The sequence below is a fragment of the Montipora capricornis genome, chromosome 2 (assembly GCF_036669925.1).
Source record: "Montipora capricornis isolate CH-2021 chromosome 2, ASM3666992v2, whole genome shotgun sequence".
Taxonomy (NCBI): domain Eukaryota; kingdom Metazoa; phylum Cnidaria; class Anthozoa; order Scleractinia; family Acroporidae; genus Montipora; species Montipora capricornis.
Window position 1 is genome coordinate 42,965,132 of NC_090884.1, and position 71,558 is coordinate 43,036,689.

Consider the following 71,558-nt stretch of genomic DNA (forward strand, 5'->3'; position numbering starts at 1 on the left):
CGCTAATGGTAATGGCCGTTTCCTAGGTAAAGGAATACAACTTGTTAGATAAGAATTTTTAATGGTACCAGGAAAAATGGTCAAGGGGACATGTTTCGGAGAATTCTCAAGCAAAGCTGGTGTGGGACTTTGAGTTTAATTTGAGAAAGACGACAACATCTAGAAGACCAGATTTGAGACTTGAAGAAAAAGAAAAGAATAGTATCTGGATATGTGATATGGCCTGCCCACAGGAAAATAACATCGAAAAGAAGAGAATTGAGGAAAAAACAAATTACAGACAGCTTGCATTGAACTTAGAGAGCGAAGACCTGGTTTCAGAGTGCCTCTTGTGATCAGTGCACTCGGTGGAAGTATAAAAGAGACAATAAAGGAACTGGAAAATATTTTTGAAACAACCGATTTGTACAAACAGGTTGTGGAGGAGATGCAGAAGGCAATTTTAATGGACAGTAAGACAATAATCCGAAAAGTGTTATCAGGACTTGTCGAGAGTGACATCGAGTAAAATTCATGATAAAAACGAAGTTGTGAAAGGGGCCAACAAAATTCTTGGTGGTCCCTCAATAGACCCATATCACTCAATGTCCAAACAAAAGATTTTGCCCGTCGAACCTCTCATTCAATGTGAGGCTCGACGGGCAAAGACAATGCAAAGACAAAGCCTTTATTCCCTAAGGACTCCAAAATGGCCGCCGAGTGATAAAGGTGAATTAGGCTATATTGTCTGAATTTGAAATATAGCTATAATCTTTACATAATAACAATAATAATAATAATAATATTAATATTAATAATAGATAATAGATAATAGATAATAATTTGGCCATACTCGCAAAACATTTACGAGTCGAATCTCTAACCTTCCTTCCTTCCTTTCTTCTTTCCCTTTGGTTATCGATTCTTGGGAGCGTCAACTTCGACCATTAATCGGATTTCGGCGTTGCATCTGGAAAAGCAGATAATTCCCCTAAGGAATAGTGCCTTGCCGAAATACTTTGCGCAAGGTGCCAAAAATGTACCCTGCCGTGCCCGATTTGGGTTTAAGTAGCATACAGTGGCCCTTAAATTAATACTGAAAAAAATGAAAAGACACACAAGTTAAAAAGATCGTATGACTGGAAAATTTGGCCCAACGAAAAGTCCATTCATAAGATTGTGTTTTTTAAGAATTATTTGGTCAGTCTATAAATTCGCCTTGCCATATTTCTGAAAAATTTTACATGATCACCGCTCTTACCTAACAACATGCAATTCCAAAATTTCTCAAAGAGTAACCATGAATGATGCGAAATAAGATTATAGCGAATTTGAAAACTGGCCACATGGCCGCTTCGCATCCAGTCACCAGTCAAAACTCAAGGGAAACTAACTCTTGAAAGCAGAAAGGTTGCGATTTTTTTCTAAAAAAAAAAATGAAAGTAATTGCTTTTGGCAAAGGCTAGAATCTGTAAAACAATAACTGTTGAGCAGGTTGACAGCATATTTTCCTATTTCACTCAAACAGGGCGGTAGTCAGAAAAAAACCGCACTGAAATGATTCGGCTGTCGGAAGCACATACATACGTTCTTTCTGATATATTATCCTTCCCCGTACTGCTTGCAAACAGCTTGACGCACGGAATGTCTATGTCTAGCTTGTAGCACCCTGCTTTTGATTAAACAAGTGCGTCGTTTGCCACTTGGTAGTTCGTCGAGACATTCATTTCGTATTCTCACTGTAAGTCACACTAAAATACTTAACGCTTAGCAGAGTCATCTGGGTTCATTCCATTTTTTTTAAATTCTATTTCATTCCATTCCATTCCATTCTGTTCTAATTTCTTCTATTCTGATCTAGTTTCATCTTTTCTACTCTACTATATTCTATAACGCTGTTTTTATTTGACCACCTTTTTTGTTCTCTCTTTTGTCACGACATATTGAAATTTTTAATCATTTGCAATATTTTTTTAGTTTTAGAAAGATGTTGACAAACAAAGTGATTGTGTTGCCTGTTTTAGTTTGCTAATCATATAGTATTGTAGCAATGAATTGAATGTTATTGTTGACTACTTAGTGCCCAATGACAGTGAACCAGAATCTCGATGTTCTACAGAGTTCTGTTTTATGATAGCTTGTTCCCAAATGCTCGAACACAAGCAGAATCATTCAGCATGAGATTGAAACCGGGTAGGCAACGTTTTACGGGAACACAAACCAATTCCCTTTATAAAATAATTAGGATAGTACACGCACTCTCAGGTTTGCATAACTGTCTCGTTTGCATAACTGTCTCGAATTCTTCCAACCCAACTGCCCCTCGTGTTTAGATGAGGCTATGGAAACACGGAAAACGTCCTCTATAGCTTAAATGGTGATATTCAGCGGATCCATAAAGAAGAAATTTTAAGTCTACCTCCTTTTTTCCCCTTTCTTTTGTGGGATGAAACAAAAGAGAATAGCAACCTTAATGAAGCTTAGTCCAGCAGGGAAATAAAAGGAAAAAAAGAAGCTATTTTTTAACAATTTAATTAGGATGACCGGACGTTTATCAACGGATCTCCAGGACTTCCTTTCAGCTTAAACTGTTACCCAACTTTTCAATATTTAAATTCCTGATTAGTCTCCTCGTTGTCTTGTTTTTGAAAGACCGAACGGAGCCATGCGCATTAGTGGTTGCGAGAACTGTATCTTGAAAAACACGTAGGGATAAAAGTGAAAGGCAAGAAAAATATTGGTAATCACATTATATCCAGTTGTGGTCAGCCGATATAACTCTGAGCGTATCTAATTACCGCTGTTAATATTTTAAAATTTCACTGTTGGATTAAAAAAGTCGCGCAATGGGTTCTCATTGCAAATTCATTTGTCAAGTCATAACCTCTTCAGAGTCTTAAGTCCAAATGCTTTGCCCGTTTCAGATTTTCGGCAAATGAAGCCGCGTCTTTTTAAGGAATAGAGCGTTCTTGTACTCAAAGCACGTTTTGTTATCCCCTTTAGCATTCATACCTTAATTAAGATGAATATTTTACATCTGCCGGATTACGAAATTCACAGCCCAGACGGTGTTTGCATAGTATAACAGATGTAAATTGCGTTAAAAACCTGTGGGCAAACTCATTGAAAAACTGAAAACATAACAATTTTTAGATTCTAGGCATTAGCGCCAGTAACAGTCTTAAACAGTATGCATATATCAAAAATTACCACCTGACATGAAGTCAGTACGGTGTGACTATTCCAAGGGTGGGAGGTAGGGGGTGACTGGTACCATAGCTGAAACGACCCAAACCTTTACAAAAATGCTAACCTTAGGCCTAAACATTATTGCAGTCTTAAATGTTTATTATTATTTTTTGCCGTGGATGATCTGTTGGTGTTCCGATCTATTTGCAAATATCCATCTTAAGGAGGAGGCCATTCCATAGTTTCTCTCTTAATCAGTGGGCCATTTGTCGAAATTGTTTGTGATGTGGCCGTTGCGCAATCCGATCTTACAGCTCTTTCTAGAATGACTAGCGACACATGAGATAGGTGAAGTGTTACTGAGGCCCATTGTGTTTTAGCTACGGCGCACTGACGAGAGCCAATAATCCCGAAACAGCTGTCTGCATCTGCTGTCTAGCTTGAGCGATGAACAGGCTGGGTTTGGACGACCGTAGTTCCATTTTGAAGAGAACGCCTTCGTAAACGTTGTTTGATCTGTCCGAACAGTGGTGTGTTTATGTTTATCACTGTTTTTGTTGATCGAACGTAATGAATAGATCGTTACACGGCATTGCAGCCTTTAGTGTTAAAATGTTTATTATCTAAAGCATAGTGTGTAGGCCTAAGGGTATCATTTTTGTATACGTTTGGGTTGTTTCACCTATGGTACCATTCACCCCCTACCCTCACCCCTAACCTTCACCCCCTACCCCCTACCCCCGGAATAGTCATGCCGACTCAGTAATGAGAGAGTACCTTAATTGAACAGGATGAAAACTTGGTTAAAGGGGATAACATTACTTAACACCAGCAGCAAGTCAACATATTAACTCGACTTCTGAAGTTCGTTCATGGCGGGGTCATATAGATTGGAATCCACGGCATTTATTGCCATATTTTCACCGTATTTGGCCGGTTTTTAAACTGTTTTTTCAAGTTCCTTCAACATCAACAAATTCAAAGGCGTGTGACACAATCGTTCAGAAACGGAAGCTTGCCTAAACATATCCGTATACGTGTCCGGCGTACGGTGAATACATCTTGTCAGATGAGAGGCTCGTATCTTGGAAAATTTTCGAGCGACACGTCTATATTAGGCAAACTTAATCAAGACAAGGAATTGGGAATATTAGAAAACTCAAATGCACTGTAATTTAAAACGAAATTAAGAGCGCTTTATAAATATCTTGCCAGCAGTAATAAGAGAAAAGAAAGCTCATCTCTTAAAATCCTCTAAAAATGATATCTGCTGTCAAGCCATATGTTTAAGAGGGAAAATAACGGGCGTATCGGCATTGAAAGTTCCAAAAAATAACAGACGGTGTGTTAAGTGAGAGTGATACCATGAATGGCGCCTTAAGCGATGCTGGAAACACGCGCACATGTGTTGAAAGCAATGCAAATAAAACAGCATGTTCCTGGAGTCAGACATCCTGCCGGGTATCAACTGCCCGTTGGTATTGTTTGCCCGTTAGCAGACTTTCTTGGATCGCGCATAAATATCAACTAAAAAGGCGTTTGCCTCAGATCACAGCTTTGCCGTTTGGACGTTCGACACAGTATATTTTAAATTTTCGACATGGAAGTCAATCAAAGCAGCGTGGAGTGGCGCGGTGCAACTGAGACAAAACCAGCAGCAATGAAAGGCATACAAGCAAAAGCTCATCAAGGTGGGTTTGGTTCATGTGGCAATTATATACCCGGCAAAGAATCCCAAACTGCGCGCGTAGACGTCTTCAGTTTCAAACATCTCTACCACCCGTAAGCCAAGGCATCCGCTTGCGAACGAACTAATATTGAAAAAGGCATTTCGTAATTAACGTGCTACACCAAGGGTGAGTCTACTGTATATATTGCACTTTCACTGAAGGTTTATAAAGTAAACAATGAAATGTGTATGTTGTTTACAAAGCCATTTAATTTTAGTCTTACCAAGGGATCTTGATAAATCGCCCCCTATTCGCAATATTTTGTACTTACAACACCAAATTGACCAGGATGTGACAAGTTTATTTTTGTCCATACCGGTTTATGAATTTTAAAAAAATGACTTAAAGCCTTATGATATAAGCTTGATTATTCGGCATTGCAAGACCCTTAGGGCTTTTTATCTTTTTGAGAAATTCTCTCTCAGTGTCACGATTAAAACGAGTTGCTTTACACCGGTATTCTTCAAACTTTCATATCTTTCGATATCTTCATTGTGAGAATTTCTCTTGACATGCAACTCTGCCATGGGCCGCAGAGGAAATGAGCCCTTTCTAACTCCGAGTCTCTAATAATGGTCCCTCTTTGGATTACACCAATCCCGGAAATATAACTTCTTGGACGGGTTTATCCATGTACTCTCTGAAGTCAGTATTCACTACTGTGGCTTGAAAGATCATCAACTTATTTTTAAGCTTCGTAAGTTTCCCGGCTTCGACGTTTAGACTTGTGGCGAAAAAGAACAGAAAATTTTGAATGGATTTGTGCCCGACCGTTTTGGTATCAAGCTTCGAATTTGGATTAAAGAGGGGCGGGGGGGGGGGGGTGGGAAGAAGGGGATGTGGGAGGGGGGCTGAAAAAAATCTCTTTGCACCATCAACTCGATGACCCCTCATCCTCCATTTTTGTCTCAGATGTCAATCAATAGAGAAATTAAGACACATGTTGGTATCGCTTAACAGGTGAAACGTGTATCTCAAATTTATCATGTAGGCTTTTTTTCCCCTTTCGCTTAAGAGCGCGCTTAGAAAGGTGTTTATTGGCCAGTTAACTTAATGTACATTTATAATTACCAAAATTAATCCTGTGTATTTCTGTGTCATTCTAAGCTTCACAGTTGGAATTCATTTAGCATTCGCAGGCTCGCAGCAACAATGTGACGTCTTAACAAAGAAGGAGTGATACCCGCCCTAAGACAAGAACTACACTTGCGTTCAGCTCAGTTTTTGTAACTCACAAGGTCCAACTCCCTTCTTTTAACTTTCCGCCCAGTTGACACCTTCCATGCACTTTCTTGTGAGAACAATTGGTCTGTTGCGTCTGAATGAACTCATTCGACTCGAAAACTGTTAGCTTTGAAAACAATTTTAATTTATTAAGCACTGAGTAATTTATTGGTGGTAGCTAATTTCAGCATTTCTTTACTGTTCGATCTTAGATGCTCTCTTTTGAAGTTAGGTTTAAAATCTTTTAAACGGAAAAAATTATACGAAAGGCATGCCTGCGTCTTTTTTTTAGGTTAAGCCATTTCATATGTCAATAATGGAGTTTTCGTTAATTGGAGTCTGTTCTCCTCACCGCTTCACATTACCAAAGGCGATATGAAAAGTTCCTAATGGATAGTTAATTAAAATTGAGGAATATATTTTTACTTAAGAATTTATTATTCTTTTTCTATAAACCGGTCGCTTTTAAGTCACTTTCAAAACAAAAAGTTTAGTTTCCAAAGCACTTTTACCCAGCCTTTTCAACAAGCTTTCCTTGTCGTCTAAAAGAGTTAAGCACAAAATTATTGCACAGCTTTTCGTTCGACTTCGCTCATTCATTAATATCTTTGTTTCGCAGCTGGGTTGTTCTTTTCCATTTGCATGCTAATAATGCTTCAAGAACAAATATCACGGACTAGTTGTTAATTAATAGATGTTTTAAGTGCCGTGTGCAGGGCGACCAGTCGACATCTCATCGAGGCAGTTTACGATTGAAGTGTCTTTAAAACGCTTTTTATTAGCTGTTGAATAAAACCAGGCATCTTGTGTACGACATGCGCGACGGCCCACGAGCCTCCTGATACCGTTTGTGGAGAGTTTCCTGTTCATTCTTTATTTTGAGCTGTCCTTATCAATGACTGGTTAGTGAAGTTTGGAGAGAAAACAAAGTAAAACTCAAATCATCATCCATGGATAAGTTTCAGGACTACGAAAAAGGTAAAAACTTTAAATTCAATGTGAAACAGGAATTATAGGGGAACACAGAGTTGAAATCATCGGCAGCGCGTACACCAACATTAGACTAACATTGGTAGGACATGAACCAAATTTAACCGTAGTGTCATTTCTTCTCTTATATTCGTATTTATTGGTTTATGTTTGAAAATAAAATGAACGGGAGAGAAAGGTAACTGGTCTCCAAACCGTATTGCTACATAATATAAGTCAAGGTTTCTTGGCGGACATGCGTCGTTTCAAGGAAGTCCCTTTGCAGTTACGCTGCAAGATCGTAAATTTATAAGTTCCGCTCAATGCTCAGTGGCGAATACGGTTTTTATTTTTCATGGAAGGTTGTTTCAAAAACACATTGACAGATAAACTGTTTAAATACCACCTTGGCAATAACTGCTATAATTTTCGTATGGGTAGGCATGGTACTCAGATAAGTCTAAGTCGATCTGACATGGTGATAGAAATATAACAACCTTCGGAATTTTTCGCATTAATTTCCAGTAGTCATTGACTCTCTGGTGCTCTAAAGACTAGATCGTCGACAACGAAGGAAAGAAAGCGGAAACCAGTCAAACTCTCTGGTAGAATATTCTGGAGCAAACCTTAAAAATAGCAACTTGATTGACTCTTGACTCTGATGTAGCTACATCGGGATAGTCTATCATGTCAGAGGAAATACCACTTTCGATATATGATTTTGCGGCAATTGCATCCTGAAAACCGACAACCCGGTAAAACTATACCTATATCGCCGAGTGCAAAGCCCAGACCATTAACTCGAGATCCATTAGGCGGTAAAACGTCAAGATAATTGGACAAGCCTCCGCCTTAGGGGCACCATATTTGACGTAGGCACCGGTTATTATGACCCTTTTAACGAAAAAAAGAAGGCACTTAGAAGAAAATTGCCCTTGAGATCCATGAGGGATTCCATTTTGCGAGCTTGGCTTTTCGATTGTCTCATTAATCTTGTTGTTCTCCATCTCATTGTCCCCAGGGTGAACCCGACTAGTATTGTTACCTTAACCAGTTTCATTATTTAGCTCAAAGAAGTTGTATCGAGGAAAACTTCGGTGCTTTCAAACGTTTTTTGGTCTTCGAAAGCTGGCATGATCATTGGCGCCCCTTGGATTTTCACGGAAACGTCGCAATCATAAGATTTGATGTATTGAACGTGCGGTGAGAAACGAAGTAAGGTTTAGTCTTGTCAGAAACAAACGATAAAGACTTTATCCCTTTAATGGACAAAATCTCTCCACGGTAGTCAAATTCTAATAAAGTTTGGTAGCAACCACCGATTTACTTAAGTCAACACACTCGCGTTTTTCGGGTATTTTCTTTTCATTAACTTAACCATTATTTGGTTTGTTTTGTGAAGGCAAAAAGATTCCCATAGATGTCAACATGCGATTGGGTTTCCCTAATGGAAAGAGAAACAATAAAATCCATTAGACTAAACTGACCAAGCTCGACAATCTATTAGCTCATAATTACACATATTTCAAATTTTGGCCAATCGAAATTCGTCAAGGAGCAATTAGTTTTCACTGTTTTCTCTAGTAATAAAGATGATATTTACACTTTCTGAAGACTTAATTATTTATGTAAATACCACTTGCGAGGCTTGGCTCGTCTGATATGACCGAACACACGTTTAAACAGCGTGAGAGACCGTATAGTTCCTATGCTAATTCTTTGGCTTTGCTACGATCAACCCTGAAAGTCGCACATAGCGTTTACCCCATCTAGTTGTTACCATTGTCGAAGGCACGCGCCAGCAATGTCATTGTTTGCACAAAAATGCAATTAAAATTTTGACTCTGTTGGAACTTTACTGACACCCGTGGTGATCCAAGTATTTACAGACTTGGAGCATCGATTTTCGTTCATAATATGGGGCGGTGGGCTTTTTGAATCTGCTTATCTTCCATTGTCAAAAAGATAAAAAAGGAAAGAAGTACGAGCAACGGGTTTTGATTGTATAGTTCTGTAAATCGAATAAAGTGGACACGAGTGGATGCGTCCCCGCCAAAGATGACAGCTCGAAGTTATCAGCACTAAGGAGTCCCAAGAGAGCTGAATTTTGTCCCTATGATGGCAGCGTCAAGTGACTGAGAGGATGAAAGTTGCGGGCGAATTTTAGTCACTTCAGTTGTTTTCGAAACCATATCATGGAAATTTCGACGTTCAGTCTTAACAGAATTGGTGGGGAAAAGGCTATTCAGTCAGCCTTTTTAATTTTGACATTTTGATAACCCCCCAAAAACCTCGCTTGATCACAAAAAACGACAGGCATTGTTATTTTATTTGTGTAAAACTCGGCTTTCAGAGAACACATTTAGACTGTGGAAACTCTCACTCTGAAGGATTTGAAATGGAAAAGAAAGAAAGGAATAAGATAGGGTGATATAAAGGCGATTCATACACGTACGATTAGCATGCAAATCGAACAAACACAAATTGGCATACATATGAACATTCATGTGGTTTGTCCATTAAAGGGCAATAAATACTAATATAAAGGCTTCGAGCTTCTAGCTGTGTCTACCTGCGTCGTCCAAGAACTTAATAACATCAAACACCGAGGAACCCCTATGTTTTCCTTTATCGTTAAAGATACTCTTTTCTCGAATCACTCGGCTCCTACTGCGCGTAATTTATTGCGGCTGTAAGCAGCAGGTTAGGCCAATCGACTAATTTATCTTATCGGCCTCGTGAACATGTGGCAACATTTTGGTGCGGTTCCAAGGCTACCCAAAAAATTAATCGATGGATCCTGTTGTGCTCTTAATTTGTACGTGAGGGGGAAAGATAAGGCGAGCCAAACGTATTAAGAAAGAGCGCATGCGTGCAACTTTCCCTTTTGAACTAAAAGCAACAGTGGATTTCTCAAGACGAACTGAACAAACACATCAATTGGCTTCATAGTAAGGCGAGGCATAGAATTGGCGCACAATAATGAGTATCACCATGATTCCTTTAGGGTATATTGGTTCATGTCTCGGCGATTTTGTGCAGCGCAGCGTATTAGGACATGATTGGTGGAGCTGACTTTGTTTAATTTACGTTTAGACAGATGTTCGACAGGTTCTTAGTTGTCAGCTTGTTAATTGCATTCCGTTTACTCGCAATTGTATTCCTAACAAATGATCCTTTCAAGTGATTCAGGACTTAAATAAATTGCTTCCATGGTGAAGAGTAAAAACTCTATTTGAGTAGTTCTTCTACCACATCCGATCACAGGGCCTTGTATTTTTCACAGTTTTTCCGCGTTTTTTTGGTCGATCTCGTTTTCAATGGATTCCTGCCAGCAGGGAAGGGTATAAACAACACAAACGTTTCATTACTTTCTCGACACGTTCCGCGGATCAAGAGCTTTCCCACAAAAAGCGCAAAGTGTAGTGTAATTGCCAAGTCCCACGTGACTTAATTAAAGTTCGCAGACTGCACCGTATCGTGTTGTTAATTAGACAAGCGATACACAATGTGTAAGGATGACATAAATGCCGTCTTATTAAAGCCTGTGACCAATCACAGGCCGTGAATCTTTGAACGTAATGGCAACATTTCCAAGTTGATGACAACTAATTGTGTCTTGGTCATTTAGGGTTTGAAGCTGATTTGATGTTGAATTGATTAGGCGTAATTCGCTGTCATATGATGAATGTTTTGAATAACGTACACTGTTACCGGAGTTGTTTTAACAAACAACCACGACTGGCTAATTCCTACTCAGTGTCACAAAGGCTGACAACATAACCGCACGAGAAAAAACACCACAGTAGTCTGCGAAATTTTCGCCGCCAGCTTAGAATGGACAAAATGAGCGTCAGCAACAGTGAGTTAGCACGATTTATGTTCAGTTGAATCGAAACTTCGTAGCACTAGTCGGCCCGCGTGGTCAAGCTAAATGAATGTTTCTTCGAAATCTTGATATCGGAGATACGGCGCGCTAATTATTTCTCGAACATCGTATTAAATTTCTTGGTTTCATTTCTTCTCCGTCCAGGCCGGTGCCTTCAAGGAGGGATACGAACTTGTGGTGGATGTAGCGAAAAGATCTTGGATCGCTTTCTTCTCTTGGCTTTGGACCAGTACTGGCACGTTAATTGCTTGAAATGTTCCTGTTGCAATGTGAGACTGGGAGAAGTCGGGACGTCATGTTACGCTAAAGGAGGAATGATCCTCTGCAAGACCGACTATGTTAAGTAAGCTCTCTTTCGACGTTTTAAATTTCGTGTGTCTGGCATTCGTTTCAGTGTTATGTGTAATATTTCTTCACCATCGCTTGTTAAGTTGGCTTTAAGAGTTTTTATTTTATCTCTGGCAATCCCATCATGTGTTGTGTTGATTTTTCCGTTCGGATTTGTCATGAGACGAAGAATGATAAGTCGCTCAGTTTTTAGCCACCAAAGCATTACTTTTTTCGCACGGCCGACGGTCACCGTCGACGTTTTGTCGTTCATTTGATAGTCACGTTTCCTCGTGTTTTTAAATTATTTCGTAAGTGGCTTTTATCTTCTATTATGATTTTTTTCTCATTATTCCGTCTCAGTGTCATCGGTCTGCCTTTTGCATACATTTTAGTCAATGTAATATTTCTTCCATTATGAAAGTGCAATTAATAAGATAGATTATAAAAGCCTCTGAGAATGCCATGTATTATGAGCTCAACGCAACCTTAAAAGTCATTAGCGTGATAATATTTCACCTCGGAAGGTGATTTAGTGCATTTATCCTTTTAATTTATACTTCAGAAGCAAATTGCGAGAGCACTCCGAAAATTGGAAGGTAAAAAACACATTTCACTGTTTGATGGTTTCTTTTTTTCAAAATTTTAATCAATAAGATTTTTAATCTGCCGTGCTAGGTAAGTTAACATATCCACTGTATTAAAGTCGACAAATTGAATGGCTCTGTGGAGAACAATTTATCGCTATTCCAAATATTGGCTTTATACGCTTTTATCTCTAATTACTTAGAACATATTAAATCCTACGTTATCTGATCGGAGCCAAGATCTCATTTGGCATTTTGTGCTTATTGCTTTTTCAGGCTGTATGGCTCAAGTGGAGCATGCGCCGTCTGCGCTAAGTTAATTCCCGCCACTGAGTTTGTGATGAAGGTGCTTGGTAAAGTTTATCACATCGACTGCTTTAACTGTACCACATGTCACAACCAACTTGTAGCCGGTGACCGATTTCATGTCGTAAATGGAAGACTCTTCTGCGAAAATGATGACCCACGACTTCTAAAACAACAACTTCACGCCACAAAACAAACGGTGAGCGAAAAGCTCTTTTGGGCTCCAAACGTCTGTCAAAATAGACCTTCAATAAATTTCATCTCTAGGATAATACTTATTTGGTTTTAATATCTCCGACCTTTTTGCTTAAGCTAATATTAAGTCATCAATTTTGACATTTCATTTGGTTATTTTCGTCGAAAGGAAACACGTTTTTAATTTTAACACTGTATTGTCGTATTCCTTTAACCGCATGATCAAGTAAGATTACATGGATACTCAAGCAATATACACATGGCCTGCTCAGGACGTTTCAACTAAATGCGTCTGTTATTATACCATCTTTTATTTCTAATGACTCATCCCTATGGTCTTGCAATTTGCATCCCTGAAGACTGTATCACGATTAAGATCTTCACTTCACCCCTGAGGCCCAACGATAACACAAAGGGGAGCAGTTTTTTTAAAAGAAGTAATTAGGACCATAAATTGGTTCTGCTGCTTTGTTGATAAGATACGGCAAACTATTCAACAGAAAGTGCTGATTAACGCAACTGTTAAAACACCAACCGCAACGACCGGAATTACGAAGAAGCAGTTTTCATCGCTTTCACTTCCATCTTGAAATTCGTCTTAAGTAATTCTATGCTACTGCACTTAAAAACTTTCCTGCACTCCGCACGCACAGGAAACAATTAATGGGTATTTTCCAAGGCCCTAGTAGAAGCGAAAATTGGATTGTCTTTTTGAGATAACGCCACAAAATCGAACTGATGACTTTTTCTTATGTCTGTCAAAAATGCATTTACTAACTCTCTTCTTTTAACCACAGAGAGTTCTTCATCTGTTGCAATGATAAGCAGCTTACTCGTTTCCTTTTAGGGCTATGGCATCACTTTTGCACACGAATCATGTTTCTCTTCCTAATTACAAAAAAGCAAAATTAATGATCCAAAACGGAACTCAAGTGAAAGAAGTTCAAAGTGATTAGAAAACCAAAATACACCACCAGTTCAGTGTCCAACTTTCAAAAATGCTTTCTCACTAAATGAGGTTTTTCCTTCGATCACTTTCCCTTACAGAATCTTTGACTTACTACAATGTGATAAAACCACAAAATTCATATCAATGTTCTAATTTACTCCAGATTGACATGTTCCGTTTAGCCCTTTGGAGTTTAAAAACCTTCATAAGAAAACTAATGAACAAATTAAAATTGGCTTTACAAAATGAGCGCATTCTAATAAGGCATTTCTTATTTATTACGCGGATGTCGAGGTAATAAGTACAATTTTAATTCTAAAATTTGTCCAATGAAATGAAATCGGGTTTTTTTCATTACTTAAAGTAAAAAATAAAATAAGCGCAGTGTATTTATTGCTCCTTTTCTAACAACAAATTTAAGTGACAGATATTATATACAGAAGCACGGACTCTTGATAGGAGGCTGTGAACTAACTCGCCAAAATAAGAATTCAATATGTTTAGTTTCCCTGTGTGTGTCTGATTAGTGAGAAATTCAGTGAGATTGTATCTTGCAAAAGAATAGCGTTCCTGTGCCCAAGGCACTTTTCCAAGAATGGTAGCCGGTATCTGGTGCGCATCATTCAGAAAATTTCATGTTCTTTCTCTTGGATTTTAATCAAAATACTTCCCTTTCAGCAAGTAATTAAAATGGGGTGCAATGATGATGTTATACTCTCCGCTCATGTGATATTTTCCCTTTTAGGTGTGTTAATGGATACCAAGGGAAATCTTCATCGGCGATTAAGCTTCGCAAAAATGACACAAAAAGAAGGCCCCGGATGTTGAATTGAAAAATGGCCTGGCCGTGTTAAAAAGACTACAAAACGAATGCGACACAGAAAATCGTTCCCTGCAACAAGCAGTTGTGCATTTTAATACCCAGTGAAGTCGAATTAGTTAGGCAAACTGAAATGTGTTAGATTTGGGGAGCTGAGGCCACTGTTTATACCAGAGGATTTTTTAAACGTAATCCAGTGATGCAAAAGAGGAGAAAATTGGTACGAGTGACTTCAAATCAATCATCTTGAAAGTATAAACCTTTATCTGAAAATAGTCCACGTTGAAAATTAAACCAAACCAAATTAAATTTTTCGCTGAAGCGTCACTTAGAGACAGATGGAAGACACGAGATGGATTTTCGTTCCTGACAAGATATATTGAAAGAAAATCGTCAATGACATCAATTTTGATTTTTCAAGTTAAACAAATTTAATATTGAATGAAAGAGTATATTCTTAAAGTTCAGCCTAAAAATGAAATCATAATTGAACCGTAAGAAAATACTGTGGATTTTAAACGTCTGCAGATATTTACTGTGAATTATGGAAAGTTCTCGAAATAAAAGCGTAATTCTATACCCCTGAAGCAAAGCTGCCGTGGAGTAATGCATCTAAAGTGATGTACTTTTGGATTAATAGAAGCTTGGATTTTATTACAGAAAAAGAAACAACATTCATGACGCCAAAAGGAATGAAAAAAATCGTTCTTTTAATTTCGAGCCAACAAGATGAAACGAAATTAAAAGCAGACAAGGTGTTGACATCACAACGTATAAAAGCAAATAACATTAACTCCACACATCGAACCGAATTTGTCTTTGATGGATGTAACTGCTCAAAGGTTTAATTAATTTTGCCCAGGGACAAATGGTACACAAAAAGGACTGTTGGTCTAGTTTTGTGTGGTCATTAAGGCTGCGTTAATTAACTTTTGTAGTCGTGTTGACACAATGTAAAGCAGCATGAATCCTTCCTAATAATGTGTAATATCCCTCCCTGGACTGTGTCAATAGGACTCTTATCAACACCCCAGAACGTAATTAGATTTTACCACACATTCTGTGGCTTTCAGAGTTCTCTTTAATTTCATGAAACGCAGAGAATGAGAGGCTCAACAGAAATTAACTTGAAACGTCTAAAGGGGCAAACATGGCAGCACGTGGTTTGGATTCGTGCGTGCATGCACTCGATACTTTTCATGTATCCGGAGGACTCTTCGCGATAAATCAGACCGTAGAAAATTTCATAAACTGCGACAGATAAAGAACAATAGACATCGCAATAATAGTTCGATAGTAAGTTCCTAACCAGCTGACACTACACCGGCAATGCTTTTCTTCCTTATAACCTCTTACAGAGTTTCGATTCGGCTTGTGAAACAATACATTTAAAAAAAAATCGATCTACACAATAAATACTCTTAACAACTTAAGGAGAACTGACAGCTTTCATTCACAGGTAATATCGAAAGAAGCGATAGTGTTATACTTTTGCTCAAATAGCTCCTAAAGGTTGCCTCCCAAAAATGGGCGCGCCTTGACAATGTACTCACCCACTTCACAGTGCTATGGAAACTGTATTTTTAGAAAGCAACAGAGAGTGAGAGCCTCTTGGACTGCCATTATCGCCCTGCCAAGTATTGACCGTGATTTTCATTTCTCCATATTCTCCAAGCCATACGCAGAGGTTGAGAAGTACTCTATCGGCTAAGGTTCGTTTCAAAAGTAGACCGGCTGAAGAGATCTTTAAAGAATTTCACGTGATCTTAAAGTATAATTTCCTGACTTGCTTTTCCTCATTTTTCAATTCAACTCCTTGCCGAAGTTCTTATTATTTCTTATTATTTTATTTTCTGTGGATACTGAAGCTGTAGCTGTTTTATGTAAAATGTCAGCAGAGGCCACATTAAGCTGATTCTGACCTCATTCGACGTGGCCTTCAGACCGAGTGTCGTCCTCAAAAACCTCTCCCACGCCCACAGATCCATTTCACCACTTCTTGGATTCCCACTTAACTGTGAACTAGTGTAACGAAGCTCTTGAAACATACTTAATTAAGCGTTTGACCTTTATGATAGTAAAATATCTGCAATGGAGCATTACTCCATCAACGATGCGATTTTTATTTAGGCCCAACTATTTTGGGGGTAATTGGAGCAGTGGTGAACTGAAACAGAGGGGAGGGAAGGGTCAAAGCACTTTACTTGCCCGCGCCGCGATTGCTCTCCCTTTTTAAGCAACCCACTACCCCAACCTACCCCTCTCTCTCGCTAACTAAAAAACCTACTAAACTTAATCGAAATTCTTGTGCTTCCTGTGAAGTGATGGAGAAAGGTTCAAGCGAGTGTTGCTACATCATGAAGCCTTCAAAAAAATGGCGAACGGCTGTTTAATATCTGTGGTATTCATAGAGGAAACACTCGCCGACAAAGAAGAAATTTGAATCTATCTTTATCTTACCCGATTAATTTTGCTTTAAATTGGTGTTGTTCGAAATTCTCTGACGTTTTGTGTGGTCTTCGTCCTTGCTAACTTAGGAACTGCTGACGAAAGCAGTGTTCAAAGGTGAATAAAATAGTTTGTATTTAAGAAATAGAAAACATGTACCATGTTTCTATCGAGTTATAGAATAACGAGTGAAAGTTCGGGAGAAAGAGAAATGCTGTAGGAACACGAGCCGCAGGCTAGTGTTTCCACAGCTTTTTCGAGTTCTCCCAAACTTTCACTCGTGTTTCTATAACTCGATAGAAACACGGAGTACATGTTTTCTACTTCTTTTAGAAAACAACGCGACGAGAAAAAGGAAAACAACTTGTTAACTCCAATTATCAAAATGTAAATTCACTTTGGTTGCGCCATCACTACGTCAACAGCTTGTGCTAGTAATGTGTCTCCATCGAGTTATAAAAACACGAGTTTTAACCAATCAGTGCGTGCATTTTCTCAAGACTGTTTTCTAATAAAATTTACAGCACAGTTGCCAGGAAATACTGCCGCATTTTAGAAGGGACCTTCCGCTTGGTTAAGTGCTCAAACGCAATTCGAAATTAATTGCAGTCTACCCACAGCAAGGACCAAACCAGTAAGAGTTTTCATGACGTGGACGTGTTTCTTGATCCATAATCATTGCCTTGTTTAAACTTTGGTCAATTATAAAGGAGAACGTAGAGACGAAACGCCACGCATCAAATACTTTTTTTCAAGGAGCGTGATTGAATGCAGAGTATCTCGGTTGCGTAAGGGATTTAATGTGTATGTGAATGAGATTAGTGGGACGAAGCTTCAGAGTGCACAGCCCACACATTTAAGCTTATTAGAATTTTCCTGCACAACAAGGACACCTGAAACAAAAAAACCTTTCCCATTCAGTGACATTGCGTGCAAAATTTAGGTGAAGAGAAAAGATTATCCTTCCTTTCTTAATCATTGGCGACCACAAAAATTACTAATACTTATAAAATATATACGGAAAGGCGGCATTTTCGATGCCAGTGGCAGTTTCGATATTTGTTTTGTTATAAACGCAAGTATTATATCACGTGACGCTATCGAGACGTTTTTTTTCCCGTGCCAAAATGACTTTACTGCAGGCATGGCGATGAAGGAGAAATTACCTCCTCCACAAAAACGAAAAATTCCGACGTAGCTCATAATTTTTGCCCACCTTGCACTAGTAGACTAGGAAAACTGTAAGTATTGTAGGTATACTTCACGAATAAAAGGAACGGACATTCCAATGAAGCATTGTGTAATTCGTTGTGTGGTTCTTCGAGCAGGGTAAAAAGGCAACTTCTTCAGTTGTCTCTCCAATACAGTGATTATCAATTCAGGAATAGCAATACTTGCCTCAATGGGACGCCAAATAACCAAAATTATCTGAGAAAAAATGGTTGTTTTGAAAGAAGTGCCATAAAGAGAAAAAAAAAAAACAAAAACGGCAATAAGACATGCCATGTTTTTAAGACTGATCAAGGTTGAAAAATATACTTAGAATGTATTTGCCAGTTAAGAAATAAAAACAAACAAACAAATGGATCAACACTGATTTTCAAACCCATAAAGTAAGCTTTTGACTCAAAAAAGTCCCTGCTGCGACAATGAGGAACTGAATTATAGATAATCTTGGCAAGACCTCGAAATCTCTTCCTCGGACTTAATCGCTTAATACAGAAAAATAACTAAAAACACTTTGCTTAATGAATTTTAGCAGCAGCTTATCCAGCTTACGGGCACTGGGTCAAAGTGAGTCTCTTGCACGTACACACCTGCCCTTGCCATGCTTTGCTCTTCATTTTCTAGGGTGCACTTACCAAATGGGAACAGTATCACTCTTGCATGAATGCAATCGTTTCACGGACTAAAACGCCCCTCACGCGAGGTTCGTATTTTCATTGATGAAACTAAAGAAATACGAAACTATATTAAATACGGAGGTCACCACAATTGTCGTTTATTGAAAGTAACAATTCCAATTTATATATCAGCATTAAGGCAGAACTGACCCATCTGGAGAGAGGTAGCCACAAGGATATTTACAAGGCAATTAAGGCGGTGTTGCATCAAGGACCATAAAAAACAAATCCGTTTGGTGATCAGAACGGGAATTCGAACCCGAAGCATCCGCATAGAAAACAGGGGTCCTTTCTACTGGCCGAAGTAGCCTTGCTACTTATATATCAGCATTAAGGCAGAACTGACCCATCTGGAGAGAGGTAGCCACAAGGATATTTACAAGGCAATTAAGGCGGTGTTGCATCAAGGACCATAAAAAACAAATCCGTTTGGTGATCAGAACGGGAATTCGAACCCGAAGCATCCGCATAGAAAACAGGGGTCCTTTCTACTGGCCGAAGTAGCCTTGCTAAAATTGTAGAACTGACCCATCTGGAGAGAGGTAGCCACAAGGATATTTACAAGGCAATTAAGGCGGTGTTGCATCAAGGACCATAAAAAACAAATCCGTTTGGTGATCAGAACGGGAATTCGAACCCGAAGCATCCGCATAGAAAACAGGGGTCCTTTCTACTGGCCAACGCCAGAACACTTTAAACAAACAGCAACATACAGATTACCATTTTTAAGCTTTCAGTTTACAAAGGTTGATTGTTAAAGACGTTGTCTCTCTGTTCTCCAAAAGATTGGAGCCTTGTGTGTATTTGACAGCAACCCATTGCCTCTAAGATTCAGCAGTTCTGCAAGCCAAGTACCTTTTGTCACAGAGTTGCCAAGATATAGCAAAAAAGGGTCCTGAATTACTTCGTATGGCTTATAAACATTTCTTAAAATTGTAGCCAAGTAATTAAAGAATATCAAATAACTCAGTTTGTGAGCACTAAAACTGGAAACGGAAATGAAACAGAGAACTCTCTGGGTTAATTCATTCACTAGACGTTGTTCTAATAAAAAAGACAGTTTGAACGCTATTTTTCATTGTTCAATGAACAAAGCACCCTATGTCATCCCCCATTCACCACATAATGTTCGCAACATAACTTTTTGTTCTTTCGTTAACTAATTCAGAATTACATCTGGAAGTCTATACAAATTTGTGGTTCTGTAGGGATAGACAACATCTCTGACCACTGAGCAATGCACAAAGAAAAAGGTCCAAATGGTTCGAAAGATAAAGTGAAAAAAAAAACATACACTGCTCCTACAACAGTTGAGCGCTCTTCGAAAATCTGTTCACTTCAAGGATATATACATATCCTTGAAGTGAAGATATATATATATGTTTTTTTTTTTTTGAATTAACAAGGCTGGAAATCCAGCAATGTAGTCATAAGTTAGTAGGATCCGAAGGATACACAAAGCTTTGCTACAAATGTTAAGTGATTTGAGCGTACAAATAGCGACAGCGAACTACTAACTGATCCATTTTTGAATAAAAAACATATTATGCCGTGAGTGGGAATCGAACCGGCGTCCCCCTGGTTACTGGTCGGGTGTGCTAACCACTGCACCATCACGACAACCCTGCTGGCAACAGAGCAATCAGAGAGGTTAATGGTTAGCCACGGGGTTCCCCGGCGTTTAACAATCAGGAACAGGACGTACATCGTATCATCCGAGGATGCTTCATAGGCTACTAGCTAATAACAAATTATATTTTTGAATCAACAAGGCTGGAAATCCAACGATGTAGTCACAAGCTAGTAGGATCCGAAGGATACACAAAGGAGTCACTTTCGCTTTGTTCACCAAACTTTAAATCGCCTTTTCCATATTTCATGAAATAGCATAGATATTCCCCATCTTATTATTGTAATAATAGTCACTGTGTCACACTGAAAAAAAAGGGAAGTATGACTCATCCGAAAAAAAAAAGACAACAAAGGAAATGACAAAACACAGCCGGTTTTCCAATGTTGGAACAGTCGGAAAGATGTCTGCTAAAAGGCGACATGTTTAACACCGAATACGATTTACATGGACTAGTCTTGCTGACAATCCAACCCAGGTGAATCCATATTTTACCTCAGATATGGATGACGATGAATAGTGTCGTGAAGTTTTCTAGCAAATTCGCACATTAGTGAAGCTCCGAATCTTGCATTTATCAAAGAAGAATTAAGGGGATCAGCACTCGAATATTAACCTTTGTGACAAATCGTCCAGCTTTCACTTGAAACCAGACAGTTTACTCTCCTTTTACTTTACGTTTATTCATTTAGCAAACGAGGAACTTTCCGCGTGATCACCTACTCCGGCATTAATTCAAAATAAAAAAAGGTTTTCAAGACTTAATGAAAAGTAGTCGAGTTCGTTACTACTTAAACTTTCCTAAAATACCTTTTGTTCCACCTTTTGCTTTCTTTTAAAGAACTGCATTTTGCTACATAAAGAGGGCCGTGAGTAAGAATCGAGAACACAAATGAAAACAAAACAATCGATTAATACACAAGACATGGCCGAATACTAAAAAGAAACCTCTTTTCCTTCCAAAATTAAAGACATCAACACAACGGCTGCAAAAGTGTTGCAAACCTGATCACAATTGTTATTGACTCAATGGTTGAAACAATGTTTGGTCAAATAAAATCCACTTTTATTGATTCAAGTGTTCGTCGAGAAATTTACACAGGGAACTTTTGCTCCGCCTCCCTTTCAAACGTTTCAACAAATGAAATCCTAGTGGTAAGATCGGTCGATGTTGGCTTAACTTAATCAGCCTATTCTTTCAAAGCAAACTGCTCACACAGCTTAATCCCAAATTTGTTTAGGAGGGAATGGGGTGGAGTTATCTCTCGTAAACTGTCCAAGAAAATGCCCTTATTGAAACAAACAATCCGTGACTTTTATTTCTGCTTGCTATTGATAAACCCAGACAAAAGACAACCATTGGTTTTTGGAACTAAAGCGATATGACAGGCCTCCCTAGGCCGTTTCTCCCGATTGCGGGACAAAACGCTGTCGATTCAACATGGGCGCCGCTTGACATAGATGGGACTGCTTGCAGTTACACTTTACATGAATATCACCATTGAAACTGCGCATAAGAAACAACTTTCCAAGGAACAGATCATCGCAGTTAATGCATGAAACAGCTTAAACAGTTGTAATGACTTCTGAGAAAAGTAAGGCTTGAGAAAAAATCTAGCCCATGACCGAGTGAGTCCGCTGTAAGCCACTGAGCTATTAAGCCACCTACCATCATCCTTCTACAAACGTCGTATATTATAAATGTATTTGACCAACCACAATCGACCAACCACCAGATGGCTTTCATAGCTCCGGGTTACAGCAACGGTGCTGAGCCATGGAACGGTTACGGGTTCCAGTTCCGCTCAGGACTGGATTTTATTCCAAGATTATTTACAACGTTTCATTAAAAAACGAAGCCGTTCCATACACCTTATTCCAAAATGGCCACTGATTTATGCGGATACAAATTGGACCTTGTTGCCTCGTTCAAGATAAAAAATTCTTTTGAATTTTAAGCTTAAGAACGAGGCATCAAGGACTTATTTGAATAAAAACAAAAGAATATTTAACTGGCGGCCACTTTGGAATAAGGTGTATGAGGACATCAAATGAATCATCAAACTTTTGGGAAGAAATAAACGCCGGGCAAGGAGTAGCATACTATGGAAAGTATTCTTTATTCTTTTGGTCTTGAAGTTTTTTCTTGTGGTGTGGTTTTGGCATTATGTAGTGTGGTTTTGGTATTACGCAGAGTGGTTTTGGCATTATGTGGTGAGGTTTTGTCATTATGTGTCGAGGTTTGATGGTTACGTGTTGTGTTTCCATCATGACGTGTTGAGGTCTTCCTTTGACTTGCTGTGTTTACATTTTATGTGGCGAGGTTCTTTTATGACATCGAGTTTCGCCCCTTATGTGATTTTCAACACAGCAAGTCAAACGAAGACTTCAACACTTCATGATGGAAACATAACAGGTAACCAGCAAATTTCGTCACATAATGACAAAACCACACCACATAATAATATTGCCACATGCAGTACACTATGACAAAGCTCCAAAACATCAAGACAATACTTCAAGACCAGAGGAAAAAATTATTACATAAGAAAGTTATGGCTTTCCATAGCATAGGCATAACCTCTTCCTTGTTGTGAGTCAGCCAGTCGTGTTTTCATAGGTATACACAAGAGTACTTAACAAAAATTAACTTCGAGAGCACACGCCAGCGTGTGAGACTGTTAATAGTCAACGTCGGGCGTTGCGCCGAGTTGGCGTAATCTTGCATCCAAAGAGCGCGAATTGGAGTAGTAATTTTCCGTTAAATTTAATAAACTTGCAGATTTCGCTTCAAGCGACATTTTTTTCCCACATGACAACAACTGCCACTACCAAAAACGCTAGGTGAACAGATAACTCAAGCTTTAGTAATCCAATTAGTGCAAAAACTGCAAAAGATCAGTTTGTTCTTTATTTATTTGTTTGAGCAGTTTAAAGTTTTGGCAGCTATTCAGCTAATGTGGACCTGCTATACCCACCCACCCATATAGATACAGAGGACAGCCACAACACCGGGAACTTCATCCCCTACTCTTCTCGAATAGTGTGTGGGTTCTTTAACGTCCCACAGGGAACTAATGAACATGGAAGTTACTTGTGAGACGGGTCCTCCCGCTTATCGTCCTTATCCAAGAAGACTCGAAAGTCTGACCATTTGCGGATGTAATGACAAAGACAGCACTTTCTCGTCAGTTATTTAAAGACCCTGAGTGCTGGTCGGGCCGGAGTCGAATCTCACGACCTGCCGCATAGCAGCCCGGTGCTCAACCAACTGAGCCACCGGCGAGCAGTATTATGAATGCAGTGCGGAAGACGATTTGATTTCATTTTTTTCTCGGTATCCCTCCTTCAGCATTTCTCATTGAGTTTCTGTTCTCGATTAACATGCATCGTCGGAACTTTCCGAGTATAACCGACATTTTACATCTCTTCATCAATTTATATTTTCCAGCGTTGACTCGACCTCGGCGGTTTTTCACTTTATACTTGTAATAAATTATGCACTGCCTTTTTTTCCTGTAAAGATATTGATATTTGTTTAATAAAATAAGTGCTGTGGATCCAAGGAAATGAAAAAAATCACTTTGGCCAATCGGTTGTCGCAGTTATTGTTCGCAACCCAACAATCAGTGTGATCCGGCTTCGTGAATTCCATAAGTGGGTTAAGTTTGTTCAATCTCAAATCTGCTCTGATTTGTGTCAACCAAATTTGAACACAGATAAAAGGCATTTCTTCTTTATAAAATACACCTGGCAGTCTCATTATACAAACAAAATGGGAAAGAAAAGTTATAGGAACTGCAAGTGTTGTGCTTAAAAACAAGAAGTGCTTCAAAGTATTTTTTTAAACCCACAAAAATTCCGTGCTTATTGAACTAGTGGTTCTCAAAATGTTTTTACTGATAAAGGCAACATGATAACAGAACTGTAACTTTATGGAAAATAGCACTTAGAGTTCTATTAAAAAGATCTAGAGAATAGCTTTGAAAAAGTATCTTATTACGATCACGTTAAAAAATGTATTCAACTTTATATTACTTTTCCATATACTTTGCAAGTGACCTACTTACAAAACAAACGAACACCAGAAACCACAGCCTCACAGCAAATTTCATCAGTGCTCTCACCACGCTTCAGTTGCGAGTTGCGCTTTCGCCACGACTGTTCAAGTCATTTGCCACACCTATTACTAAGGCTTAACTTACGATAGGGTCCATGCTCGACTGTCAATGTACATTTGCATAAAATTGGTTGATGGTAAACCAAACAGGATTGTGACGCCAGACCTAACACGCTTACTGATCCAGTAAAAAAGGAGTAAAACTATCCGGAAAGTTACAATAATGGAGGACAATTCTACTTACACCCTTTCAATCCCGCTATCGAAACGTTCATTCTCCCAACTACAACGAGCGACAAAAGTAGTTGAGACACTCTTAGGAAAAGACGCGTTTTGATGCTCAAGCATTTGCTCTATTTTATTTGCATCTAGTGTTAATTCTCTGATACCCCCGGCCCCCCAATTCAATGTTGTGTAGGCGCTGTGGTCTGTGCAGTGGAAGAAATAGGAAAATCAACATTGTTTGGGGGAAATGGGGGGAAATGTATCCAAGACGCAGAAAATCGAATTTTACTGCCAAGTGTCTCAACACTTTTGTCGCTCATTGTAGTACCAAAGCGCTCTTTGTTGGGTAGTCATGAGAATTTGGTGTTATATCAAGATCACACCTCTTAAGCTGATAACAATAATAATGTTCCGCGTCAATACCCGTTTGACGGACATTTCATTGAAATTGTAAGGAGAATTTACAACTTGTCTCCCAACGCCATTGCGAGACAAGTTGGGCGAATCATTGCCCAATGTAACATACCTTACAACGGCCAAGAATGTTGCGAGACCAGTTGTAGAAACCGCCTTGCGGAAAGCAAAATTGAGTTCTACTTTCCGCAACGGTTGCAACAAATTTTTTAAGCATTCCACAGTGTAACATTTGTCCTGCAGTTTGTGTCACAACGGTTTGCGGCACCAGGAAATGAAATTGTTCCTTTAACCTCATGTGATCATCGAAACGAGACAAGTTTCATGAAACGTTGCTCAGTGTAATACCCGTAAAACAACTTGTTCGTAATGTGAGAACGTTTGTAGAAATGGCGCTGCGAGACAAGTTGCACGAAAAATTGCACAGTGTAACAGCGCCTTAAGGATGAGGATGACTTACTTTATTCTGACTTGCAAATAACTTAAAACAACTCCTAAAATAGCTGAATTAATTATTATATGGTGCTGAGTCTGAAAATTATGATGTTAATAGTGCTTATTTTCCCCGAAGTCCAAAATGTTATAATTAATACTAATGGCTTCTCAGTGGCCAGTTTTTGATTAATTTTTGTTATAAGTAAATTTGCAGTCGTAAAATTTGTGTGTGTGAGCCTGTATATTAAACAATATTAACATTTTGTATTATTGTAATCCCTCTAGTTAAGCCAAGGTGCCAAGGGCAAAACAGTGAGAAATATGTTTAAATAACAAAATTTTAAAATGTATAAAAAGGAAATAGGGAGAAACTCTAGCAAATTTTTAAATAAAACAGTAAAAACCATAGCGCATTTTTGGAATTATTATCAAGGGCTCACTGCGGTCCAAAATTTCTGCACACATCCTATATGACCCGTAGAATAAAATGTACAGAAAAAGGGAGACGTGAGCAACTATAAATACAAGAATGAGACTTTTTTGACTGAATAGAAATACAGGTTTGCTCATTTCCTTTAACAAACGAGTACTCATCGTCAATGAAAACAGTTATTACAAGTCAAAATAATAGAGGGTCACGCCCATTAACTTGAACGTCATGAAATCACATGCGTACTAGTAAGATGAGTGAGATCTCCCAGCTAAGGTACATAAAATTTTAAGCATCAATCCTGAATTACCGCAATACCAAGCAAATAGCGCTCTACGAGACATATGCAAGCTCAAGAATAACTAAGCCCTAAACTACAACATAACGGACACATCAATAAACACTGTTAACAGTTAAAATCAAGCAATGTGCACGACCGTCTTTCTTTGTACACACCAGTATACTTTGTCCGAGGCCACATAAACCTCTCCATTTCGGGATTCAACATGATAACCTGTCTGTCCACCTACCTACTGAATGGTTCCAAGGAATCCGTAAGAGAACTACTCGAATCTATCTACTTCTTCTACCTATGCATAGTCAGTCTCGGAATTCACTGAATGGGGCAAACAGATTTCTTTTTTCTTAGATCCGGGCGGCTCCTTGATCGGGAAAGATCTTTCATTGATGACACCTGCAAAACGGGAAAGAGGCAGTTTTTTTTTTTTCGGTTAAAGGTCTTCCAATTTGCTTCTAAGATACCAGAGAGCGCAATAGACCGCATTCATAAATGGCGGCCGATAAATTATTCAAGCCTCGCTCTAAAACGATGCTAGTGGTCTTATTAGCACAAGAAGAAAGGAATAATTCCTTGGCCGCTATTCATAAATACGGTCTATGCTTGAGCACTGTTAATGGTTAACTAAAGGGTGCTGGATTAATGTAGAAGTGCAATGCTTCGAAAACTGGATCCCCGTTCGATAGTCCGGAATCCACTGAACTACCAACAGCCCTAAAAGGGAAAAAATACTTCGAACAATAAACTTACTTTGGACAAATTCGGCAAAGAGGTTGTCGAACTTAGGAGCCGTAACCTCTGCTTTCTTATCTGACTTTCCATCTCTTTACGAATTTTCTAAAGACAATAAAGAACAAGCAATTTTTTTAATTCAACTCAACCCCGTAAAACCTTCCCATAAAAATGGTGTTAGTACTTCTAAAATTCTCTCTTACTTATTCTTAAAGGTGTAATGGCAACGGGGCTATTAGACGAACTACAAGCACCCTGGAGAGTTATTGTCTCTAAGCCTTATTATACATTAGGTTGAAGTGCACTCACAATGTCTATCGGATGGCTACGGCATACGAAGGCTTACCCTGGATTGAAAGCGTTGTAGTAACGACAGCGGAGGACAGTTTTTTTGTTCCGCGACCTTATAAACTTTGGCACACTTTTCATAGCTCATCAGTGGTCCGCAAAGCAATCACAGTAAGGGAAGTTTCACTTTTCCGGTGGATTCGATTACTCTTTGCTTATAATTCACATCTCAAGTACGCAGGTTGAACCTCGTCTACATGTAAGGGTAATGGTAATGAATTTATATAAAGCATTTTCCATATACATATTCAAATGCGCTTTACAAGCAAGCCACCTATGGGTGAGATCAGACATCAGCATGTACACGCTCCGCTGGTCGCCGCTATCAATCCATTAGCGCTCTCACCCAAATCACGCTCTCACCCTACCCATGAATGAATGAAATGAGGCCTGACCACAACACCAGGAGCTTCGTGCTGATGCCCTACACTTCGCGAACTAATCAATACGGAGTTTAAGATCTAGGACGCGACGGTAACGAAAACGTCATTTAAAATTGCAAGTTCTGGTTTATGAATCTCTTTCGTCACTCTGTCGGTTTGCCTAACTTCTAAAAACTAGTGTAACTTTCCAGGAAGTGAATTAGGAGGTGCGGTGTTCAAGCTGCGACAGAAAATTCAAATTCGCTGCCTTGTGTTCAAGTTCTCCGTAAAACCATTGAATTGTCACTTCACGTTAAAGATTTGCCGAAAACGTGAGAGAAATGTACAAAAATGAAAAATGTACGAGCAGAGCGTGCAAAGCTATTGCTTTTACTCACTAAATGTGCACATTTGCGACGTTCTCGTTGCCGTCGCCGTTGCGAAAGCTCCCTCATAGGGAGCTTAAGATCTACGACGACGACGTCGACGAAAACGCCACAAAACAATGATATCATTGGTTAAAAGAGCATAAATAATCGTGCTGCACGTGCAGCACGGATTTTAGCTCATATTTTTGCGGTTCCCTGCATGACGACGACGTGAAATCACTAAATTTTAGGTTTTGACGACAACGTGATCATGCAACAGAGAATCTTTCATTCTCTATTTTCAGTCTGAAACCGCTCGTACCAATTTATTTTTCGGATACTTCGCCCACATTGTACGAAGTGAGCGAGGTGGAATAATCGCGAAAGACTTTTACTACAGCGAAGTTCTATTTTGAGGTGACGTTTTCGTCGACGTCGCCGCCGTAGATCTTAAGGTCCCTAATAAGTGTTGTGAGACGCGGCCTACGGTTTATCGTCCTTGTCCAAGAGGGCCACCCATTTGCAGATGTCACCACAAAGGCAGCACTTTCTCCTAAGTTATTTAAAGACTGAGGGTTGGTCCAGCCGCCTCGTCTGGTTTCGCTCCAAAGGCCACACACTGACGAGGAAAAAACGCGGAGCGTGACTCACAATACTAGCTTCAAAGGAAAGATGAACAATAAAGGAAACGATATAATCCGACAATATTTACCTTATCACGAGAGGCCATCAACAGATCCACGATATCATCATGATGATAAGAATAGGCCAACTCCACTGCTGATTCAGCGAACTGAATAATAAAAGACAGAGTAAAATTAAAGGAATGCCAATAGAGTAATCAGAGTAATCAAAGGTTATGTAAGACGACTCAGTGATGCATTTCAGTGTGGTAATCTCAGTTCTCATGAAGGGATTTGGACGGATTGTTGTGTGACTTGTCCACATAATTCGAATTAACAGATGCCTATAGGAAGACCTTAGACAGCAATGACCAGAACCAGGTTGCTGACCAGCGGTTTTCGTTAAAACAATGGTTTGCTGGCGGTGCTCAGTCTCGCGGGTTCAGAAAACCTGGTTGTGGTCATTGTTATTTAAGGTTTTTCATGCCTATAGACCACTTCGGAAAATGCCATAATACTGTTTGGTTTTGTTTTCTCTTGGGACCATTGTAAAGTCCCCAGAGAAACTGGAAACAATGCTTATGCAAAATTTGGGAGACAAACAAAGAGTATTATGGTATTTTCTGGATCGACCTATACCACCAACAACGCGAAATGCAGCACGCGACGGAGTTAACAGGTTTCAAACCATGTAAAATGCGTTGACAGACCAACACGACACCTGTTGTGTGTCCGTGGTGCTCTAGTAGCCTTTATAGTTTGGTATTAACAAGCACATCTTTCAGCGATTTTCCCTTTCTATAAGGGGGAGATCAAGGGAGTTTCCTTGAATATCTGTCTCAGTTTAAGCTGGTTTTGAATTAAATGTCATTTGTGTAAAATGGGTTGACAGATCAACGCGACTCCTACTGTGTGTCCATTGTGCTCTAGTAGCCTTTATAGTTTGGCTTTGACAAGCATATCTTTTAGCGATTTTCCTTTTCTATAAGAGATCAAGGGCGGATCCTTGAATATCTCTCTCAGCTTAGGCTGGTTTTGAATTAAATGTCATTTGTGTAAAATGGGTTGACAGACCAACGCGACTCCTGCTATGTATCCGTGGTGCCCTTGTAACCTTTACAGTTCGGCTTTGACAAGTATATCTTCTAGCGATTTTCCTTTTCTATAAAAGATCAAAGACGCGAATCCTTGAATATCTCCCTCAGCCTAGACTGGTTTTTAATTAAACGCCATTTGTGTAAAATGGGTTGACAGACCAACGCGACACCTGCTATGTGTCCGTGCTTTACAGTTTGGCTTCGACAAGCATGTCTTCTAGCGATATTCCTTTTCTATAAAAGATCAAAGGCTCGGATCCTTGAATATCTCCCTCAGCCTAGACTGGTTTTGAATTAAATGCAATTTGTGTAAAATGGGTTGACAGACCAACGCGACTCCTGCTATGTGTCCGTTGTACACTTGTATATAACCTTTATAGTTCGGTTTTGACAAGTATATCTTTCTGCGATTTTCCTTTTCTATAAAAGATCAAAGGCGGGACCTTGAATGTCTCTCTCAGCTTAGGTTGGTTTTGAATTAAATGCCATTTGTGTATAATGGGTTGACAGAGCAACGCGACTCCTGCTATGTGTCCGTGGTGCTCTAGTAGCCTTTATAGTTTGGCTTTGACAAGGATACCTTTCGGGATTTTTTTTTTCTATAGGAGATCAAGGGCGGATCTTTGAATATCTCTCTCAGCCTAAGTTGGTTTTGAATTAAATGCCATTTGTGTAAAATGGGTTGACAGATCAACGCGACTCCTGCTATGTGTCCGTGGTGCTCTAGTAGCCTTAATTTATAGTTTAGCTTTTACAACCAAATCTTTTGGCGATTTTCTCTTTCTGTAAGAGATCAAAGGCGCGGATACTTGAATATCTCCCTCAGCCTAGGCTGGTTTACAATTAAATGCCATTTGTGTAAAATGGGTCGACAGACCAACGCGACACCTGTTGTGTGTCCGTGGTGGTCTAGTAACCTTTATAGTTTGGCTTTGACAAGCATATCTTTCAGCAATTTTCCTTTCCTAAAGAGATCAAGGGCGGTTCCTTGAATATCTCTCTCAGTTTAGGATGGGTTTGCATTAAACGCCATTTGTCCAGTTATATGTTCTTTAAAAGTTGGTTGAAATATTGTTACAAAAGGTAGAAGTTTCTTTTACGCATTTCTATTTGCAAAATTAACCTCCGAGAGGACACTGTCAACTACGTTTGGTGAGTAGTGACGTCTCCTCATAAGCCGTGCTTTGAATTCCATGTTTCCATCAAACGTAACTCTAGAAGAGATTTTCTTAGAAGCCTTAGAGCTTGTCCTTTTACGAAACCCTTTTTTACGCCTACTGGGTGGCAACTGTTGTAGTAAGTGTACTGAAATGTTTCAATAGGCCTGTAATGGGTGTGCAAATCTAGGTTGACTCCTTTTTTAATCTTTCGCCTTGTCCAAGAATGTTATCTCAGATTGGGAGACTTCAGCCGTATATTTGATTGTGGACGGTGGGAATAATTTGCATGCTCAATAAAATGGTCCTTTTTTTTTTCTCTTGCCGTGTCTCATAAGGAAAACACATCGTCGGCATATCTCCTCCAACTTCGTAGTTCGTGATTGCTTAGCCTTAATCTCTTCCTCTATTGATGCCATGTAAATCTTGGCAAAAGCTACAGCCATTTTCGTGCCCATAGCAGTTCCGTCTATCTGTAGATGATTTTTTTTCTATTGAACTGGGAGAGAGTTCTAAGGATCAGGCTGAGCATTTTTCTTAGAAAATGTGTAGGTATTTAAAGGTTTTTGTTATAAAAAGTCACCCATGCTTTTATCTCTTTTGAGGCTCTTTCTCAAAAGATATAAAACTGACTGATACGACTTCGATTAAGCTCTTCCATGGACGGACACTGCAGTAAAAAAAAGTGTGATTGTTCCTGAAATTACGCCTTCGTGCCGATTATTTTACTTTACAAGGCTGTCAAAACAGGAGAAATAAAGATAAGACGTTATGGTACTGTCCTCGCAAGGTAACCGTCATAGCAACTTTCGTCTTCTTCTTCCCTTGTACATGTAGAATAGGCCTGATGATGAGGATGACGATTATCAACTTTTACCTTTGTGAGAAGACTGACATTTGCTCCAAACAGCAGCAACACTTCAACTATTCTTCTCTTTCCTCTCATAGCAGCATAGTGTAACGGAGTCCTTTGCTCCTGTCAAAACGGGGATCATTGAAACAGTAATATTATTTCATACTTTTGTTTCTGATTTTTACACAAACAACATCTTCTTTGAACAATGAGGTTCCGCACGTCATAGACAAGAATGGAGAGAAGGGGAAGCAAAAGGTCCCTTCTCATCTAATCATTTATTCAGCACAAGGCTTTATTCAGCTCAAACCAAGAAAAAACGTCAAACTAATGCATCCGGTCTTCCAATCGTATTCACGATTTACAGGTGTTTCAGTTCTGGGGAACTAAAACAACAGGTCGCAATAGGCCTTTTGCAACAAACGATCACATGGTACAAAATCCGCCATGCTGGAGGGCAAGCTCATTATTATTCCCCCACTGGGACATTAAAACAAAGGCAAGTCAAGCTTGACTGGTTCAGGCCTCTCTTTTTTTAATGTTCCAGTGGGGGAATAATAATGAACTTGCCCTCCAGCATGGCGCATTTTGTACCATGTGATCGTTTGTTGCAAAAGGCCTATTTCATCCATCTGACCCTTGTATACAATACAATCATTGCATGCGTTTACTTAGGTAAATTTTAGTAATCCGTAGTCGCTAATTTTCACATAATTTCTATGTAAGACTGATATTTTAACCGTGTATAAGTAAACTTATCATTCATTTATTCATAAAATAAAATAAAATAAAATAAAATAAATATCATCGATACCGAATCTGAAGGGAAATCAAGGATAGCAAGTACGTAGGAATGTTCTTTTCATTACAAACCTCGTCCGTAAGATCAATCTTCGCTCCACCAGAGATCAGCCGATGGACGATTGTATGATGGCCCCCAAGTGCTGCCTCATGCAATGCAGACTTTCCAAACTTCAAATTCATAAATAGGAAAAAAAAATTAGAATCAACCCCAACGTGGGATAAAGGAAATAAACTTAAAATGTGTACAATGCTGTGTGAAAAGGAATGAACAGCTGTCCTACCCCATCCTGAAGATCAGGATCTGCATCCGCATTGAGTAAAATTTCGACAATTCCCAAATGACCTTCCCAACTGGCAACCATTAGGGCTGATTGACCGAACTGCAAATAATTATAACCATACACTGATAACTTTAAAATTGACGAATAAAGGGAACAAGAAATAGAGAAAGAAGTAACCGGATGCGGATGGAAAAGAAATAAGAGAAAAACGTGAGGAGCAGTTGAGAGAATGCAAGGGAGAAGAGGAGAAGAAAATAGAAAGAAAAAGAGATGAAGACGAAAGAGAACAACAGGGAAGACAAGCAAAAAAAGGAAAGAATGAGAAAGAAGGAGGGGATAATGTCATCCAAATCAATGATGAAAGGAGAAGAAAATAGAAAGAAAAAGAGATGAAGACGAAAGAGAACAACAAGGAAGACAAGCAAAAAACGAGGAAAGAATGAGAAAGAAGGAGGGGATAATGTCGTCCAAATCAATGATGAAATAGCAAACATGCATTTCCAGGAAAATGTACATCTCTGATTGCTGCTAGGTTTCCACTGACATTGCTTTTTTCTTCTTATCCTTCATCATTTCAAGGATAAACCACTTACCTCATTTTGATAGTCAACATCAACTCCTTCATCAACTGTTCTTTCAACCTCTTCCTTATCACCTGCCTTGGCTGCAATCATAAGCTCTTTGCAAAGTTCCGTCTACAAACACACAAAACCGGTCATAATTTTAAGGCTATTTCAAATACTTGCAGAATGCACTTTGTCCTGGCACAAAGCACTGCTGCTAGTGTGCTAGTGTTGTAAATAGTGCAAACAGCTAATGCCAACATGAAGATCTGGTATTGAAAATTTACCAAGATGGAGTACGAATGAAGGAAATGTATATTTTAAGTGAGGATCCTTTCACGTGAACACATGAACCCAACAAATTGATCTGTCCCAACTGTGTGGATTCATAGCTCAGTTGGTTGAGCATTGCATCGGCATCACAAATGTGCCAGGCTCCAACCCGTTGAAGCCAACTGAATTTTTCAGGTGTCTATAAAGTGGAAACTGCGATGATCACTTCAGTCTACTTTTCGTTTAAAACCTCAGTCCTTTCATGCCAACAAATTGACCTGCTCCCAATGGTGTGGCTTCATAGCTCAAACGGTAGAGCATTGCACGCCATCCGCGCCAGAGGTCATGGGTTTGAATCCCGTTGAAGCTGCCTCAATTTTTCTGGTATCTATAAAAGTGACAATTGCTTAAATTGTCCACTTGAGTGCGAGGATCACTTCTATTTTTCGCAAGATGATTTTTTTCGTTGATTCATTCATCACGGGAACATTTGAATGACCAGCTCCCAACATCAGTGGCTTCATAGCTCAGTAAATTGGTTAAAGCATTGCACTGGCATCGTGAGGTCACGTGTTCAAACCCCATTGAGGTCCTGAATTTTTCAGGCTTGTCTACGCAATTGCTAAAATTGCGTTCATAACTGCGAGGATCATAGCTTCACTTGCATAAAACATTCTGAAAGGGAAAACTGTCTTGTTACCTAAAGATAGGCAATGCATATGGCAAGGAACCATTCACGGAAACCATCTTTTTACACCTGAGGTGCTACATGCGTGCTAGAACTCCACATAGACAAGAGAAATTGCAATTATGTGGGATTACCGTTGCTTCTGTTTTTTTTTTAATGCAGTGTATTAGAGAAAATAATTTTCATATCTGGAATTGACAAAAGCATTTGGTACCTGTCTTTCAACTTCTTTGCCCTCTGCTCCTCGAATGCTCATTTGTAATTCTTCACGACTCAAAAACATCTCTTTCTATAGTTGAACAATATTACATACCTTCATATTACCATAAACAAATCAAGCCAGATACAACAAAGAACAGCACTTTTACCACTATATGAGCATTGGTTTCCCAAATGAAGTTTTAAAGTCCACCTAAACCCAAATATTTTTTGTTCCTAATAATTATAAATCTCCCCATCCAAAGCAAACATATACATGTCAGCATTGTTACCCAGACTTTCGCATTTTCTGTGCCGTGCAAGCCACGTAAACTAGGAGGAACTAGCCGTAATTTGAACCATGACCCTGATGTGAGAGCCATGGGTCTATTCTCGATTTTACGTCACAAGCTCCTTTGCATTCCTGTTTTCAAAGAAATTTTGCATTGCAACGCAGTTTGTGACGTAAAATCGAGAATAGACCCATGCCTCTAGCATAACGGTCGTGGGTCCAAATTACTGCCAGTTTTGATAACTTTGCACATCTCGCCCGGTAGATAAAAAGCGAATTTTGAGGTAAGAATCGTCAAACATGTTTGCTTTCCGTGGAGAGATCAATATTAGAGACTAAAAATATTTGGGTTGAGGTGCACTTTAAAGAGGACGTGATAGTCTAGAGTGGGTTGGTTGCCCACTTTCTATCCAAAATATACCAATTTACCTATGGGAAATCAGGAATTTTTAACCCTTTTTTCATCTCATCGATAATTCTGCTCTGATGGAAGATAAGATAAAATTACTGATAATATATGATAAAGGAATGCAAAGTATGCCATTGCGTAATAACGCCAGGAATTCTTCGTGGGGACAACATACAATGTCATGACTCATCCATAAATAACTCTTGCAAAGAGCAGCCTTTTTTTTCTTGGGAGAAAGAGTTCCAACCCTGATACATACAAAATTGATCAGAAAAATTAACAGGCCGCGTATTCTTGTTTGATTTAGGATTTAAGGGGACATGTCACCTTGTTAAAAATAGATGATTGGCCCTGCCTTGTACTTACTTGTCTGCAAATGGAGGTCACACTTGCCGCTGATAGGAGAGTGCTTTTGTACGATCGGTCTAACGAGTCTGCAAAGCATGAAAAACTTACAGTGTCTAGTCTTATTTTTTTACATCTATGCATGACGTAAATTTGTGTGTGTTTTTACTGTTGCAAAGCACACCGGAAAATGAATACCACTATTTTTCACAGCAAAGCTTTAAAACTTACCTCTTGATGATCGACGTATTGAATGATGTATTAATTTAACTATTCAAGTATACAAGTGAGCTGTACAAAAGTGGCATTACCTGTACCAGCAGAATCATCAGATAATTTCCCAGGGGATCGTTTAGAAGTTCCATTATACTCTGGAGGAGGCAGATAAGAAGGTGGACCAGTAGCAAATCTTGAAAGAGTCATATCCCCACGGCTTTCTGTGTCAGTGAACACGCTATCCTCATACTCTGACTCAATTTTAGTGTCCACCTTCATCAAGAATGGCCTGCGATGCACAAATATGGGTTCTACGCTGTCCTGGTCATATGCAGCAGATACCTGATCAGGCAATCTGTAGGAAGCATCATAGTCTAACTTTTTTGTTGGCCTGTTAAACTCCTGGGGTCTCTGAGTCCTAAGCCGAGGGCTCTCCCACCCATGAGGAGGATTATGTTCCTCATTTGTGGACAATAACATCGGCTGTAATGGTGTTTCAACAAATGTAGTTTTGACCTTCACAAGTTTGCCCTCTATGGGTTTGGCATTACGAAAACCTTGAGGTGGTGAAATTAAAGGGGAATGGCCAAAGCCATTTAGGGTTTTGGGATATTTGGCTGTTTCAGCCTGAAGCTCAGGAATCAATTCAACCTGAGGAAAGTCTTCATTTTGACCAAACTGCAGCTGTGTATTTCCAGGTTCTGGTTCTGGAATCATTTCTTTATGAAAGTCTTCCAGAGTATCATCTTCGTACCAAAAGGCATTATTACCATTCTGAGTAGGCCCTGTAAAGAAGTGGCTTTGATCAGATCTTTGTTTCTCATCATATTTTTTTATTACTCCATTCATGTTACCCTTGTTAACTTGAAAGGTTGCAGTCGAAATGAAATGCTTTTTGCTGTCAGGATTTGGTGAGCTGTGGAATGGCGAAGCCTCTCCACCAATCTCTTTGCTGCCCCCTTTACACAATTCAAAGTCTGATGAAGTGTTTTCGCCACTGAAACTCCTTCTACCTCTTGTCGGCTTCCTGTGATCATAGTTTGAAGTCTCATCCAGGTTACCTGCTTTAGATTGTTCGACCTGCAACGCACTGAAGCTTTGTGAAGTTTGTTCAACCACACGTTTTTTGTCTTGAAGAATTCTTGATGAGTCTACCATGTCTGTGGATGGTTCCTTGCTTCTCTGAAGGTATATCATTTTAGGTCGCACAACTCTTATAGGCTCAGCTGGTCTGTTAGGAGGGCTTGAGTTAGAAACAGAAGATGGGGGATCAACATAACCAATACTGCCTTGCACAACTCTTACATCTTTTCTTTTTCCTTCAGGACTTGTTTGAGATAGGACTGTTGACCGAAAATGCTTATTATTTGGATCAGGTGTATCCTTGTAGAGGACATTGTTGTCTACTCCAACATTGGAAACTGTGATTCGTGAATTTGGCTGATCTGTGAACTCGATGTTATCACCTTTCATTGAGTCATCAATTGATGTGAAGCTCGCAGCTGAGAGATCCTTGCCAAATCCATTTATTTCAGAATACCTTGCAAAATAAATGCCAGTTATGCTCAATTGTTCCAAGGCAAGGCGAACATCATTTCTTCCAAGAGAGGTGTGAATGTAGTTGCGTGTGCACAAAGGAGCCAAGACATAAATCAAAAGATCACTCTTGCCAAATGACACCCCCATGTAGATGAGAGTTTCAAAATCTGGGTCTCCAGGGGTTATCTCCGGAATTCTAAAAAGGCTTTTGGTCCCTTGCAAAATGCGTCTTTTGTTTCCCACAAACCATGCAAAATCATTATTGATCCTTATCCATAAAGGGAAATACCCACATTCTAAAAAAAAAAAAAGCATCACATTAGAATTCATTTACGAGTAACATTCACTGACATCATTAAGTTATTGAAAGGACACGTACTAATGGCTATGATAATTAATGATTTTGATCAAAATATACGTCTGTCCCTGATGCAAAATTGATAAAACGAAAGTGGCAAAAACAGTTTAGACATTTAAAATAGAGCCTTCCTCAATTTTACTAACGCTAATTTTATTTAATGGATAACCCCTCATGGCCAAAAGGGTTGACAACATCTTGATCCACTCATAAATTATGTACCGTTTAATTAACCCCTACCCTTCAAAGAGAGGAATTTTACTCTAACACCAAGACTTTACTCATCCCTAAGAAACCTGTTAAGGATGAAAGGATTCAAGAAATCCTTCTGTTGAAGTTGAATTGCCAACTGACCCCTACCCCCCCTTTGTCTCAAAAGTGTAAATGCTCCAAGGCTAATTCGGGTGGAACATTTAAAACAATAAATCTAATGATTATTATTGATATATACATGTACCTAGCCTTTCACTCAACAAAATGCGCACTGTGATTGGTTGATTCTTTGTCAAATGGCCCTATCAAAATTCACATGTATCCCAACCAGGATACAATTCCGCAGTTGTTCCCCGCTCCAGATTTTTGCTACGATTGTTGCAGGAAAAGTCTAAATATATAATAATAATAATATAATAATAATAATAATAATAACGTCTTTATTAAAGGCATCCCATAAAATTACATATCTGATGTTACAGTAAAAAATTACAATGATTAAGATGAATAAAAAAAGATTAAATTGATTAAAATTTCATATGGGGTATTTACACAGCTAGATTATATTTAAAAATTAATCTATTAAAAAAGCTATCTTTAAAACGTTCAGTGTTAATGCAGGGCCTGACGATGGAGTTCCTTCGAAGGTTTACAGTATGGTCTTTGTACCTTTGTACCGTATAACAGTAAGATCGGAAACACTTGCAGCACAAAGCACTTAATGTCTGGTCCCTTATGAAACTAGTTAGTTCTGGTTTCCCTCGAGTCCTGATGTCCCCTCGCGACCATACATTAAGTGTATATATTTTAAGTAAGAAACAAATAAAAGTGAATTGGAAGTCCAAATAGGCCACTTTCAAAAATACCACTATACTCTGTTTGTCCCCAAAATTTTGCATAAGCATTGTTTCCAGTTTCTATTGGGACTTAATGGTCCTTTGAGGAAACAAAAACAATGCTTTCTGTTTGATTGGGTCTCCGTTTAACCAATAAAATTAATTCTCGACATAGGGGCCCTGTTTTCCCGCTAATTTCCCGTTCAAAATTTACAATGGCAGCAGACTTTTTTTTTTGTATTCTAAAGGAGATGCTAGGCTACAGGGGGTGGGTGTATGCATGTTCTTTTGAGGGGGTAGGGGAAGGGGGAGTGCTGGTAGGAACTGTAAAAATATCCAAATTTTAGATACCCAGAGGTTAGCATCTCTGGTATGATGGCATTTTTTTTAAAGTGGCATTCACACGAGAAAACAAAGGGCTCTGGAGATGTAGAAAATTCAAATTTTTTCATTGGTTATCTTGAGAATAATAAAATCTTGAACCAGAAGTGGCACAGCCAGTCAGTAACATGATATTACTTAAATTGCTTCTCCCAGTTCAACCCAAAAGGACACATTCTCTAAGTTGACGCCACTTAAAGCTTCACATGGAGGCTCTTCGAATGTAACGCTTTTGAGTGCCGCCATGTTTAGTACTATTGACAACTTATATAGGAACTCCGGAAGTCCTAGAATCTGGGACTGTAAATCCTACATTTTCTCACGTGAAGACCCCTGCTGGCTAAGAGAAACGATGGGATCTGGGGATGAGAATGATTTCAAGCAAGATGTCCAAGATTTGCTCCCAGGCTCTTTAATTCGATCAGTCCTCGCAGGACTCTGAGGTATAAACTTCATATAAAACTGTAGTGTTTTTGTATAATTATGCAGTATTACAATGTAGGTTATCTGTTAAAAAACAGATTGCATTACACTTAAAAATTGCCACTTATTGTTTAATTCCAAAGACAAGTAACTTTAGGGATAGCAGTCTCAGTAAGTTTAAGGATAAGGGATAAGTGACCCCCAAAGTTTTAGGGATGACTAAAACCCTAACAGGGCCTCATCAATTAGCTTTTGGAAAAACCAAACAGACTAATTTTATATTGCCTCTGGTTATATATTGAAACAAAGCAATCTTCATCAGAAAATAGTTTCAAAAGTTAAAGCAAACTTCCATAATTATACTAAAAATTCTTTAGTTTCCCCATAGTGAAATAAGTAGCCTCAACGGGTCAGTGAACACGTCATCTAAGGAAACCGCCTGAAACGACCCACCAAAACATCAGGGTCGTGCACTGATTTAATTTAATGCGTAAGTGGAATAATTACATTTACTGTCGTAAGTATTTAGAGGGTCAAGCGAAAAAAATTATTTTCTTGTCACGTAATAACCCTTGAAAGATACAGAAATCAAGAATTGAAATTTTATTTTATGAAACAACGCCTTCATATCTAATGAATACATAGTAGGAATATTTGATTACGTACCTCTCAAAACACGCGTTTCTACTGGATTATTTGCCACGTTCCATTCGTTCAAAATCTCCAGAAGATCGTAACAGTTTATCTTCTTCAAAAGCCGCTCTAAAACTCGCAAGTTATCCTTTCCATAATACAGATTGAGAACAGCAATTAAGGCTTCACCATCAGTGACAGTTTTCAATGTGTCTCTTCGAATAGCATAACGAAGACATTCCACAATGCGATCGACCTCTTTGGACCGCAAATTTCGAGCCAAAAAGTCTTTGACTTCTTGAAGAGGGTCAAAAACCAACGCTGAAAGTCTCTGTCTCTCGTAATGCAGTCCCTCCATGCTAATTTGAGCACCTTCTGCTGTCATAGTAATAGCTAGCTGGTCGGTATTTCAGCTTAAAACCAGAAACTTGGAAACTAAATCGCCGACAATGAAGGAAAAAGGTAAACTAAAACAAACTTGCTATTGCATTATCAAGCCGCTTCGATTGATGGCAAACTATTGTTTTGGGATCCCTAAATGTAGCTTCATCAAATCCTGTTTCTCAAACAATTTGTATTGGCCGTTTACAAGTTTTCGAATGCCGGTTATCTTTCAAAATCCCTTAAGCTTGTCATGTTACCGTGACTTTAAATAAAACAGACCTTTGAAATTCCTTGATGATTGAACTTTTCAAAACACCGCCCTGAAGGCGCCGAGTTTGATCGTAACCTTCACGTGCGTGCAGAATGGTATCTTTGTGGTTTTTGCTTCATGCAATATATAGCCAGCATTGTTTTAAATCCCCTGTGTCCAACACTGTTTTTAACTGTTTTTGTTTTGCTTCTTACTACACCATTAACTTTCTCAGGCGTAAAAGAAATCAACAATACCACCCACAGACGATTCAACAACACAACGAATCCAACGACCGCAGACTATAGCCGATGAATGTCCCGTTTATACTCGCAATGGTAGACACGTACTATTTGACACTTGTTGAAAGAATTGGCTCTTATTAACACAAGAGGGCAGCCCCGCAACAAATCCGTTTAAATAGCTTTCCCTGACTGACGTCCACGCCTTTCGTTACTGCCTCTTTGGAACACAATTTTTCGCACATTCCAAAAAATGTAATTCTTCTTTTTTGGCGTCTAAAATTTCACGCCAAATGGCAAAGGCATCATTGGCGTGATTTTAGATCTCGTTATGAGTAGACACTGGATACTAGTATTCAGTCCCAACGGTGTGAAGTCTATGTGTCGCCTGACCGTTTTTGTCTTGACTACGTTCGCCAGGTGGTTTTCTTTTAGGTGATTTCACTTAACACCGTCGAAATTTAGACTGTGTTATGTAGCGATGTCACTCATATTTCGATGGTACCCGTTCTTCAAAGATGAGCAAGTAAAGACTTGTTATCGATGTAAAAGATCATAGAATCGACAGCTGAGAGAGGAATTTAACGAATTAGTCGCCATGGCTGATTTAGAAAGCCTAAGCGATGGTGAAGACGGACGTGGATTAGTGTCGCTTAGAGAGCTAACAAGGATAAATTTCCGATCTCTCATAGGTCATACCGATGAGGTGCGTATTGCGGAGTCCATTTCAAAAACCGATCGCTGATCTCCAATTTTTTTGTACATCTTTTATTCTTAGCTATTAGTAACATTTAACTTTTTAACGAGACTCACGAGATTTGTTTAGTGAGTGCTTGCTTGCTTACTTACTTACTTACTTACTTACTTACTTACTTACTTACTTACTTACTTACTTACTTACTTACTTACTTACTTACTTATTTATATTTTAATCCTCGCTGTCTTGCAATCATACAGGGTGCTAAACGAATGTCAATTAAAATTACATTTAACAGGATGTCGTACAGTATACTTAGAAACTTACAACTAGGTCCAATTTTGAAATTAATGTACACACATTATAATGCAAAAATAAATATAATGTAAAAAAAAAGTTAGTTAGGTTGGCAAAAGGTTCTAATGATAGGCAAGGCATATACTTGGAAGGCTTCAGGACTGGTAGCAGTGACGACTGCAGTAGGCAGACTGTTCCATAAAGGAATTGTGCAAGGGAAAAAGGAGTACTTGTAGGCATTGGTGTTGGTGGCTTTGTTTCGGAACTTATGACTTCTGAGGGGGTTCCCCGATGAAAAGTAAAATGCTCTGGCATTAGACAGAGTAAATACTCTGGGGTGAGACAGAGTAAAATAGTAGGTCTGGCCGGTTTTGGCCACTTCAGGCGTCAAAGGGTCATAGAAAATTGTTGGCTACTAATCATCTGGAATCTTAACTCTTCTAAATCTTTTTTTGTATAGGTTAATACTTGTGCCTTTTCTTCTGATTGGTCCAAAATTGTCACAGGTGGTGATGATATGTTGGTCAAATTGTGGGATACCAAGACTGGAAAAGTATTGTTTAGTTTAGATTATCACAAGGGTAAGTGCTGGAGGGTATAAACTGCAGGTTGCAGTTTAGAGTTGCAGGTCACTGTTTCACCATAGCTGAAACAACCCAAAACTTTACAATTGCTAACAATTGCAATTGCTAAGGTTTGGGTTGTTTCAGTTATAGTAAAACAATGACCTGCAACCTGCACTTTACATCCTCCAAGTAAGTGCTTGGTGTGTACTTTACAGAGATGTCTGCATACATGATCAATAAGGATGCATACAACCCCCACTCTCTCTCCTTCATACATATGACAGGCACCCAACTTATATGTGAAAGCAAGGCAGCTCAGCCACTTCATCCAATGCATTGTATTAGAATGTTTGTATTCAACATTTTCGACTGAGTCACCTTTATCCTGAGAAACAACAATTCAGCTTGCATTTTTTTATTTTTTTAATTATAAAAAATAAAAATAAAAATAAATAAATAAAATAATAATAAAAAACAAAAAATAACAATTCAGCTTGCATACCATCACAAAAAGCACAATACACATTGTATCTGTCACTTGTAAACCCAGCTAACATGGTGTGTATTTATAATGCAATGCTCAGTTGCACACGCAATCACTAGTATCGGGTAGAATCATGTGTGTTATGCTAAATTAGTGTCAAAATTAGACTGCGAGCAGTCTCTCTTTTGCTCTTGAATCGTTGAGACGAATGCAAAAGTTGAACTTTTAATGGCTGAAACTGTGGGTCGCAAATACCACAGGCGTTGGTTAGAGCGAAAAGAGAGACTGCAATGGTTTCATATTGCATTTTGTTACCCCGGTGCTCTGGTGGCGGAGTGTTCTCACTGGTCGAACCCAGGAGAGGCATTGACGTCAACTTTGATAAATGTCAATCTCAGAGTTCATGCTACTCCTTGAAGTCGTTCAAAAGCCCTGGAATTTAATGTTGGACTTCAAGGGCTTTTCAAAGCCCTTGAAGAAAAGGATTTTGTAGAAAACTGCTTGAAAACTCCTTGAATTTTTTCTTGGGTGAAAATTGTTGGAATTGCATCATGCTAAGTTAAAGGGACATTTCAAAATTTGAGCCCAAAATTGACTATCAGGGAAAAATTAAAACCAAAAATTAAAATGCCTGTGCGTGCACTTAACTTGCAGGATGTGGTAAGGAATATCAAGGTAGGATTTTTCAGCAAAGAAAACACTGAAACACTATGTATGGCATAGCAATCTTCTCATAAAGACTCCTGGAAAACTCAATTCCTGGTTCTTGAAAACTCCTTGAATACTCCTGGAATTTTATAGGCAAAATGGAGCACGAACCCTGCAATCAACTCTATTTAAATTTGCGGTAATTTGGAGGCCGTTTACGATGAGCATTTAAAACAAGAACAGGAGCCACATTCGCTCTTCTTGAAAAGCAAGATGTTTTGGCCAATCTGTCCTCCTCAGTTATTAACCAAAGTTTGTGAAAACTATTATTGACGCTGTTGTGCTAACCGTGATGATTATTATGTCGTACCGCAAGGATGCTCCAGCAATGCGAATGCGATTATCTCTAAATCATAAAAATAGTATAAACTGATTTACAAGTACTATTTTCCGATTTTATATCACTAAGATTTTTACCTATTTTACGAGTAACGCATCCGATTCTACCTATTTTACGACTGAAGTGTTCGATTTGCTTTAGATTTTCATTCTCCAATTCTACGATTTCACCTAACACGCTTTTGAAATTATTATTTTTAAATGATTCTTCTGATTCAAAGATTGCCAAAATAATCAAGCAACAGTTGGCTTTGCCCATGTTTGTCCACCAGAAATTAAGGATTAAATATCAAGCATGCATTTGTTGCTTCCATCATCATCATGCGATAGTCTTGAAGATTTTTGATTTCGAGTTAACTGTGACGCGTGTGGCGAATTACATTTGCTTGAATCTTCCTTCGGGGACATTGCTTTCTTTGTCCTGGGATCATCTGTTGCTCTTTTGCACAAGGACAAAGCGAGTAACTTTGAAATGTAGGAAATCCAAGTTTCTCCAAAATAAAGTTACGGCAAAGCCTTTCTTCTCCCTTCCGACATACTCACATACGATGTCTTCGGTTGTTGGGCTTCTGAAGGCTCACCGGCGCTGCCTTTGGATGGAAAATTGCCATAAATTACTTTGGAGGAACTCTCAGTACGTAAACGGAAAAAATCCGACATGGCCAGCTTTTTATTTGTTACTGGTTTTGTTTGGCGTGGAATCATCTCGCATCACCTTACCGTGTAGCATGATATTTTTGCAGAATTTTAATTTATTTTGCGGATTAAACCGCAAAAATTAAACCCCACAAAATAAAAGTGCTACACGGTATTCAAGTTTTGTTGGCGAACGAACATTACATATAAATTGTCGGCAAAAAACGCGCATTGATTCCCGGGAGAACATTTTCCAAATGGGCATGGCAGGCAGGATGATGAGAGCTGTCAATCTGTCACTGGGGTTCCAAAATGCAATATGAAACCATTGCAGGCTCTCTTTTCACTCCAACAAACTCACACAGTATTTGTATTAAGTGTTCGTTCATTTCAACGATTTAGAGCAAAAGAGAGACTGCTATGTCAAAATAAGACTTGTACCTTTGCTTCATTCAGCTTTAAAGTCAGCAGAGTGAAGTGGGAAAACCAACATAAAGTCCTCGAAAGGCTTCTCAATACGTGACAGCCCCGCTTAATACTTTTCTAAAATAAGATACCCCCCCCCCCCCCCTTTCATGTGCTAATAAATGAAGGCTCCCTTATAATTTGCTTCTAACCTGAAACCTAGGTAAAATATCCCAGGGGTTTTGCAAATGTTGATGACTGCACCAAATGTATGAAAGGAATGCCCAGGAGTCTGTTCACCATAAATTTTGTCACCTTCCTTACTTACTGTTTTGACTCATTTGACTCATTTTGGGCTAGTACAAAAATTACAGTATATCACAACGAATTTGTACGACTTTTTGTACAGGTGCTGTGAAGTCTGTATGCTTTTCATCAGATGGGACACTATTTGCCTCAGCTTCTTATGACCACACTGTCAGAGTCATGAGCACCACTACTGGAAAGCAGATGTTCAGTCTCGAAGGTATGGTTGGGGTTCCAGATTTATAATCAATGATCTGATGTTATAAGTTACATAGTGCCACTGCAAGTGCAGCATCACAAAATACTAGCTGGGTCTTCATTGCCAGAGGTTGCCAATGTACATGTGTTAATGTTATTAACCCATTGAGCAAGACAATCTTACTTGTCAACTGGGGGCGTCCTAGGGCGTTTGAGGTGTCAGTGGGTTGTTTTTAATAATTTTGTTAACTTTGTGTTGTGCAATCATAATATCTGCTCAAGATGGGACAAGATAGCCATCTACAAGGATGAAAGAACTAAACACAACTTGTGCCATATTCAGCAACGTTTGAGTATCAGTACACATTGTCACAGTACTTTTGAAAAATCCTCTGGCATTATTAGCCAGCATAGCAGGCATTTTTTTGGATTAACGCTCACTGAAGTGTGAAAGTGGTTTTTTGACCAACTTTCATTGAAAGGCTGTCGTATTGGAAGTGCAGCAAGGAAAAAATTGGGACTGGTGGACGATGGGCTAGGTATGAACAGGGAAGAAAACTTTCTCCCTCCCATCCTCCTCCCCCGTCTAATTTTTCAATCCCATTCGAGGCATTGCGGCCCAGTGGTTAGGGCGCTTTCCTTGAGATCCAGGGATCCCAGGTTCAAGACACGTTCCACTGGTTGAATTTGATCCTGGTAGTCCCTGGTTCAAATTCTCAGCAGCACTTGTAAATAGCCAACTTGCTTACCTCTGGAAAGTTGGGATTCTTAACAGTTGTTGTTGATTGTTCTGTCATGATTGTGCTCATTAGTACTAAAGCGCGAAATCTGAAGCTGGATCCACACAAAAAGAAAGATTCGGCACGATGCGTTGAGCGAAGAAGACGCCGAAGTTGTCTATGACTACTGGAATATTGTTGCTAGCCGTCCAACAGGCGACAAAAAAGACACGCTGAAAAAGCGAGTTGGCAAAAAGGAATACCTGCACCACGCCCGCCATGTGCTTTAGAAGACACAGACTGAGGCATATTTAGAATTTTGCAACTTGCATCCAGAGATAGAAATCAAACCGAGAAAGTTCGAAAATCTCAAGCCCTTTTATGTGAAGCAGGCCAGAGAGCGAGATCGGAAGTCATGCTTGTGTCGTAGGCATGTCGAAACAAAAATCGTTTTCACGGACTGCATGAAGTGTAGGAAGTTTTTGGTAGCAGATAACAACCAGTCGCCACCAATTCCCAAAACACTGAACGAGGCAGTTGAGATGACTCTATAGGCAAACGAAGAAGGAAGAGACTACCACAATCTGAAATGTATTGAAAGGATATGTGAAAATTGTGGTGTTGACAAATTCCCTATTTTACCCGAGGAGTCCAGTGATAATAGCCTAGTTAAGTGGTCACGCTACGAGTATGTCCCTACGGGGAAGTATCTAGCAGACGGCACAGAGAAGAAGATAACACTTGTGCAGAAGGAGACACTACTGTCACATCTGTTCGAGTATTTTACTTATCTTCTTGCTGGATATCCAAGTCATATCTTCATGGAAAGGTGACAAAGGGATCAGCTAGGTAGTCTGGTAAATAATTTGCCAAAGGGACACGTGGTATGCATCTGTGATTACTCTGAGGGTTACACCTGCCGAAAGCAAGAGGAGACACAAAGTGAGTACTCTGACATCAAGAAAGTCTCTCTTCGTGTTTCTATTTTGTACTGCCATGCTGTAGAGGCTGTGGATGGTGTCTGCAGCAGTGAGGAGGAGCCCAATACAATCAAGGAACACGTATTTGTCATCTCAGATGATCCCATACAAGACCATGACAGTGTTCACAAAGTACAGGAGCTGATTCATGGCTACCTTCAGAAGGATCTAGGCTATCAGGTGGAGAAGCTTCATGAGTTCACTGATGGCTGTGCTGCACAGTACAAGTCAAGAAACTGTGTAGGCGATTTATCATGTTCTCTTATGGATTTTGGCTACCACACACAGCGCTCCTACTTTGAAACCTCGCATGCCAAGGGATAACAAGATGCAGCTGGATCTCACAGAGGGTGAGCCAGGCTGTTTCACAACGAAAGGCCAGAATCACAAATGCAGAGAGTATGTACAAGTATCTTGTGGAGAATTTCACCCTTCTAGTGGCATCCAGCTTTGACTCACGAACAAAAGCAGTGGAACTCAAACGACGGGTCTTTTTTTTTGTCTCTAGTCAGGGAGAAGGGGCTGCAGATAGAAACAGACCTGGAAGGCAATTCAAGTCAGTCTCAGGAATCACAAAATGGCACTGTGTTAAGAGTTTACCACAACAAGAGAAGGTCTTAACCAGACATCGCTCTTGTTACTGCACTGATTGTATACTAGATGATGAGGATCGATGCAAGAACAAGGAGTGGGTTGATGACTGGAAGGAAGTAGAAATCAAAAGGGGAAACTTCCCCAGCCACCACCAGGCAGTCCACAGCCACATCAGCTCTGGATAATGATACCACGTCACATATGGCTGATCTTGCAGCCAAAGGTAGCACTGTGGCCATAGCAGCTTTTGAGGATCCTGCCTATGATTTCTACCTCCTAAAAGTCGCTTCCAATGGCGTGGAAGAGCTAGAGGAGCCAATGACTGATGACTATTCCTGTCAATACCCTAATGGCAGTGCTGTTCTCAAAGGTCACTTCTTTTTAAGGGAAAATCTTCAAGATAGGACCTGCACTCTTGTACTTTATGCTGGGACAGTACGTGCTATATGTACAGATCTTTCTGTGAAGAAAAAAAAATCGAAATAAGCCAATCTACAAGCTGTCTATGCAGCAACATGAAAATGTAAATGTAAATCTTGTATATATTTGTTCATCATGGCAAAAGAAAAATCAAGGATTTTGTTAAAACCTGTAAATTTCTGTATCTGGCCACGCCCACAAGGTATCATGGGTAATTAAAAATTGAATTTTATCGCTTCTCAAATTGCAATTAATTAAAAAGATGAAATGATATTGCCATCTAAGACTAAAATGCATTGAATAAAACAATAAAGACAAATTTCCTGATGATTTTTTTTTACCCTTTGTTACACAAATAGGAGGGGTGATTGTGCTACTCATCTTTGCTCGTGCCAGGTTCCTTAGGGGAAGTGTCGGTATCTTTTTTTCCTTCAGTGGGAAACAAATTTGGTCATATTATAAGGCCCAAATTGAAATGGCACCTCAATTATGTTGACAGTCTTGATTTGTCTTAAGAAACTACAATATTTTTTTGATTACTGTCATTCTGGTTTTCGCACACAAACCAGAATTAAAACCAGGTACATTTTTTTTCAAGAATTGAAAGAAAAGACACAATTAAAAACAACTGAAAGAGCTGATGATCCACGAAGTAGAGTGTACAAAATATTAGCAATTATGAGAATAATGGTCACAAAGTATAAGCAGTTACTTGTATCTTTGCGTTCGATGATCAAACATGACGGCTTTCTTGTTGTTCTTCTTTGCACTTCATCGTCAAATTCCTGCTCACAATTACCAGTACCTAAATTGTTCTTGGCAAAGTTTTCTGCCAAGTTTGGGGTAGACTTTCATATACCCGACAAAAATGGGGAAGGACAAAAGAACCATTGTTATTCTGATTGGGCCTTGGTAATTTCGCTTTGTTGTTTTGTTTTGTGGACATTAATTATTTCAGATCCGGTATAGGGAAAATATCACTGACACCACCTAGTCATTAATGTGCCAACCAGAGCCTCATTGGTTGTTGAAACAAAGGGTCTTTTGTTCCTGTGGTTGGCACATTTGAATAACAAAAGCAATGCTTGTAAACAGATATTCTTCCCCATATGAAAGACCAGCCCAACTTTGTCAATGCATTTACGTCATTTGTGCTCAAAAATTGCTCAACTATTAAGTTGTAACAAATAATTATTGCTGCATGTAAAGTGGAGTGGAGCCGGAGATAATTTTCAGAACGCTTGTCAGTACACTTACAACAGCATTCTCGTCACCAGAGCCTCCGGAACAAAACGTTTGTGCCTGCGCAAATACGACGGAAGTGAGCTTTGCGTACCAAAGGGAAAAAACAGCTGCAGATTAAAGCTCATGTGGCCTATGGCCTGGGCGCGAGAGGCTGTAGGCAAGAGGATAAAGATACTGAGAAAATCAATTAATGGACTTCTTAAAATCCCATTCTCTATTTTCGAATTCCCCATACTACACTTTGTTTGCCCCCCAAATTTTGCATAAACCATCGTTTTCAAATGCTCTTGGGAATATGCAGTGTCCCCAAGAGCATTTGAAAACAATAGTTTATGCTAAATTTGGGGGGCAAACAAATTGTATTATGGGGAATTCGAAAATAGAGAATTCCTCAGGCATTCAGCATGGCATACTACACTTAATAAGTTTTAGGAATCAGTTTTAAAAAAATTGGCTGCAATTTTGCGGAAAAAGGCGAACACCAGCGCAAACATCACTTACGTCTAGGGCCATTTTCCCACTTGTTATGGAATATGTGATTGATAAAAGCACTTTAACCCAGGCCATTATAAATTTTCACTATTTTAGGACACACTCACAGTGTGGAGACATGTTGCTTTTCGCCAGATTCTCAATGCTTGTGTTCTGGATCTTGGGATACCTCTGCAATTGTTTGGAGTTTAAAGGTATTCCTTTAAAACTTTACCAAAGCAATCTCCATTTAGCATCAATCCAGCACTGTGCAAGGTAGTACTAAAATTGCCATTACCTAGTAATTAAATCTAATTCTAAATGTCAGCTTATTTTTTCACTGTTCACGGATGATGTTCAAAGCTTTTGCAGTTCTTTGTGTCCTCAACTGCTGAAGAATACTAAGAACATTGTTTTGATAATATTATAAAACAACGAATTGATAATATTGTGGACATCCCTAAAACTTTGTGTTCTTGCTTTTCCCTCTGTTAATATCCAGACAGGTACTGCCACACATGTTTTGGAAGGTCATAAAAACGTTGTGCAGTCCTGTGCTTTCTCTGTTGATGGTTCAACTGTGGTGAGTATGTAGACATCATGGACATGTCTTCATGAAATAAGTCAGGAAGTCCTCAAGGGGTACTCAAATTTCTGTCTGGCATGGACAGATAATTTTGTCCTAAAATAGGCAAAACTCATCATAGGATGATTCAGGTGGACTTTTATAGTCAGTAAACAGAATTTTGCACTGTAAGCTATCCTTAGTGCCGCATTAACCTTTTTCCCTGACCTTACATACTTTATATCAACTCAAGACTTGCTCATTTGCGGTCATCCCGGCCACAATGGGTGACTTCTCACAAGGAAAGCCACTTATGGAGCTTTCAAGTGCCTATCATAAACCCATTCCCTTTCATTGCTCGGTCGTGGATAAAAGTATATCCAGTTTTTCAGTCTTTCAATCCAAAGGTTCAGTCTTCCAATCCAAAGGTTCTAAAAACAACACAATGTATTTGGGACGATTTCGGAGAATAAATAAAGTGAAAACTGTGTTGAGGTGATAGCCACTTTAAGTTTCCTACAACATGTGGATCCTTGTTGTATTTGCTATTATCCTTGTTGGTCACTTGTCCTTCATTTTTTAACAATAATATTGCTTTTCATCATCTATTTCTGTAGGTTTATGTTATCACCACTTGCTATCATTGATTTACATGTATTCTCTACCATTACCAGGCAACAGGATCTTGGGATTGCTCAGTTCGTCTGTGGCCTCTAGAAAAAGGAGAAATGGCTGTCAAACACTTGAAAGGACACAAGAGTAACATTCACGCTGTGACATTCTCATCCACCGCATTACTGGTCAGTGCTGTTGGCCCGTTGCATATGTATTTTGCGGGACAACTTGTGGTTCTGTAGTTTTGTTCCAGAAAATAAAAAAACTCCAGTCACCCTTAGAATTTAAGGAAGCTCATACCAGTTTCAAAACTTTCAAGAAACTGTTCTATTAGAAGAGTTTTACGATGCAGCTATGTTATGGTTTCATGAAACAGCAGTTGTTGTTTAACAAAATATGCTTAATGGTGTGAAGTAAGAGGGTAATGTGGCTCTGAATCTTCTCTAGATAACTTTTTTAAATTTCATAAGGAGTCTAGTCTTGGCTTACTGATCATTGTCCAGCAATAAAAAAATGGGGGTCACCGAGTTCGTTTTTGAAATATACAGGGCTTTCCTGTTGCCACAATTATAATGAATGCATCTTTTTAAGTAAAAAGTTGGCGTTTCATATGGTACCACAACATTCCGGGGAAGATCCAGGAATTGTGAATGTGGGTGGGGGATTTGTACACTTTAGTAATTTTCAACGCCATCGTTTTGTTAGGCGGTTACCGCTTGAGTGAACTCTTAAGGGGGTGCGGGGTCATCCCCACCCCTTCTCCCCCGAAATTTCTTTACGATCTTTCCCTCTAAAACGCCATTTCCAGCATTGTGAAGGCATGAAATAGAATCTGGACTTTACCTTGTGTCTCAGCCAGAAAAGCAAAATAATACGGTACCTCGACAATCAAAAAATGTAGCCTGAAAGAAAGAATGTTGCCGTCGCCGTTGTCATTGCATAAGTTTCCTATTTTCCTGTACAGTAGTCGGGAAATGTAAATTATCCTTTAATAACTTGGCAAGCCGTCAATTGGTGGTAGTGGAACAACTACGTAAAAAACAATTGTATTATATTTTATGAAGAATCAAAGATAATAATAATATTAATAATAATAATAATAATAACAACAACAACAACAATAACAATAAATGGGCACTGGGGTAGAACAGCTTGGTGCCTTAGCCTACCACGGGAATATGGACGCTCTCGCCCACCAGAGTCTTGGGTGGCACCTTTGGCAAGTGCCAACAACCCAAAAAGCCACCCGTGTTAGGGTTACAACAACCTCATTTGATGAGAGAATGCCTCAAATATTGAATTTCACACTAAGGACGTCAACGGGACAGGCGCTTGTAGAGAAGGCGTTGCGTCCGGCAGGTGTCCTGTGGATCAACAGCGCAGGCCCAGTTGTCATCCTGCTACTGCTGAAAAACAACAGAAGAGATTAGGCTGGTCAAAGGAGGATAACAAGCGGTTGTTTGAATGTTACATCAGGAGTGAACCAGAGAGGCGAGGGTACAGAAAAAGATTGCTAGACCTGTGGAAAGCCCGTAACATCAACAACGAACTAACAGAAGTCACCGCGCAGATGTTGGCTGATCAAGTACGCCAGATTAAGAACAAGAAGTGGCTAGAGACTGCGGAGCAAGAGGAAATAGCCATACGAGTAAGACATGAACATCAGGAGATTGAAACTACAGAGCTCCATGCCACAGATTAACGAGACTATGAACATCAGGAGACTGAAACTATGGAGCTTCTTACCACAGATACACCAGACCATGCAACAACATCTGATACCCAAGAAGAACACCAACGTGAAGAGGAACCCAGAGCTTTCACTGCTCAAGAATTACAAGAAGAGATCAGCCCAGATCTGGAAGCCCTTTGCGACAAGTCATGCGAAAGAACGAAGCTGAAATTAGAAGTAGGAAAATCAATTAAGCCGTCAAAAGGATTCAGACGCACAACATCACTGAACTGAATTCTTTAATGTATGTAGCTGCATATGTTACTACAGAAAGAATGGGAATGATAAAAGGGAGGAAAGGGAGAAGAACTGAAGAGCCATTCTGGAAGAGAAGGATTAAGGGGAATATCGAAACCTGGCGAAAAGATCTGAGCAAGATTGAGGAAGTCCGAAGAGGAAAAATGAGACTGAAACAAAGAGAGAGGGAAAGGTTGAACATCTTGAGGAAAGGGACACTTTTTATGTGTTAGGCATGTTGAAACAGAAGATCAAGGCAGGTGGAGTTAAGATCAAAAGATACGACGAGAGATGTCTACAGTTCAAACAGAACCACCTGTTTAGAACCAAGCAGAAGCTGTTCTACAAAACACTAGATGGAAAGGAACGAGGAGAAACGGTGTTACCTAATCCCACAGAAGCAACTTCCTTCTGGAGCAAGATCTGGTCGGAGGAAGTCGGTCACAATGAGGGAGCATCTTGGCTAGAGGATGTAGAGGTGGAGTTCAGTACAACAGAGGTGCAAGAAGATATCAGCATCACTGTGGAGGATATTAGAAATGGAGTGAGCAAGATGGCAAACTGGAAGGCAGCAGGCCCTGATCTTATTCAGGGGTTCTGGTTTAAGAAACTGACAGGATTGCACTCTAGATTGCAATACTGCTTGCAAGACTGCATATGTCAAGGGAATGTACCAGAGTGGATGTTCAGGGAAGAACAGTTTTGATACAAAAGGATACAGCGAAGGGTGCCCGGGCCAGCAACTACCGCCCTATTGCCTGCCTACCCATGATGTGGAAGCTCTTGACAGGAGTTATGGGAGAGACGTTATACCACCACTTGGAAAGGAATGGACTGCTAACAGATGGACAGAAGGGGTGCAGGAAGGGATCCCGAGGAACTAAAGATCAATTGCTTGTAGACAAGGCAATCCTGAAGAACTGCCGGAGAAGGTTGACAAACTTGTCAATGGCGTGGATAGACTACAAGAAGGCATATGATATGGTGCCGCATTCATGGATCCTCAAATGCCTGGAGATGGTTGGGGCTGCCAAGAATATGATCTCTATAATCAGCGACAGCATGGTGACCTGGAAGACAGTATTGACATCCGGAAAAATGGCTCTCGGGCAGGTGGACATTAGGAGAGGAATTTTTCAAGGTGACTCCTTGTCACCACTACTGTTTGTAGTGATCATGTTACCCTTGACCCTAGTAGTACGAAAAATGAGAGCTGGATACAAACTGGCAAAGGACATCAAGCAAATTAACCACCTGCTATTCATGGATGATCTGAAGCTGTACGGAACTAGCAAAGATTAACTAGACTCACTTGTTCAAGTAGTAAGGATCTTCTCGCAAGACATTAAGATGTCGTTTGGGCTAAACAAGTGTGCAGTCCTGGAAATGAGAAGGGGAAGACAAGTTGGCAGTAGCGGAATAGAAAAAACCCGACGACCAGCATCTCGGGGAAATAGAGAAGGAAGGCTACAAGTACCTTGGCATCTTACAGTTGTACCAGACTCTCAATACCAAGATGAAAGGCAAAATAACATCGGAGTATATCAGAAGAGTCAAGAAGTTGTGTAGATCAAAACTCAACGGAGGAAATTTGATCGATGGCATCAATACCTGGGCTGTAGGTGTAGTACACTACAGTGCGGGGATTGTGGACTGGACAATGGACGAGGTAGCCAACATGGATAGAAGAACTAGGAAGATCTTGGCAATGAATGGCTGTCTGCACACCAGGAGTAATGTTGCGAGGCTGTACCTACCGAGAAAGGAAGGTGGAAGAGGACTGATCGGGAGTCTTGGAGATGGCACAGGAATGGATTCTTAAAAAAGGAAACAGAAGGTTTGATTCTTGCTGCTCGGGAATAAGCTTTAAGAACAAACTCGATCAAGTACAGCATAGATAAGACCTCAGAGACACCACTGTGTAGATTGTGTGGAGATGCCACTGAAACAGTACGACACATTGTCAGTGGATGCAAGAAGCTTGCCCAGAGAGAGTATAGAAAGCGCCACGACAAGGTGGCCCTGCGGGTACACTGGGAGATGTGCAGGAAGTATGGGATAGAGTGTAATGACAAGTGGTATGACCATCAACCCTTGCCAACCGCAGAAAATGGAGAAGTGAGGATTACCTGGGACATGACTATCTACACAGACAAAGTGCTGAAACATAATCGGCCAGATATTACGCTAGTGCATAAAGACACACAGAACTGGACACGTATTGACATAGCTGTGCCAGCGGACCAGAACATCATCAGAACTGAAGAGGAGAAGGTTGAAAAGTACCAGGAACTAGCATTTGAAATCAGAAGGATTCATGGAGCCTCGAAAGTCACAATAATACCTATCGTGATTGGTGCTCTTGGAAGCATATCAAAAGGTGCAAAGACCTGGTTTGGCAAGCTAGATGAACCTGTCTACTTGGAAGTGTACAAGTATCGCCCATCCTTGGAACTGCTCACCTGTTGCGGGGAGTTGCTGAGACACAATAAACATTACCCAGTAGAACACCCGACAACTGGAGAGAAGCGAATCGAATAACAATAATAATAAGAAGAGATGCTGCTCAAAGGGGAAGGAAGGGGGGGGGGGGGGGTGCAACGCCCTCAACCCCTGCCCTGGATCCGCCTATGACATTGCCGTTATGTGAAAAAAAAAGAGCTGTAGCGTCAATCCTTTTAATAGGACAGTCTCTTGAAAGTGTTGAAACTGGTTCCAGCCACCTCAAGATGAATGGAAAACATCCTATTCAAAAAACCCTGCCGAACGAGAACAATTCAACTTAAAATTTTCTGACGTTTTGGCGTTATCGCCTTCCGCAAAAATTGCGATGCTGCGAAAATTTGTTTTTAAGGAAACTCCAGTAAGCAGGATTTGATTTCACTTCCTGTAAATTACAATTTGATTTTAAGAAACACCCAGGAATTTCAGGCGACATCATTTCGTAGTTGTCGTACAACGTGGTGAGCAAAAAGATGTGAACGAGAGGAACAATCTGTCAGAATATTTTGGTACAGGGTGGCCTTTTCAAGGAAAAGAAAGACTTCGAACGCAAGAACAACGTTTAAGTGATTCAGTAAACTTGTAAATCTCAGTTCACGGTAGCAATGATGGTTTTTATGATTTTAGGCATCGGCATCGTGGGATGCCACTGTTCGCATCTGGGACAGCCAATCAGGGGAGTTGCTGCATGTGCTGGAAGGACACACTGGCTGGGTTCAGGTACACAGGACATTGCTTTGCCGTCTCTTACCGACGAAAGAGGAATAACTAAACTTTCCCTAATCAACGTTTCGACCAAACCCTCATGTCGCCATCCGAGATTAAGTCAGTGACGTGACAAATCCCGTCACGTGACAGGTGGCCAAGAGTCTTCCTGTATTTGATTCTCTCCTTGCTACTACTAACTACTGGATGTCCATGGGTTTACATTCTCACGTTTTTGCTCTTTCTTTGCAAGTGTCACTCGAAACCGCTTCATGCCCAAGGGCTCAGGTCTAGGATGCCTCATAAATTCAATAAAAACGCAGTGTTATGTAATATAACGTTACGCTGCTAAGGGACTTCACCTACGGCATCTACCTTCCAAGCGTTGTGACATCCTTAAGTTATCCAGGGGGAAATCGGATTCAATTTCTCGGCCTTCTTTACCCCCCCCCCCCCACCCAAAAAAATATATATATATCGGCGTTTGTCTGTAAACGAACTGTTAACTTTCATTCCTTATTTTCCTGGCAGGCCTGTTCATTTTCCGCTGATGGAAAATTGCTTGCTTCTGCGTCAGATGATCAAACGGTACGTCTACTGTACGTCGTTCGTCTTATTTTGTCCGTTTTCCTTTGCTCATCGTGTCAAACACCATTCCTCTTTTGTTCCTTTCATTTTTTTTTTTTGCGTACTGCAGTCAGTATCTTAAAGTATCCTTCGCGATGTCCTTTTCACACAGGTTCGTCTGTGGCACACAGAAACCGGAAAATGCATCAAGGAACTCGAGGTAGAGTCGTCTTTTTTTACCTGGACCAGTGATTTATGCTGGTATTTTTTGTTACTGGTAGATTTTTTTTTTACATCGTCAAGCCGTTAAGTCGATTCCCATACCAACAAAGCTTCACAGATTGGAAGCCAAGGTAGCTTGAGTAACTGCAAGCTGTGTTGTGAACCCACAAATGGACTTACACAAGTGAAATTAAAACATCAAAGACCAAAATCAGTGGAAATCGAACCGACTCTCACCAGAGACTTCGTTCTTTTCTTTTGTGGGGCCTATTCAGTGAGCTAGCACTCTGGCCCCACAGTTCTTCAAAGATAACTTTAACCAGTGGATAAATCGCTATGCAGAAAATAAAATATACGCCATGTTAAACGTTGGCCAAGGTTTTCGTGCACGCCTTTACTCGGATATTCTTAGAGTGTGCATATTCACAGTCGCGTGAGCAAATACTGGAATTTTTGTACACATTGAAACTATCGGATAGTGACTTATCCTCCGGATAAAGTTATCCGGCCTTCGAATAACTGAGGCCAGATGGATTGGAGGATCTTTTTGAACATTGTTTGCCTTGTGTAGTCAACCCTTTGTTTAAGTAAAACATGGAGGACTGCTTGGTTGAAAGAGAATGACTGCTCAAATTAGTTTTGATTCGGTTGTGAAGAACTGGACAAAACAACAAACGAATAACTGTGACCTGAGAGCCTTTCCAGTCTTCACGAAAGTTAGCAGTAGAGACACAAACGGGCCGCAAACACATATTACTGAGGAAGCAATGACGCAAGCGACGAAAAGTGAGCGCGAAAGTTTCTGCCGGAAGCACCACAAGATAATAACCAAATAACCAAGATGGTCTTTTGTCTGCGTTCCCCCCCCCCCCCCCCCCCCCCCCTTCGGGATCAACCCCTCACGTTTGCAGCTAGTATGCGCACGCTCATAGTTTTTTTTTTCTTGTTTATCACTAACAGTGCGATACGGACGAGATTCACACTTGTTGCTTTACATCTAATGGATCAGTATTCGCCTCAGGACCAGCAGAAGCACAGACTAATATTTTTATTTACTAAGAAACGACGACGCCTTAAAATACACAACGCAAAGCAAAGAGATTAACAGTGTATAATAGGTAAAAAGAGGTCTGAACAGAATATGTCAAGCAATCATTGGACAAATCTTATTGCTTTAGTTATGACTTACTTTAATTTGCTTAATTTTTCGTACTGTCTGGGCTTTGTAAAGAACGAATTAACTTCCAGTTTGACATTTGACCCAGGCCCGCGCGGTCGTTATAGTTGAGTTAAGGGCGCGCGAAAATATACTGTGCTCGTGTCCGATGTACTTAACGATCGGTAGGATTGTGCTGTATTCAGTCAATTTGATTTCACGATCTCATACTTATTGTAAATACGTTTCATCTCTGTTATAGGTACCACCGTTTGTTACAATTCAGTTCTGCGTAAATTAATTAAAATCAAACGATGTTTTAAGTTCTCAAATATACTGCGCGTCGCCATAGACTTAATCAACCAATTCACTTACTAGCGCATTGTTTGATCCGGGAAGGAAACGCGCTATGATGGTCCAGAGTACCGTCCTTCCCTAGGAAGAGATATGTTGTCATCATTTCTGACGCGGACTATATCATGACGTACAAACAACCTTCGGAGGCAAACCAAAAAGCTAAATTCGGTGTTTTGTATTTCGTAAACCAGGTCATTATATTACAGTCTGTTGAATGAGAGAAACGTTTATTTGAAGTGCGGTTTTATACGAAAGATAGAAGTGATTCTCGCACTTAACTGGACTATTTAAGGAGACATCTGAAAAACTCCGGTGGCTCCACGAGGAAGGAGGCAGGTCAGCTGATTTTTGTTTAGAGCAGTTAACGTGTGGAACAATCTGCACGAAGGCGTTAGGTGCATTGGCTCTTTTTCTAGGTTCAAAAGTTGTTAAATTTCAGTGAAATTTAATTTGCCGAAGCCAAGAAGGTGTTACTTAACAGCATATTGACTAGAAACAAACCTAATTTGCATTCACTTTCAACACACATTTATATACGCGACTACAAAACTAGTTTCGTTCACAAGACCTCGTCAGTTGCAGTTGGTCATCATATTTAGCATATTAAGCTACCTCATGTAACAATGCATGAAAACACGTAATGAAGTAATAAAACAAAACACATGATACATAGTTAACACTTAGCAATTGTTACATGAAATCGTGTCTGTAGCTTAAATCTAGGAGTATCTGTTCTTTATCCCTTTATCCTATAACAACAGTCCTTGGAATGCGGGCATATTTCCATTCACTTTTGGAGTTGATTAATAACCAGCTGACGAGGTCTTGTGGACGAAACTAGATATAAATGCGTGTTGAAAGTGCATGCAAATTAGGTTTGTTTCTAGTCGGTCAATATGCTGGTAAAGTTGTTAAAAGAATCTTTTTAAGGGGAATTAATATACTTGTCTTTACTTATTAGGGATATTTCACATTACTATAATTTTTATTCCGAAAGCTTTTGAATAATTTAATTTTATATGCTGTAATTAAATTCTGAAAAGCCCTATGGGAGAATTTAATAAAGTTTATAGTTTAGAGTGCTCCTTCGTAAGAATCGCACCTACGACCTTCAGATTAAGGGTGCTTACCATTTAGCCAAAAAATCCGTTTGCCATTCTGGGAATGATCGTTGTTATATAGCTGAGTTTTTTTCCCCCAGCAGCGCGCGCTCTTATTGGTTACTTCGAGGTCACGTGACATCTAACAATAAAACTGTTTCCCGCCAAAAGTCTCTGAGCTGGTAACAGTACAAAATCTATGACGTCAGAGGGTAACAATGCACTGTTACCCGCGATTGTTAACCGACGACCGCCGTTGCTGTTGCCTTTGCACGTTTTTCTTTTTGTGCTATATAACAAATCCCTTAATGACTGGTCCCTCGGAAAACATTTCATTTTTTTTCCCTCGAATCTCAATGTTTCCCTCGGCTGCGCCTCGGGGAAACAATGAGATTCTCGGGAAACAAAATGAATTGTTTCCCTAGGGACCAGTCATTAAGGACGTTCGCGTCAATTGTTTCTGCGCATCCTTACTGCGCACGCAAATGCACACGCCACGTCATACACGAGCGCGCGCGCTAAGTAATAAAATGAGAAATGGTAGGGCAAAAGGCCATTGCTATAGCTTTGCCTGGATTTAACTGTCTTGGACGTTCGGTGACCCCAATTTTTCTTTCCAGAAACGGATTTTATTTACAATTATCTCCACGTTGTCCAAAAATGAACAAAAAATCAATGTGGCAAGTTAAAAAAATTTCAAGATTTCTGCTCACGGGACATCAAATCCTGCCATCTTGCGGCAGCAAGGCGCGTGAAACTGTGGTCGCTAAATGCGAACTTGATCTTTAAGGAACCTTACCAGTTGACTAAATTCACTTAATAAGTCCACTTAAACAATATTTGGCAGAGAAGATTACACTTCAAAGATTTAATTGCAATATATTTGGGTTTACAGACACTGGCCTTATTCGCTAACGAAGCCCGATTTTGTCACATTTTGGGTTTTTTTCTGGGCATGTTCTCTCCTAAACGAAGTCGGTGACCCCCCATTTTTTTTACATTTCTGACATATCTAACTCATCATCTTGCAGTGGTAAAAGTTTCAGAAAAAAATCAATGTTGAAAAATTTTCGCGCGAACGTCCTTAAGTGTTTATTATTGACCAATCAGCTGAGAATGGCGCTCACCATTTAGCTTTCCTTCCTGCGTATTTACTCGATCTGGCGCGAAAATCACGAGAAAGGGCCTGGATTCTCGCAAATTGTAAGGGAGTTTGCCGAATTCCGTTCCGAACGGAAAAAGTGGACTACCTCTGGAGGTTGTCCCCAATTTCCGAAACGATTTTCCGGAAAATTGTCTTTCCGTTTGACCTCAACTCAAATTTCCGGATTTTTTGAAGAAATGGTGAACACCCTAAGAGATCGGATGCTCTAGCACAGAGCTATATCGTTTTGTTTAGAAATCTACCTTGAGACTTGTCAGACAAAGAAAACAGAACTGAGCCGTGAAATAAGCCTCGTAGCCATGCATGAATACTGATATATCGAAGCGAATTTCCTCGCTCGCTCCAATTCCCCTCCTGTTGACCGCGCGACATTCCACGCACGGAGGGCCTGCGTGCAGGCAACGTGTTCGTAGTGAACACTTTTGCTATGGGCCGAGAACTCTTAAAAATTTAAAAAGTGATATTGTCATGATTTGAAGAAGTTGAACTAATAAAACTTCGGAAAACAAAAGGTTCGCCCTGTAGAGAACGGTTAGAAAACCGAGAAAAATATTTGGAATCACTATTCAATTGACTACGATGGCCTGCGGTTTTATCGAAAACAATAACTTACTATTGGAAAGTATCATTGCAAATACTATTACGAGCTTTGATTAATGTTTTTCATTAAAAAGCGAAGCTTTCCTGTACTCCCCGCCGAGATCTAATAACTTAGATAACGGTCGACCTCACCTGAATGTGTTTCCTAATTTGTTTTCTAACTTCTTAAACATGGATCAAAGACGATAAAATATGATTTTCTTTTTTAACCATTCTAAGAATTGGATGTAAAACCTACTAGCCAAATAGTGGCACCTTGTTTTTGTAATGCTCGGTGTGATTTACAAGTCGGTGTTTTTCGCTTGCTCCAAGACATTCGATTCAGAAGTCCTTTTTAGCAATTATGAGTGACTTTGTTGACCCGAGGGCAAAGAAACCGAACCAATGAAATCTCAATAGTCCACATACCCCAAAAGTTGCGTGTGTACTCTATTTGCATTTGAGTGTTTGCTCTTACTGAAGCGGTGGATAAAGGCGGCGGTTTCTTCCTGTTTCCGAGTTAACACAGAGAGCGCTTGTAAAGTGTATGACAAAGAATGTGATATTACAATTCTTTAAAAAAAAGGTGTTTCTGATGTGCAACCGCCATTCTTCGCCATGGTAAGAGTCACGCAGCAACGAAGTCCGCAAAGGCTGTTAGGTGAATAGATCTTCAGGTGTGTAATAAGCGTAGATCACTTTATCGGCCGAGTACAAATGGGAAAATCTGAAGATGTTGCAGTTTGCTTAAGACGCCATTTGACTGATTTCAATTGCCAGTGTAAGCAAGAACACGCATAGTATGGTCAGTACTTCAAGTATTCACCAAAGATAAAATACTGTCCGATGACCAAAAATACGCATAACCTTCAATAACTTGAAATCTGTATGCTACTGTGAGATACTTGAAACGATCGAAGAAGAGTAAATCCAGGGATATGAACAATTTCAACACACGTTAAACTCAGTCTGTCGAAACAAGTGGTGAATGCTGCGTCGTGTGCTTAAAACATCTTTGTCTAATCTTGGTGTTGATTTTGTTATTAGTTCCTAAATAGTTCAGTTTAATAACGGTTTCCGCTCAGATCATTCAGGTACGTATTGGTGCGAGAAATAGAGGACGAACATCCTTTTTTAAAACTGTTTAATCAGTTGTTTACTGATTTCATAGACTTGGTCTTGACGTCTTCTCGAACTCCTTTTTTCACGACGGTCAATATGCAAATAATGATTCGATTACTTTCGGTTACCCGATACGTTTAATGCTATTCTCATTTGACAATACAACCATGCTCTTGAAGGTCAAATTTTTATAGGACCTCGGAATGTGCAAAATCGCTGTAAACAGGTAGAGATACATTGAGCTCCCCGTGGTATAACTTGCTCAACCCAATAAAGGTGGAGTACTCTTCTCGATGATTAACAAAAATTACTCCATCCATAATGACCAACACCTTTGGGCCGAAAATAAGGAAGGTGTAGTATAACCCACAAGGAAACACATAGGTCTATTATGTGGTACTAATAACGACACATACGGAATTCATCGATGTGTTTCAGTTTACGACTGAAAAAGCTATTGTCGTTGGCGGATGTGAGCATCGTGGAACTCGTATAATTTTTTACCGTTGTGAAAATGAAGATGCATGCAGTTATACCAGAATGAAAGATCAAATCACATATGCACTGTTAAAACTTTGAACCCTTATCCATTGTATTACGCGCAGAGGCCAATGAGATTTTTCCATGGAAAGGCAAACATTTTGTTTTAGCACTCAACGAACTGCTCGACGCCGCATGTCTGCCAAGCACGACGGATTGAACCTTTTGGAATGGGTGGAGTTATGTTTCACGATAAGCTATATTGTAGGCTAAGACCACCCTTGCCAGCTACACGGATTCGAAGAGCCTCCTCAGTTTCGACTGTGAATATTCTGCTTGCTCACCGATTGCGTGAGCATTGCACTTTGTGCGAGAAAAATCAATACAAAGGTGAGAATTGAATCAACTACCTGTCTCGGTCACTCCCAAATAGTTCAACATCGTTTTCGGCTCACGAAAAGTATACGAAATACCATCGGATCAGGGAATCTCTAACCGGAAGTCATATTTAGTTTATGAACTTGAAAGGTAAAGACAACTTGTTGATCTAGCTTCTCAAGATTTAAATTGCTTCTTAGGAAACAATATATCGGAGTTGACACTATTTTACCTGTTATTGATGACAATAGGTTCAAAATTTATTCACTACCCGCCGTTGTTTCCAGAATAGCATCTGGTAACATGAACACTCGAATTAAGTGAACTTTTGCTTATGTTTCGCATACAAACGCTCATGTATTAATGGTAAGAGTCAGAGCGATAATATTTTCATTGTTATTATTATTTCCTAATGTATGTTTTCATTTCTTATGTCTGAAGTCTGAACGCTCCTACGCGTTGCGGGGCACGTCACGCGCAATATATAACGAAAGAAGGAATCCCAGTAACACAGCATTTGTGAAACTGTACCCAAAACAACAGTCAGTAACATCTAGATTCATCATGGATGGTCCCTGTAGAAATTTAATTTGAATTCAGGGGAAGTGTCCAATGTCAGTGAAATAGGTATGCAGGCTACTCTCCGTTCTTCTTGATCGATTCTTGAATTCGCGTGACTATATACAGTCCTTGGGCTAGCAGAGATTTCACTCCCTCACTTTCATCAGTTTTCAGGTCTTATTTTGTTCTTTTGTTCTTGTTGTGCGTTTTTTCCTTTAATTGGTGTATGCCAATGCTAGTGTTCATCAAAACGAAAGAACAACAGGAGAAAGTAGACGCATTTGAGCGCCACTTATAACATATTAAATATTCGGGAAACAGTTGGAGGTCTCTAATATTTTGATCGATGAAGCCGGTTACACTGTATAAAAAGTAAAAAATTGTCCAAAATTGTCCAAAATTGCCATGTCCTCGAAATATATAAGGGTTCAATAAGACATAAAAAGTTTGTTAAGGAGTCGCGTTCCCCCATTGGCAATTATCTATTATTATCAAGAGTTGATAATAATTAGCAATTAAATGAACTCCTTTGACGTCACGCTTTAAGAGCGCTTTTCCCTCTTGTGTTTACAGTTTTTTTTTTCCGAAACATGTGCAATCACTTACGGAGACACTGTGGCTTAGATTTCACTTCTGATCATAGCTCAACTTCCAGAACACGTCCGAAAATCCTTTAACTTCGTGACACTGATTACTTGTATACTGTCGTCAGAAACGCTGCCAATCCGTCTCTTCATCTTAAATGAAACGCACATGTGGAAAGGAATCCAGCTTATTGTCACACATTATGTAGACTTAAAGTACTCTTGAATTTGACTTGGTGTTGTAAATCTCTTAACCTTGTTGTTAAACCTCTTCAAAACCGCAGCAAGCCTAACGTGGAGACTTCACGAATCGACAATTTACAACACAGCCTGTGACCAAAGCTCATTCGAGACTTGCTCAGTTTGATATCATCACCAACAAGGGATCTATTCTACACTTCGAGAAAACAAGGTCTTCTGTCATGCGCTACGAGGGATCACTGCTTATTTTCTGGCTGGCAGTAAGTTGTTGGGTGGGAGTATGGCAGGACTTTGGATTTGTGGCTAGCCTCCAACCTTACGGGAGACCCTTCAAACTCGATAGCTTGAGAGACAGTTTACCAAATACTCAGCTCAGAGCACGCCGGGAGTTAAGTCGTCGACGACTCCGGAGAAAATACAAGTACAACCTAAAGCGGACGATTATTCGGGATGCAGTGAACAGAAAGGCTTTATGTTTAGGTGAGATTCAGAAGTTTAATTACATGTGACGTGTTGGTGCTAGCTTTCATTTGAATTTCGGAGTCAAATATGAACGGCCGTGAGTGTACGTGAGTGTATTTCACCGATATTTCACCTACAACCAGGAGTCGAACTTTAAAAATCTTTGGGGCGCCTTTCACTTTGAATATACTGCAGAGGCAATTCATATAATACAGTATTTTCTTTTTGGCAGGGTGGCTTACTTCCATTTTGTACAGACATTTGTAATTGAGAATGCCTGGAGGGGTATCCAGCTAATGTTTTGTTCAACAGAAGAACACCAGAGCTTCAAAATAAATTGTTTTGATCGGAAAGTGCGAAGAGCGAGCCCTCATGTTTATTCGAACGATAGGTAACACGCGTTAGGTCAAAGCCATTCAAGGGCAGAAATGATCAATCGTTCACATTTTTTTACATCACATTTCCACGCTACACGCGATTTGAGTGTGAGAGTCAGGGATTTTTCTGCGAGCTTTTTGTTCTTCCTAACTAATTAATGCCAGTGCGGCAAAACTTTAAAGATATCATGCATCCGCATGCTTTGTCTCAGTATTTTGACCTATTTTGGGGTCGTCTCTTCCGTTTAAAATTTTTCGATCGAATAGTCGACTAATTCTTTCATAAAATGTATCGCTATTGGCCGTTGTGAATGTTTCATTCAATAATATTTATTGCACTGATTCGAGCACTACAAAGCCCTGCCTCCGCAATCCTCTATTGTCTGCCGCGAGAGTTGCAAATTGTCGGAATTTGCTCTTTGAAGATTTCTGGCAATTTTAAACTTTTCAATTTGCGGCCATCCGGTTTAATGGATTTTATCCTGAATATAAAGAGTGTAAACAAACATTTTGTCAATCTTTGCGCGCTGTTCATCAATATCCCATCAAAATTCCGCGCAATTCAATCCTGACTGTTGAGAATGCGTTTAGCTTTCTGGATGACTTGTTAGCCGAGCCCTTTAAACAATTTATCCTATTCAAACAACAGCTTGAAAAGTCATCCAGATCTCAGCGGTTTATTATCTCGGATGTCGGTCATATAATCAATCTGGAAACTCAATCAGTTTCCCATCTTGACACCAGACGGTTTTTACTACAAACCAATATTTACACAAGTATGGTCTAGGTTCACATCAAGTTTTGGTCTCCTTCCAAAAGGATTTTTTTTTTCTCGGTGTCAATGTTAAATTTTAATTTTTGTGAAAGTGACTTATTACTTATTTATACTATTTGGTTGGTTGGCTTATTAAAAATAAAGGAGAAAATGTATAATTATATTGTTGTCTTACAAGTATGTTATTTTAGTTTATTCCATGTTAAACAGTCACTAGACACAGACAGTCTTCACACTAGGGGGTTTTCAGGCAAAGTTGGCCACAAGCAGTGTTCTGCTACCTGTAGTCTATATACACACAAATTTACTTCCTCAGCTCCTGTTTCAAGTATTATTTTGTTTATCATTTTCAGATGGTTCAGAGGCTGTGTTTTACCTTAGCCGCAATCCATATTCCAAGCACTGGGTTGTGCAGCTTCAAGCAGGAGGATCATGTGGGACATACGATTCATGTTTGGATAGGTCTCGAGGATCATTTGGCTCCTCACAAAATTACTCTGATTATTTGACAGGAACATTTGTTGCTTCTAATGATCCAGGAGAGAATCCAATGTTCTCATCTTGGAATAAAGTGTTTGTGCCATATTGCAGGTAACTTTGCACTCACAGCATTCATGTATTAATTATTTATCTAAAGAACACAGTGATCTAGATGTATGAACCATTGCTGAAGGAGTTATAGTTTAATACAGAGAGCTCTTTAATTCACTGGCTAAAATTGCCTTTGGCTGAGTCTGCTGGGACATCTGGAAAAGTGATGCCCCCAAGAAAGATAATGGGTTCAACATCAACAGAGTTGTTGTCCTTCTCCCATGTGGAGCAGGGCAAAGTGATCTCAGAATCATCACCCAAAAAGTAGCTCAATCAGCGATTTAACAGTTTCATAGGCAAAGGCCATATTCAAGTGCAAACTAATCAGAAAGTCTTGTACCCAACTCTCTGGGAAAAAAACCAAAGGCTAACATAGAGAAAGCAACCAAAGTATGATGCCAAACTTTCAGCATCAAACTTCTAACCTCAATGGCTACCTCAGCACAAAACAGTCACATTCTATAATGTATGCTCCAGCTTCTGCCCATGTATGTGCTTCAATTTTCACAAGTCTCCTGTCCTCACAATAAGATGTCGGTGACAGCCACAAAAAAAATTACCTTACGCATTGTGCTTTAAATTGCAAACCTAGAGGAATCAATGAAATTATAAGGATTTCTTCACTGTAGATGATGGATTGGGGGAAATCACAAATCAGTTTCATGTCAAAGAGACAGTTTTACATTGCAAGGGCTTTGCTGTCAACTTTGCTTTAAGGCAGCTAAAAAATTTCCTTTCAAGACAGAAATAAAAAAGAGTGAAGGGTTAGAAACCAGAGCTTACAGTGAATGACTGTTATCAAGATGGTGGACATAGCTTCCATTTTCTCGTTGTCTATTAATGGTTGACATTTTCCCTTTAATGATTCAAGGGAACCCCCAGTCATAGCTGGCCTTCTCTCTACACAGACCAGAACCTTCTGACACCATGTAACCACCATACAATGTTGAAGGGTACCTTTCAAAATTTAATGATCTATTAGCACCTCCTTTTGACCTCAAGTTAACCTTGCCGTTTGAGCAATACATCCTTTATAGTGTCTATGCAATGTGTTGCAAAGGTCTTGTTGTTATACCTTGACTTCATTTTCAGTGGGGATGTATTTGTTGGTAGAAGAGGAAAAGCCAAGAATGGCCATGGGATGAATATGTATGGTCATTTTATTGTCAAGGCAGTGTTTTTGCAGCTTATCGAAGATTACGATATTAACAGACAAGGGATAAGGGTATGTGGCATGTGCTGTCATTAATGTTGTGCTAATCATTTTAAAGTTCTCGCCTTTACGAGGGCAGTTCATTCTTGAGCTGTATTGTTAAGCACCACCTATTGCTTACTGGTTAAGTAATGTCTTTTTTTTCACATTAGTCATTATTATGGTGATACTAGAAACTACATGTATTTCACCTCACTGCTTATCTACTCTATTTACAAACCAGTGCAGGTTAACTACACATCTAGATTAAGTGCTTGATCTTGGCTTTAATTGGGCTTACAATCATACCATTGTGTTTCTTTAGTGAATGTAGTATTTTAAGCTTGAATCAGTCACTTCACAACTGGTTTGGTTGGTTGGTCAAATCATCACTAGGCTTTCATCAACAAAACAGCAAGCTCTACTTGAAAACAATGTTGTAAGTCATATATTAAAAGGAAGGCAGTTCTTTGAAATACAAGTCAGTTTTATCTTGAGGCTCTCGCACTTTCCTCTTGAAAATCATCTGTGAATAATATTGACCCTTTACGGCTCAAAATTTACAGGCTGCAAACTGTAGACTGTAGACTGCAGACTAAGCCTAACTCGCAGTTATTGAAAGCTAACCGTTTTAAAATGGGTGTTTAGACTTAAAATACTGTTTATCAACGTTACTTGAAATTGGTTCTTAGACTTAAAAACTGTTTATCAGCACTATTTGTTGGCAGTCTGCAGTCTGTAGTTGTCATACACCTGAAAATGAGAAAAGTATCACTTACAGTTTTAATTAGTATTACTCTCTTCTTGCAGATCCTGTTTGGTGGTGCTTCTTCTGGTGGTCTAGGAATGCTGGCAAATATTGACTTCATACAAAAGCTTGTAAAACCTGCTGAGGTAAAGAGAGCATGTCTGCAAACATTGCATATGTACTTGCACCATATGCAAAGCGGCAGCATTCATTTTGTTGCTCTTGCAATAATTTTTTACGTTGCTTTCCAGATTAGAGGATACAATGACGGTGGATGGTTTACTCTCTATCCTAACTTTGGGGAAACATCAGATGCAGGCCCTCCATATTTCTTCAAAGTCTTAGGATATGTAAGTGATGGTTATTTTGTGAAGGTCTTCCTTTTTTGCGGCATCAATCATTTGTGGACATTTCCATGTTGTTGTTGTTGTCTGGGGTTATACTCAGTGTGAAAACCTTCAACATTTCTTCTGTTTTCGTTGCCCATGTTTGGGTAAACATGGTTGTTTTCAAGCTTTTTCTTCTTCATTTGCTTTATTTGTGTTACATCATCCGAGAGTTTCCCTGGTTTTTTACATGAGGATGAGCCCATGTGTGGGATGACCCTTTGCCAATGGAGCTAATTCTGTGCAAGAAAAATGTTCACAATTCACCAGTAATTTATTTTAACCATTATTTTTAATCACCTCACCTAAACACGTTCAATTTCCTATCCATACAGATGTTTCACAAGTTGTGGGGAGGATTTGTGGATGAATCATGTCGAGCTAACATGCCCAAGGCAGAGGCTTGTTTATATGGGGAATTAGGTATGCTCTTAAAGTCGAACAAGGTAACAAGCGTACATGTCGGCAGTTACGCTGAGTGCAACTGCAAGATTTTTTTTGAGGTTTTCGGTTACAGATTGGTGGAATCAATTGCTGGTTTCCATGTGACGTCATTGTGGCCATGTTGTTTGGCAAGAACAATAACCTGTCTCTCCGCTGGCAACTAAATTTTACTATTAAGCAAAATTGTATAGTATTACCAACCAAAATGAAGATAACAAAAGATTGCTAAAAATACAAAGAACACATTGTTTTACAGGAAGCGAAAACGAGTCACTCAAAGCTACATAAACCAAAAAAATTTAAGCTTACTGAACTCCGTGTCGTGGCCAAACATGGACGAAAACATTCGATTGAGCCATTTCAAAGACGTCGTTCAATCGTGTCCTTGCTTTCTTTCATAACCTGTAAAATCAAGAAAACGTCATTGATGATTAAAATGGTCATATTTTTAGATTAGAGTGTAGAATATGAAAAATTAGCAAAAATTGCACATGTGCTTGGTTAAATACTACGTAGTCACGTGACAAATACGCGGGAAAAATAGCAGAGTCTTCCGCGGCGAATACGTGTTTCCGGTTGTCGTGCCCAGGTGCTTTCCATTCGACTAAAAGATCTGGTAATTTCCAAATAAATGAACGGAAGAACAATATTACGACATAAAATTTCAGTATTTTGGGGTATACCTGACGAGGTTGATCTGAACTGTGGTTTGGGGCAGCCAATTGGAAAACGTTGTTTCATTCACTTGGAAGTTTTTTGACTAATGGAAACCTTAGATTTCTTGTCGTAATCTAACGTGAAATTTCGAATGGTTTTTTTTTTTTTTTCTTAACCTTTTACTGCTTGGTGTGTGAAATTGCGCGGTTATTTCAAGGTCGACGTCTTATTGGTCAGTTATTGTGGAAGTGATCCGCGCGGTCACGGGATCAACAGATGAAAGTAACCGCGACAGAATGGAGGCTTTTATAGAATGCTAGGCTTTTATAGATTGTGCTAGCATAATTTTTGGCATAATTTGGGGAAACTAGCATATTTTTGCTGATTTTCAAAACGTAGCACTGCTAGCATAATCGGTATATATTGATAAGCCTGAGACCATTTTTGTTCAATGTCGCATTCGCGGTTTAGTAACGGAGAGAGTGCCTCCTTAGGAGGCTGGCAGTCTGGCACGAGATGACGGGAACCGAAAGTAGCTAGATGGTGTTGGTCCCAGTATCTCTCATTTTCAATTTTGCAAAAATGGCGTATGCCCTTGTTTGGAGACCACACCAGAACCAGCAAACATAGCCAGAGACCGTAAGTAAGTAAAATACAATAAAAGGGGAGCTTGTGACACCAAAAACGTTTCGCTACACGATCGTGATTCATTTTTTGGACATGTTTCGCTCATTTTGCAAAAGGAATAATTTTACGAACAAATGGCATTATTTGAGAAAACGAGCATAATTTTTAAGCACAATTTGGGCAAAAAATGGGCACTGCTAGTAGCATAATATGCTACAATACTAGATATATTTAGTTGGAACACTTAGCGAATGGTCCAGAATCATCGCGTTACAAGATCGTAACATTGGAGGAAGGGGGAAACGGGGATGGGTGTTCCAACAAATGTGACGAGTATTGTAGTTTTATTAGCACAAAATATAACAGCCTACCTCCTGTGTTCCCTTGTTCCCCAAATTACTTTTTTTTTTATCCCTAAAATTGTTTTAAATTCTTTTCGTTCCCCGAAATATTTTGACATTGTTCCCCTG

The 71,558-nt window shown here is 39.5% G+C and overlaps 4 protein-coding genes, 1 long non-coding RNA gene and 1 pseudogene across 20 annotated transcripts in view; 4 read left to right on the top strand and 2 right to left on the bottom strand.

The window, feature by feature from the left end:
• LOC138022515 (LIM domain transcription factor LMO4.2-like) overlaps positions 1–14,751 on the top strand; it is a 19,020-nt gene extending 4,269 nt beyond the window's left edge. The window contains exons 1-4 of one of the 4 annotated variants that reach the window (XM_068869664.1): positions 4,615–4,859; positions 11,125–11,323; positions 12,171–12,399; positions 14,090–14,751. In XM_068869664.1, coding sequence (XP_068725765.1) covers positions 4,769–4,859; positions 11,125–11,323; positions 12,171–12,399; positions 14,090–14,098 — 528 coding nt within the window. In that variant the 5' untranslated portion in view covers positions 4,615–4,768 and the 3' untranslated portion in view covers positions 14,099–14,751. Of the gene's footprint in view, positions 1–4,614; positions 4,860–6,819; positions 7,101–10,598; positions 10,954–11,124; positions 11,324–12,170; positions 12,400–14,089 lie in introns of those variants that run through there. The other 3 variants (XM_068869665.1, XM_068869666.1, XM_068869667.1) reach the window with 3 other exon arrangements.
• The window catches only part of LOC138022561 (uncharacterized), a 20,675-nt gene extending 2,746 nt beyond the window's left edge, over positions 1–17,929 (bottom strand). For 2 of the 9 annotated variants that reach the window (XR_011126626.1, XR_011126619.1), the window contains exons 1-2: positions 1,241–3,124; positions 864–1,075 (exon numbers count right to left, since the gene is read on the bottom strand). This is a non-coding gene — a long non-coding RNA (uncharacterized lncRNA). Of the gene's footprint in view, positions 1,076–1,240; positions 3,125–15,717 lie in introns of those variants that run through there. The other 7 variants (XR_011126621.1, XR_011126618.1, XR_011126622.1 and 4 more) reach the window with 6 other exon arrangements.
• A 7,633-nt stretch (positions 17,930–25,562) lies between these two features.
• LOC138022613 (uncharacterized) lies at positions 25,563–41,243 on the bottom strand. The gene is made up of 11 exons (XM_068869668.1): positions 40,094–41,243; positions 35,773–37,512; positions 35,483–35,550; positions 34,432–34,506; positions 33,287–33,388; positions 32,694–32,792; positions 32,482–32,580; positions 31,633–31,731; positions 28,591–28,671; positions 26,819–26,905; positions 25,563–26,464 (listed from the first exon to the last, which is right to left on the bottom strand). Exons 1-11 carry the CDS (start codon positions 40,443–40,445, stop codon positions 26,384–26,386), a joined length of 2,883 nt encoding a protein of 960 aa, XP_068725769.1. The 5' UTR covers positions 40,446–41,243; the 3' UTR covers positions 25,563–26,383.
• An 84-nt stretch (positions 41,244–41,327) lies between these two features.
• Positions 41,328–59,741, top strand: LOC138022629 (WD repeat-containing protein 38-like). Its single transcript, XM_068869670.1, has 10 exons — positions 41,328–41,642; positions 42,391–42,511; positions 45,478–45,594; positions 50,119–50,216; positions 50,504–50,584; positions 51,241–51,366; positions 56,280–56,372; positions 56,889–56,945; positions 57,097–57,144; positions 58,107–59,741. Exons 1-10 carry the CDS (start codon positions 41,535–41,537, stop codon positions 58,203–58,205), a joined length of 948 nt encoding a protein of 315 aa, XP_068725771.1. The 5' UTR covers positions 41,328–41,534; the 3' UTR covers positions 58,206–59,741.
• LOC138020455 (uncharacterized) lies at positions 45,881–48,493 on the top strand (annotated as a pseudogene).
• Positions 59,742–61,952: 2,211 nt separating the features above from the next.
• The window catches only part of LOC138022645 (uncharacterized), a 14,958-nt gene continuing 5,352 nt past the window's right edge, over positions 61,953–71,558 (top strand). Inside the window, exons 1-7 of one of the 5 annotated variants that reach the window (XM_068869671.1) lie at positions 61,953–62,180; positions 64,913–65,309; positions 66,797–67,034; positions 68,127–68,259; positions 69,037–69,120; positions 69,226–69,324; positions 69,696–69,783. In XM_068869671.1, the coding sequence (XP_068725772.1) occupies positions 65,051–65,309; positions 66,797–67,034; positions 68,127–68,259; positions 69,037–69,120; positions 69,226–69,324; positions 69,696–69,783 (901 nt within the window). In that variant the 5' untranslated portion in view covers positions 61,953–62,180; positions 64,913–65,050. Of the gene's footprint in view, positions 62,181–63,474; positions 63,496–63,974; positions 64,111–64,912; positions 65,310–66,796; positions 67,035–68,126; positions 68,260–69,036; positions 69,121–69,225; positions 69,325–69,695; positions 69,784–71,558 lie in introns of those variants that run through there. The other 4 variants (XM_068869673.1, XM_068869674.1, XM_068869675.1 and 1 more) reach the window with 4 other exon arrangements.

Coding starts and splice junctions, on each gene's coding strand:
- LOC138022629 (XM_068869670.1), top strand. CDS start 41,535: ATGGCTGATTTAGAAAGCCTAAGCGATGGTGAAGACGGACGTGGATTA. Junction 41,643..42,390: donor TCATAGGTCATACCGATGAG/GTGCGTATTGCG, acceptor TTTTTTGTATAG/GTTAATACTTGTGCCTTTTC. Junction 50,585..51,240: donor CTGTTGATGGTTCAACTGTG/GTGAGTATGTAG, acceptor TACCATTACCAG/GCAACAGGATCTTGGGATTG.
- LOC138022613 (XM_068869668.1), bottom strand. CDS start 40,445: ATGACAGCAGAAGGTGCTCAAATTAGCATGGAGGGACTGCATTACGAG. Junction 37,513..40,093: donor AGAAACGCGTGTTTTGAGAG/GTACGTAATCAA, acceptor TTTTTTTTTTAG/AATGTGGGTATTTCCCTTTA. Junction 26,906..28,590: donor TGATGGCCTCTCGTGATAAG/GTAAATATTGTC, acceptor TATTGTCTTTAG/AAAATTCGTAAAGAGATGGA.